General features: G+C 43.1%; 4 protein-coding genes across 7 annotated transcripts in view; 2 read left to right on the top strand and 2 right to left on the bottom strand.

The window, feature by feature from the left end:
• The first annotated feature begins 12,999 nt into the window (after window positions 1-12,999).
• On the top strand, window positions 13,000-20,949 carry LOC115121161 (GDP-L-fucose synthase-like). Its single transcript, XM_029650192.2, has 11 exons — window positions 13,000-13,119; window positions 13,996-14,158; window positions 14,636-14,750; window positions 15,611-15,739; window positions 16,044-16,117; window positions 17,405-17,538; window positions 18,317-18,381; window positions 18,637-18,703; window positions 18,799-18,878; window positions 19,198-19,297; window positions 19,533-20,949. The coding sequence occupies exons 2-11, from the start codon at window positions 14,004-14,006 to the stop codon at window positions 19,586-19,588; spliced, it is 975 nt and encodes a 324-aa protein (XP_029506052.1). The 5' UTR covers window positions 13,000-13,119; window positions 13,996-14,003; the 3' UTR covers window positions 19,589-20,949.
• A 747-nt stretch (window positions 20,950-21,696) lies between these two features.
• On the bottom strand, window positions 21,697-36,948 carry LOC135564687 (general transcription factor IIF subunit 1-like). 4 transcript variants are annotated; one of them, XM_065010345.1, is made up of 14 exons: window positions 36,764-36,948; window positions 36,402-36,480; window positions 35,069-35,115; window positions 34,050-34,122; window positions 32,344-32,537; window positions 31,969-32,139; window positions 31,580-31,788; window positions 28,247-28,400; window positions 25,341-25,399; window positions 25,142-25,267; window positions 23,681-23,754; window positions 23,024-23,162; window positions 22,643-22,796; window positions 21,697-22,450 (listed from the first exon to the last, which is right to left on the bottom strand). In XM_065010345.1, the coding sequence occupies exons 2-14, from the start codon at window positions 36,411-36,413 to the stop codon at window positions 22,246-22,248; spliced, it is 1,617 nt and encodes a 538-aa protein (XP_064866417.1). In that variant the 5' UTR covers window positions 36,414-36,480; window positions 36,764-36,948; the 3' UTR covers window positions 21,697-22,245. The 4 variants fall into 4 exon arrangements, with proteins under 4 accessions (XP_064866417.1, XP_064866418.1, XP_064866419.1 ...); XM_065010346.1 differs by having other exon boundaries at window positions 23,024-23,165; window positions 23,684-23,754; XM_065010347.1 differs by having other exon boundaries at window positions 23,684-23,754.
• A 5,020-nt stretch (window positions 36,949-41,968) lies between these two features.
• Window positions 41,969-43,696, bottom strand: LOC135564942 (uncharacterized). Its single transcript, XM_065011020.1, has 6 exons — window positions 43,314-43,696; window positions 42,947-43,017; window positions 42,683-42,859; window positions 42,531-42,592; window positions 42,362-42,448; window positions 41,969-42,274 (listed from the first exon to the last, which is right to left on the bottom strand). The coding sequence occupies exons 1-6, from the start codon at window positions 43,469-43,471 to the stop codon at window positions 42,182-42,184; spliced, it is 648 nt and encodes a 215-aa protein (XP_064867092.1). The 5' UTR covers window positions 43,472-43,696; the 3' UTR covers window positions 41,969-42,181.
• Window positions 43,697-48,327: 4,631 nt separating this feature from the next.
• The window catches only part of LOC115125020 (adhesion G protein-coupled receptor E3-like), a 14,460-nt gene continuing 11,721 nt past the window's right edge, over window positions 48,328-51,066 (top strand). Inside the window, exons 1-6 of the mRNA XM_065010950.1 lie at window positions 48,328-48,364; window positions 48,715-48,753; window positions 49,072-49,449; window positions 49,766-49,903; window positions 50,346-50,495; window positions 50,769-50,894. Of these exons, the coding sequence (XP_064867022.1) occupies window positions 48,328-48,364; window positions 48,715-48,753; window positions 49,072-49,449; window positions 49,766-49,903; window positions 50,346-50,495; window positions 50,769-50,894 (868 nt within the window). The remainder of the gene's footprint in view (window positions 48,365-48,714; window positions 48,754-49,071; window positions 49,450-49,765; window positions 49,904-50,345; window positions 50,496-50,768; window positions 50,895-51,066) is intronic.

The following is a 51,066-nucleotide window of genomic DNA, read 5'->3' as shown; positions in this document are numbered from 1 at the left end:
GTATTGTGTAATGGGTTGCAGTGTACCACTCATAAAGGTTATCTGAGGTAATGGGTTGCGGTGTACCACTCATAAGGGTTATCTGAGGTAATGGGTTGCGGTGTACCACTCATAAAGGTTATCTGAGGTAATGGGTTGCGGTGTACCACTCATAAGGGTTATCTGAGGTAATGGGTTGTGGTGTACCACTCATAAGGGTTATCTGAGGTAATGGGTTGTGGTGTACCACTCATAAAGGTTTTTGAGGTATTGTGTAATGGGTTGCAGTGTACCACTCATAAAGGTTATCTGAGGTAATGGGTTGCGGTGTACCACTCATAAAGGTTATCTGAGGTAATGGGTTGCGGTGTACCACTCATAAAGGTTATCTGAGGTAATGGGTTGTGGTGTACCACTCATTAAGGTTTTTGAGGTATTGTGTAATGGGTTGCAGTGTACCACTCATAAAGGTTATCTGAGGTAATGGGTTGCGGTGTACCACTCATAAAGGTTATCTGAGGTAATGGGTTGCGGTGTACCACTCATAAAGGTTATCTGAGGTAATTGGTTGCGGTGTACCACTCATTATGGTTTTCTGAAGTAATTGGTTGCAGTGTCCCACTCAAGGGTTATCTGAGGTAATGGGTTGCGGTGTACCACTCATAAAGGTTATCTGAGGTAATGGGTTGCAGTGTCCCACTCATAAGGGTTATCTGAGGTAATGGGTTGCGGTGTACCACTCAAGGGTTATCTGAGGTAATGGGTTGTGGTGTACCACTCATAAAGGTTATCTGAGGTAATGGGTTGCAGTGTCCCACTCATAAGGGTTATCTGAGGTAATGGGTTGCGGTGTACCACTCGTAAGGGTTATCTGAGGTAATGGGTTGCGGTGTACCACTCGTAAGGGTTATCTGAGGTAATGGGTTGTGGTGTACCACTCGTAAGGGTTATCTGAGGTAATGGGTTGCGGTGTACCACTCGTAAGGGTTATCTGAGGTAATGGGTTGTGGTGTACCACTCATTATGCTTTTTTGATGTATTGTGTAATGGGTTGCAGTGTACCACTCATAAGGGTTATCTGAGATATTGTACCAGGCTTTGGACCTACTCATCAAATGAACAAAGTCCCTGTGAATCAGATGGAGTTGTTACACTCGTACTCATATTAAATGAACTATGATCAGATGGGGGTTTCAACTGAGGCTTTTTTTGCCAGTCGGTGCCGTTTAAGATGACGGAGGACGATTCTTTTTTTTTCATGAGCGTGGCCTTATTTCGATTAGAGCATATTGGATGACTGTCATTCATATTCCATTAACCCAGGTCAATGTAACATTGATAGGTTTAGGCTGCTACATGATGCGACTAAATTATTTTCCCTATACCCATCATAAGGTTGGTACAAGCTAGCCTACGAATGAAAGGTTCGTAGGTTGGGGCGGCAGGGTAGTCTAGTGGTTAGAGCGTTGGACTAGTAACCGAAAGGTTGCAAGTTCAAATCCCCGAGCTGACAAGGTACAAATCTGTCGTTCTGCCCCTGAACAGGCAGTTAACCCACTATTCGTAGGCCGTCATTGAAAATAAGAATTTGTTCTTAACTGACTTGCCTAGTTAAATAAAGGTTAAAAAAAAGGTTCACAGGTCAAGAGAAATTTGAATAATCAAGGTGACACATTCAATACTGCCTTGCACACTCTTGCCTGCATCTAGCTGATTTAGGGTGTAACCATTAGTCCAACAGTTGCAAACAAGAGTTACTTTTGAACAAATTCAGTTATGTTTATCCCCATTTCATTCCGTTTGCTTCCGTTTAAGAAAGGTTTTTCAACATAATCTACAGAATGAATACACCCCTGATCACACGCAAACACAGAACTAGCAGCCACATATAAACCACAATACCTTTGCTCATTGTATATACAGTATAATTCCTCTCGCATTTACGCTCTCCTCTCACCTTTTTCCTTTACATGTGGACTTCAGTGCATAATGCAACAGCTGCCTGACCAGGCCAAAAAAAATATTTCCATGCCAAACTTTCAAACCATAACCGCTAACTGCTACACACAGCCTACATCCTTTTCACCATATTATTAAAGTCATAGTCAACATAGCTACTAGAACTAATGCGTCAGTATACCCGCTACAATCATGCAGTACAGTGTACAGCAACCAGCTTAGCAGTTATATCGTTGGGTGGCAATACATTTATAAAACCAAAAACTTACCTTGAATTGGAAGAGTTCCAGTGTTGGATAGCCATAGCCAGCTAGCTAACATAGCATCCCTCTCTGTTTGAACTGGTGTTTGAGTAAGCTGAACTAGCTATCTGCATTCTCTAGCTTAGAAAGTGAAAGTAAAAATAAATAAAAAATATATATGTATGTATGCCATTCCTTCCAGTTCTCTGCTGCCCATGACTGGAACGAATTGCAAAAATCTCTGAAGCTGGATACTCACATCTCCCTCACTAGCTTTAAGCACTAGCTGTCAGAGCAGCTTACAGATCACTGCACCTGTACATAGATGGGCTGTTTACAGATGGGCTATCTACCTACCTCATCCCCATACTGGTATTTATTTATTTATTTTGCTTCTTTGCACCCCAGTATCTCTACCTGCACATTCATCTTCTGCCGATCTACCATTCCAGTGTTTAATTGCTATATTGTAATTTACTACGCCACCATGGCCTATTTATTTCCTTAACTTACCTCATTTACATTCTCTGTATATAGACTTTTTGTTTTCTTTTGTTCTACTGTATTATTGACTGTATGTTTTGTTTATTCCATGTGTAACTCTGTGTTGTTGTATGTGTCGAATTTCTACGCTTTATCTTGGCCAGGTCGCAGTTGCAAATGAGAACTTGTTCTCAACTAGCCTACCTGGTTAAATAAAGGTGAAATAAATCAAAAAGAATAATCCCGCACAAAACAAGTGCGGGTATTGTCGTGGAGAATCGTTACAAAATATAACACTTACAAGAACTTGTGAATTCAATATAGGCTTTTAATACAAACATATCAGAAGCCTAGATGGTCCACGGAACACACACTTTTCCAGAGCACTGGCTCTGATTTATACACATACAACATATGAGTCCATCCCACATGCAAATGAAGTTACTTCCCTCAGTCCATCTGCCACCATTATATCCCAATCTGTGCATCCTGCTTGTTCATGCCCAATAAAGCCCATATCTGCTTTCAGTCAAGTTATAATGGTGACAGGACCTCTTCATGTCCCAAAAATAATACATGCCCATCTTATCCTATGGGCCCCTTATGTTCAGCTTGGTGTAGTCTTTGGTATGTCTGTCCTTATTAGGACTAGTAGACTATGTGTCTCTTCTCTTCATGTCCTAAAAATATATGCCCTATGTCTATAGTCCATCCGTTGGTCATTTGGCTGACCCCCTCCTTTGTATGTTCCTCTGACCTTGGTATGTCCAGCTGTCCTATGCTCTCATGGCCTTACTTTGGTTTCCTGTCCTATACAATAGACAATGCATTTTACCAGAATGCCAAATGCACTCTAAGTGTATCTTTCTCTTGTGGTACAGTATTATGTTTCTCCCTATATGTACATCTCGCTCCCACAGTATACGCCCTTTAAATAAGGAAGCCCATCAAGCACACACAAATAGACACAGGTGCAACTAATAAGGCAAAACAAACAGAAAACGAAAAAGGGATCGGTGGCGGCTAGTAGGCCGGTGACGACGACTTGTCATTGTCGATAGAAATGTTTTCACCTCTTTCACACTCACATTTTGGAATTCAAAATTATAATGCTTGTCTTTAATAATTTGGTCAGTTATACTTGGATGTGTAGTGACTGCATTTGTTGCTGGCATGTCATGCCGAAATTGTTAATCTTGCCAATTTTTTAAAAATCATTAAAGTAGCTGGCAATATCAGTGGGTTTTGTGATGAATGAGCCAACTGATTCAATGAATGATGGAGCTGAGTTTGCCTTTTTTGCCCAAAATGTAATGTAAGGTGCTCCAAAGCTTTTTTCTATCATTCTTTATATCACTTATCTTTGCTTCATAGTATAGATTCTTCTTCTTTTTATTCAGTTTATTCATTTCTCAATTTTTTTGTACGTTTGCCAATCGGTTGTGCAGCCAAACTTACTTGCCATTCCTTTTGCCTCATTCCTCTCAACCATACCATTTTTCAATTCCTCATCAATCCACAGGGATTTAACATGTTTTACAGTCATTGTCTTAGTGGGTGCATGCTTATTAGTAACTGGAATTATCAATTTCATAAATGTGTCAAGTGTCTGGTTGCTCGTCATTACAGACCAGCAAATATTAGTTACATCATCAACATAGGAATCACTACAAAGCGTATTGTATGACCTCTGATACACTATATTAGGCCCAGCCATTGGAACTTTGGTTTTCCAAGACATGGCTACTATATTATGAGCACTACATCTGATGGATCTGGATAGTGCTTTAAAGCAGAGTTCTGCAGCGTTAGTAAACATGTGATCAATACATATCGATTTCATTCCTGTGCTGTTTTTAAATACCCTGGTAGGTTGTCTGATGACCTGAACCAGGTTGCAGGCACTAGTTACAGTTTGAAGCTGTTTCTTGAGTGTGCAGCTTGATGAAAGCCAGTCAATATTAAGGCCACCCAGAAAATATACCTCTTTGTTGATATCACATACATTATCAACCATTTCACACATGTTACCCAGATACTGACTGTTAGCACTTGATGGTCTATAGCAGCTACCCACAAGAATGGGCTTTAGGTGCATTTTAGGTGTTTTCAATTAGGATTTACCCCAGTGTTTTACCCAAAAGAGTCAGAAATCAACAGTATTTAACATAAGCTTTACAGAAATGTGGCTCTAAATATCCTCATCAAAATATAGACAGCAACACCGCCCCCATTGGCATATCTGTCGTCTTTTCTGTAGATGTTATAAACATGTATTGATACCACTGTATCATCAACGGTATTATCTAAGTGAGTTTCAGAGATAGTCAGAAAATGAATGCCACATTTTTTAGGCTACATACAGTGCCTACGGAAAGTATTCAGACCCCCTGACTTTTTCCAAAATGTTGTTATGTTACAGCCTTATTCTAAAATGGATTAAATAGTTTTTCCCCCTTGTCAATCCACACACAATACCCCATAAAGATTAAGCGAAAACAGGATTTTAGAAGTGTTTACTTATTTTTACATTTAAAAAATAAAATATTGCATTTACATAAGTATTCAGACATTTTACTCAGTACTCTGTACAGCCTCGAGTCTTCTTGGGTATGACGCTACAAGCTTGGCACACCTGTATTTGGGGAGTGTCTCCCATTAATCTCTGCAGATCTTCTCAAGCTCTGTCAGGTTGGATGGGGAACTTTGTTGCATAGCTATTTTCAGGTCTCTCCAGAGATGTTCCATCGGGTTAAAGTCCAGGCTCTGGCTGGGTCACTTCTGCGTTGTCTTGGCTGTGTGCTTTGGGTCGTTGTCCTGTTGGCATGTGAACCTTCTCCCCAGTGTGAGGTCCTGAGCGCTCTAGAGCAGGTTTTCATCAAGGATCTCTCTGTACCTTGCTCCGTTCATCTTTGTCTCAATCTTAACTGGTTTCCCAGTCCCTGCCGCTGAAAAACATCCCCACAGCATGATGCTGGCACCACCATGCTTCACCGTAAGGATGTTGTCAGGTTTCCTCCAGACGTGACGATTGGCATTCAGGCCAAAGAGTTCAATCTTGCTTTCATGAGACCAGAGAATCTTGTTTCTCATGGTTTGAGAGTTCTTTAGGTGCCTTTTGGTAAACTCCAAGCGGGCTGCCATGTGCCTTTTACTGTGGAGTGGCTTCTGTCTAGTCACTCTACCATAAAGGTCTGGTTGGTGGAGTGCTGCAGAGATGGTTGTCCTTCTGTAAGGTTCTCCCAACTCCACAGAGGAACTCTGGAGCTCTGTCAGAGTGACAATGGGGTTCTTGGTCACCTCCCTGACCATGGCCCTTCTCCCCTGATTGCTCAGGTTGGCCGGGCGGCCAGCTCAAGGAAGAGTCTTGGTGGTTCCAAGAACGATGGAGGCCACTGTGTTCTTGGTTACTTTCAATGCTGCAGAAATGTTTTTTGTACCCTTCCCAAGATCTCTGCCTCGACACAATCCTGTCTTGGAGCTCTACATACAATTCCTTCGACCTCATGGCTTGGTTTTTGCTCTGACATGCACTGTCAACTGTGGGATGTTATATAGACAGGTGTGTGCCTTTCCAAATAATGTCCAATCAATTGAATTTACCACAGGTGGACTCCAATAAAGTTGTAGAAACATTTCAAGGATGATCAATGTAATCAGGATGTACCTGAGCTCAATTTCGAGTATCATACAAAAGGGTCTGAATACTTACGTAAATATGGTATTTCTGTTTTCTATTTTTAATAAATTCGGTCAAATTACTAAAAACCTGTTTTCCCTTTGTCATTATGGGGTATTGTGTGTAAATTGCTGAGGAATTTCTTTTCTATAATCAATTTTAGCTGTAACGTAACACAATTTGTAAAAATAAATTGCCAAGGAGTCTGAATACTTTCCGAAGGCACTGTATGTTAATGTGTGATATTTCTTGCACTTTTCTGGGATGCTTATCAGAAGGAGATATGTCAATGTTATTTATATTGGAGCTGATAGGGCACGGTGAGCTGCACACACTGGACTTCCTACTAGGGCACGCTGCCTCAGTGCTAACAGTATAACTGGTTCATAGGCGTATGATTACTGTATACACTAGATGTAGGATCAACAGAGGCATTCAGGGGAGTTAGAGGGACATAAATTAGGTTACTTACATTGTGACTGCCAATACTCCTGGGACAATGTAAATGTACTGCAGCATTACCACAACTCAGCAACACGATGGTAGGGATTATCTGGGCTGAGCTTGGGTTGGGTCATTGATGTCATTGTCTCAATGAATGCATTGTTATTAATTCCTTTATATTTTAAAGTACTGTGGTGGCAGCATCAAGGTTGAATTCATTCAGCAAGGTTTGAATTAATTCTGCAAGGTTGGTAGAATCTTATTCCAAATTATTCACAGCTGTAATGGCTGCCAAAGGTGCTTCCACCAAATATTAACTCTGTGTAGTGAAGGCCAACACAATCATTACATCATCATTTTATATTTTTAGTCATTTGGAAAATGTTATTACATGTTTTTTCACTTTGAAAATTTGGAATAGGTTGTATAGATAGATTGGTAGGAAATCCAATTGATTCCCTTTTACGATGTAATTTTAAAACAGCTAAAATGTGAATACTGTGTAAGGGGTGTGTAGACTTTAACTAGCGACTATAAGGTGCCAGATTAAATGTGATTCATGTATTAATTATGATGCCATGTTATGTGCCTGTATTGATGATGTGTGTTATGATCCTACGTACTGTGTTGTAATTTGGATGTAAAGTCTTAGGCATGTTAGGTTGCGTTTACACAGGCACTCCAATTCACTAACTGGTGTTTTGACCAATCAGATCAGCTCTGAAAAATATCTGCTGTGAAAACTGCATAACTCAGCAGTGGGAGGCTACGCAGAAGTGCGCAGAAGTATTAAACCGGTGGTCCGCGAAGGTACTGCAGGGGATCGGTGATAGTATAATAAATATATACACATACACATAGATAGTCTCGGGAAGTCGGGTTGCTGAGGGTGCACCCCCTGAAAAATGTGTTATAAAAAAGTATTAATAAAAAAATAAGTACACTGGGCCTTTACTAGTCGTTACTAGACCATGACTGTCTTGCCTGGTTCACCAACTACTTTGCAGACAGAGTTCAGTGTGTCAATTCGGAGGGCATGTTGTCCGGTCCTCTGGCAGTCTCTATGGGTTCAATTCTCGGGCCGACTCTTTTCTCTGTATATATCAATGATGTCGCTCTTGTTGCGGGTGATTCCCTGATCCACCTCTACGCAGAAGACACTATTCTGTATACATCTGGCCTTTCTTTGGACACTGTGTTAACTAACCTCCAAACGAGCTTCAATGCCATACAACACTCCTTCCGTGGCCTCCAACTGCTCTTAAACGCTAGTAAACCAAATGCATGCTTTTCAACCGTTCGCTGCCTGCACCCGCACGCCCGACTAGCATCACCACCCTGGATGGTTCCGACCTAGAATATGTGGACATCTATAAGTACCTAGGTGTCTGGCTAGACTGTAAACTCTCCTTCCAGACTCTCATCAAACATCTCCAATCTAAAATCAAATCTAGAGTCGGCTTTCTATTCCGCAACAAAGCCTCCTTCACTCACGCCGCCAAACTTACCCTAGTAAAACTGACTATCCTACCGATCCTCGACTTCGGCGATGTCATCTACAAAATATCTTCCAATACTCTACTCAGCAAACTGGATGCAGTTTATCACAGTGCCATCCGTTTTGTTACTAAAGCACCTTATACCACCCACCACTGCGACCTGTATGCTCTAGTCGGCTGGCCCTCGCTACATATTCGTCGCCAGACCCACTGGCTCCAGGTCATCTACAAGTCCATGCTAGGTAAAGCTCCACCTTATCTCAGTTCACTGGTCATGATGGCAACACCCACCCGTAGCACGCGCTCCAGCAGGTGTATCTCACTGATCATCCCTAAAGCCAACACCTAATTTAGCCGCCTTTCCTTCATTTACATTTACATTTAAGTCATTTAGCAGACGCTCTTATCCAGAGCGACTTACAAATTGGTGCATTCACCTTATGACATCCAGTGGAGCAGCCACTTTACAATAGTGCATCTAAATCTTTTAAGGGGGGTGAGAAGGATTACTTTATCCTATCCTAGGTATTCCTTAAAGAGGTGGGGTTTCAGGTGTCTCCGGAAGGTGGTGATTGACTCCGCTGTCCTGGCGTCGTGAGGGAGTTTGTTCCACCATTGGGGGGCCAGAGCAGCGAACAGTTTTGACTGGGCTGAGCGGGAACTGTACTTCCTCAGTGGTAGGGAGGCGAGCAGGCCAGAGGTGGATGAACGCAGTGCCCTTGTTTGGGTGTAGGGCCTGATCAGAGCCTGGAGGTACTGAGGTGCCGTTCCCCTCACAGCTCCGTAGGCAAGCACCATGGTCTTGTAGCGGATGCGAGCTTCAACTGGAAGCCAGTGGAGAGAGCAGAGGAGCGGGGTGACGTGAGAGAACTTGGGAAGGTTGAACACCAGACGGGCTGCGGCGTTCTGGATGAGTTGTAGGGGTTTAATGGCACAGGCAGGGAGCCCAGCCAACAGCGAGTTGCAGTAATCCAGACGGGAGATGACAAGTGCCTGGATTAGGACCTGCGCCGCTTCCTGTGTGAGGCAGGGTCGTACTCTGCGGATGTTGTAGAGCATGAACCTACAGGAAAGGCCACCGCCTTGATGTTAGTTGAGAACGACAGGGTGTTGTCCAGGATCACGCCAAGGTTCTTAGCGCTCTGGGAGGAGGACACAGTGGAGTTGTCAACCGTGATGGCGAGATCATGGAACGGGCAGTCCTTCCCCGGGAGGAAGAGCAGCTCCGTCTTGCCGAGGTTCAGCTTGAGGTGGTGATCCGTCATCCACACTGATATGTCTGCCAGACATGCAGAGATGCGATTCACCACCTGGTCATCAGAAGGGGGAAAGGAGAAGATTAATTGTGTGTCGTCTGCATAGCAATGATAGGAGAGACCATGTGAGGTTATGACAGAGCCAAGTGACTTGGTGTATAGCGAGAATAGGAGAGGGCCTAGAACAGAGCCCTGGGGGACACCAGTGGTGAGAGCACGTGGTGAGGAGACGGATTCTCGCCACGCCACCTGGTAGGAGCGACCTGTCAGGTAGGACGCAATCCAAGCGTGGGCCGCGCCGGGAGATGCCCAACTCGGAGAGGGTGGAGAGGAGGATCTGATGGTTCACAGTATCGAAGGCAGCCGATAGGTCTAGAAGGATGAGAGCAGAGGAGAGAGAGTTAGCTTTAGCAGTGCGGAGCGCCTCCGTGATACAGAGAAGAGCAGTCTCAGTTGAATGACTAGTCTTGAAACCTGACTGATTTGGATCAAGAAGGTCATTCTGAGAGAGATAGCGGGAGAGCTGGCCAAGGACGGCACGTTCAAGGGTTTTGGAGAGAAAAGAAAGAAGGGATACTGGTCTGTAGTTGTTGACATCGGAGGGATCGAGTGTAGTTTTTTTCAGAAGGGGTGCAACTCTCGCTCTCTTGAAGACGGAAGGGACGTAGCCAGCGGTCAGGGATGAGTTGATGAGCGAGGTGAGGTAAGGGAGAAGGTCTCCGGAAATGGTCTGGAGAAGAGAGGAGGGGATAGGGTCAAGCGGGCAGGTTGTTGGGCGGCCGGCCGTCACAAGACGCGAGATTTCATCTGGAGAGAGAGGGGAGAAAGAGGTCAGAGCACAGGGTAGGGCAGTGTGAGCAGAACCAGCGGTGTCGTTTGACTTAGCAAACGAGGATCGGATGTCGTCGACCTTCTTTTCAAAATGGTTGACGAAGTCATCCTTCCAGTTCTCTGCTGCCTGTGACTGGAACGAATTGCAAAAATCGCTGAAGTTGGAGACTTTTATCTCCCTCACCAACTTTAAACATCTGCTATCTGAGCAGCTAACCGATCGCTGCAGCTGTACATAGTCCATCGGTAAATAGCCCACCCAATTGACCTACCTCATCCCCATACTGTTTATATGTATTTACTTCTCTGCTCTTTTGCACACCAGTGTCTCTACCTGTACATGACCATCTGATCATTTATCACTCCAGTGTTAATCTGCTAAATTGTAATTATTCGCCTACCTCCTCATGCCTTTTGCACACAATGTACTGTATATAGACTCTTTTTTTCTACTGTGTTATTGACTTGTTTATTGTTTACTCCATGTGTAACTCTGTGTTGTCTGTTCACACTGCTATGCTTTATCTTGGCCAGGTCGCAGTTGTAAATGAGAACTTGTTCTCAACTAGCCTACCTGGTTAAATAAAGGTGAAATAAAAAAATTAAAATACAAACACTTTTTGTGCAGTATTAATTGACCATCCTGACAAACCACACTGTATTGTGCATAGGCTGGTCATCTATATGTACCTGTAGACTTTCCATCAACATGAAGAAAACAATGCACAATACAGCAATTGAGTACATTGCGGCATTAAGTGGTTTGTAATGATGTGATATGATTATGTGTCTTAGTTGATAGAGCATGGCGTTTGCATCGCTAGTGTTGTGGGTTCGAATCCAACGGGGATCACCATCACTGCCCAACCCTATTTTTTTAAATGGAAAAGCTAAACCTATTTTTTACCCATTTGTTTTTAGGGTTCGATTGTTTAAAAATATATTAGCTTTTTTTAAACAATCTTTTTTTTTAAACAAACAAATATTAGGTGTTATATATTTTATATTTTTCAACAACCTAATATATTTTATTTTTTCTTTTACAACCTAACCCTATGTTTCCATTTAAAAAAATAGTGTTGGGCAGTGATGGTGATTCTAGCAACACAGTATTAAACAGAACCACCAGTCAGGAGGATACAGACAGCTCAAGACATATGCTTAGACATGCAGAAAAAAACGTTGTATAAACGTAATCTGGCACCTTGTGATAATATCATGATATTTGTGTGTTTTTATTACATACCAGTAGTATAAAAGAGGGGGATATATTATCTCTAATGAAGTCATCTTTATTTCTCAATTATTGAGCCAATTACAGTCATTAGAGATAATTACACAAAAGCACTTGTTGCTGCAAGTGCCTCTGGCTGCTGGCAAGCTTTCTTGACTTCAATATTACATTTTTGAAAATGCAATGCTAACCTTTGTTTAACCAGCCAACCGGTTGCTATTATCGAACGTGTTTGGAATAAGGCTGGCACAATTGGCATGTAATAATCGTCTTAACGCATTCATTTTAATGTGCCCCCTCACATTGACTCTGTACCTGTACCCCCTGTATATAGCCCTGCTATTGTTTTTTACTACTGCTCTTTAATTATTTGTTACTTTTTTTTCTTTTCTTTTTGGTATTTTTCTTAACTGCGTTGTTGGTTAAGGGCTTGTAAGTAAGCATTTCACTGTAATGTCTACTACACCTGTTGTATTCGGCGCATGTGACAAATTTGATTTGATTTTGGAAGGGTGGGTTCAACTTTATATTCAAGTAGATATAGTTTATCCAATGGCAGTTTTTGATGTTTCCAGGAAGTGGGAAAAGTTGGTGGTCAGTTCTTGAGCAGAATGGCATGGTTGGGAGGAGAAGCTTAATTTCCAAAAGTTCTAAAGCAGCCAAAAACATTTGACCCCAGGCTAGTAGTGAAGGATTAGGTTTGCGCTTTTTGTTCCATTGAACACTGAAATACGAACTCACTGCTGCATGCTTTTTTTAGAGCAGTTCTATCATTCAGCCATAATGGTATATCCTGTGTGAAAATAGCTCTGTAATCTGCAAATGACAGAGAAGGGGTGGGGGTGGGGGGGGTTAAAGTCACTATACCTGGCTCTTCACAGTGGGGATTTGTTTTTCTCTAATCAATCATACTCGTCATGGTATATTATTAAAAGTTATGCCTGCCTATATAGCCCTATGTTGGATACAATGCCGCAACTGTGAAACAAAAGATAGTCAAATATATATTTTTTAATCTACGTGTGTCAGTATATTTTAATTAAATGTGGTTTTATCAAAAATGTTTTAGGAGTCTATACTGAATTTGATATTTAGTGCGGATCTGGTACAACGCCATAAAACATAGCAATATAGAGTCAACACCATAAATGCGGTAAAATTGCCTATGCAGGTACCAGACAGAAGGTATATTACATTTATGGTGGGGAAAACTTTTTTTGTTCTCCAGCAAACCTATCTTAACAGTCCTGGTATTTTCTTAATGTGATACGTGAGTGATGGTGCGAGAAACTGGGATAGTCACCTGTAAGGCTACTACTCTCAGTAGAACCCTTTTTCTCTAAGAGTGTAGCTCAGAGGTAGCCTATTAGAGCGACTCCGCCTTGCGCCTGCGGCTTTCCGATTGACAGGTTAGTGTGCAAGACAAGAGAGAGAGCCTAAAGCTCATTTATGTACTTGAGCGTCTAATACCGACATTATTCGAGGAGGAAAATTCTAACAAAACATTTTACAGGTTTGAATTCATACATTTACTTTGTGTTTTGATAAGATTCATACTAAATAACACGAGGGTCTTGCCGAATGAATAATGTGACTGATTATAATTCAATTAGCTCACAGAAACTATAAGGATTAATATTATAAATGTTTTGCCTTTATACATGTTTGTCCTGTAAGTCCTATTTATAGGCCTTTTGGTTGAATGAATGGGTGCTTTTGACTTCAACAATGTCGCCTAGGCTACATTTTATTTAAAATAGTAGGCCCAGACATTTTCTTTCGACATTTTGCTACTTTTAGCCTACTCTTGTTTGTGTTGGTAAAATAATGTCAGTGGTGTGTAGACTGACAACTGATGTTGTAATATACTGTTTGTAATATAGGCCTAATGAGACCAACCGATATTTCGAATTAACACATATTGTTAATTTTAAAATGAAATACTGTATCTGTCGGTATTGGCATAAGCTATTTGTCCTTTTGCTAAAATGAACATGATCACAATGCAATTCACTCTTGAGCTTAATTTTGAATATGGCAAATGTATCTTATTTCAAAAGAAAAAATACATAAATATAGATAGGACATAAATACAAGAAAGTAGCCTCCATGATTAACAAAATAGGCTACAAAGAAATTGTAAATGAAACGAAAAGTGTGTTAATACAGTTAAACTTGCGTTTGATGTATAGCCTGTTATTTATTCCTTATTAGCCTTAAATGTATAACTATTCTTATTTTTGTATTATCATTATTACGTTCTAAAGTAGACTATAAATAGGGCCATGATCACACTTTCATTCATATCAGCCTACTTTGTTTAGGGCTTCAGCGTAATAACAGTATGTGAATATCACAACTGAAAAAATAGTTCGCATTCTTTGATCAGAGTGAGAGATGGATTCGCAGACGAAGGCTGAGCCGATGCGCGTGCTCGTCACGGGCGGATCCGGATTGGTCGGGAAGGCCATCGAGCACGTGGTGAAACAAGAAGGCGGCTGTTTCGAGGGCGAGCAGTGGACCTTCCTCTGCTCCAAAGAGGCCAACCTCGTGTAAGTTATGTCACATGAACCTCATATTCTCAGCAGAGCTGGTCTGAGGCTTTGGTCGTTGCAGATAAAAATGACTTGCCTATATAGCGATGCCATGTTCCCATATTCTACATGCCCGAGAAACACCAGCATGTCTGTTCTACATAACATATTTCTATAGGTAATGTATGTCATGTTGCACTGTGAGAAATCATGTTATGACCCTTTTACATCTGTGGCTGGTTTTGTGGTTCCAACAGGAACTAAATAAGTTCACTCGTGGAAAAAATATTATATTCTCTGCTATTCTATTATTTTCTAATCTATTCTATAGATATGTAGATTGATGCATAGAAACAGTATATATTCAGAGTTTCTATATAGTTCCTGTTGGAACCACATTAAATGTTTAACTAATTACATTCGTGCATGCATACTTTTATGAGATTGATGTGTTTCCATTAAATGGGATGGTGATGATGATAATTGTTCTGCCAGAGATCTACAACAGACAAGAGCAGTGTTTGAGAAGTATCGGCCCACCCATGTCATCCACCTGGCTGCCAAGGTGGGAGGACTCTATCTTCACATGAAGGAGAACCTACACTTTCTGGTGAGCTTACCTAATTACCCAGTTTGTTTTAATACCTAGGCTATACATTTCTGTCCCAAACTACATTTGTTAAATCAGGGATGGGTCCAGAAAATCGGAACGGGCATTTCTAACTCACTGGCCCATTTCTTTGCCTGGCGCCCCAATTGTTAACCAAATAATCATATTTGTGTACAAAACCCCTAGTTTAGACAAGCCGATGGGCTGAAGATGGAACCAGCCCATCTGATATTTTGCCTGAACTGCCTAAAGGCCAGTCCGTGAAATGGTTTGTCTTATCTAGCTACTGGTTGAATGCACCGACTGGAAGCAGCTCTGGAAAAGATCTTCTGCTGAATGACCTGAATATAAATGTCCATGTTCGCCTGGCCGGGCAACTACTTAGGCTGAAATTCAATTGAACTTGTCAAAGCGAAGTTTACACAGTGACTTTGTTGGCAAATGTATTCATCTTAATTCCAAAAGGGTATTAATCCATCCATGTTTATTATTTTATTTATTTTATTGAACCTTTATTTAACTAGGCAAGTCAGTTAAGAACAAATATGTATTTACAATGATGGGCTACAGCGTAATAACAGTATGTGAATATCACAACTGAAAAAATAGAAGTGAGCATTCTTTGAGAGTGAGTGAGAGTGAGAGATGGTTTCGCAGACGAAGGCTGAGCGGATACGCGTGCTCGTCACGGACGGGGTGTTAGTGAGGAGTGTTTACAGGAGAGCTTCTTATCACTGTCTCCAAATGCATTATTTTAATTAATTTGTGGTAAAACAAGTTATTGTGTAAAAACAAGTTATTGTGTAAGACTCGTAATACAGGTTTTATTGAATTGAGACCACAGTGTTTTGCCTTCACAGAGGGACAACCTTCGCATCAATGACAACGTGCTGCAGACGTCTCACGAAATGGGCGTCACCAAGGTGGTGTCTTGTCTGTCCAGCTGCATCTTTCCTGACAAGACCACATACCCTATTGATGAGAGCATGGTGAGTTGAACAACCAGTAAGGCCAAATCAATGAGATTATGTTGTGTTTAACCTTAATACTAAAATACTATGGTGGCTTCAAATGGCACCCAATTCCCTATATAGTACATTATTTTTAACCAGAGACCTAATGGCCCTGGTCAAAGGTAGGGAGGGGTTCAACAGTTTAGGGTGCCATTTGGGACCGAGTATGTGCCCAGTGACAGTAGAACTACTCTATGTTTGGGAACCTCTGGCCCTCCAAACTGGGATTTTTAATAAAAGATGGTGTAGGATCACTCATACTTTCTTCCCCTTCCCACAGATCCACAATGGGCCTCCACATGACTCAAACTTTGGCTACTCACATGCCAAAAGAATGATTGATATTCAGAACAGGTGAGCTGGTGACTAATCTGTTACCTGTGCAGGTACATTAGCACACATTTGAAAGACCCACTCCAGCCTCCCTTGCACCTCATTTATCACCTGATGAACTTAACAAAAGATGCATTTCAGTAGCTGGTGCAGGTCCCTCATTACATGGCACAGCCCAGCTAGCACATCATTTTCTGAGAACCATATGTTTCTTATTTGGGAATTTTAGTACTTTAGCATAACATTTCCTACAGGTTTCCTCGTAGTTCTATTTAAAGTTATGCTCTCAGAAAGTTAAGAAACAACGTTCTTCTGTGGGAATTTCAGTACTTCAGCGTAACGTTTCCTACAGGTTTCCTCGTGGTTCTATTTAGTAATATTCTCAGAACATTAAGAAAACTTTCCATTAAAACCACAAGAGGGTTCTAAAAATGTTATTTATTAATATATACATTCCGTTCTCAGCGTCAACAAAACTCTCTCTATCCTCTATCTTGTTAAGTGAGTTCATGAAGTGGCCGCACCCGCTAATTGGCCACACCTGATCTTTATGAGCACTTGTTTCCTTTGAAATGGGGTCTGTTTGAATAGACTAAAATACACAGCTTTGTATAAGTTACAAAACATGGCATGCTAGCGCCAACCTGGTGGCGCAGTGGACTGAGTCCATGGATAGGAAACATAAGATCATAGGTTTAAATCTTATAGGCTCCCTGTGACAATAAAAAAGAGATGTGTTTGCCATGATTAATGCCTAAGCAATTTCATTTCCATGTGTCCCATCTGTGCTTGGTGTTCAAAACAGTTAAACTAGGCTAGCAGTGTTATTAAAAGTCTTATTGAACATTAATAAAACCTCCCAGGAAAACTTTCAGGGAATCATTGTAAAACGTTCTCAGAACTTCCCTGCAACCAAAAAATGAATGTTCTCAGAATGTAAAAAAAAAAGGTCAGTTTCACCGGTCAGGAAACTTAGGCTTTTGTTCCCAGAACCAATGGGAAACCAAAAACATATGTTCCCACAACTTCCAAGGAACCTCTATTGCTCTGCTATTGTTCTGGGAAGCAAGAGGGAAGGCCGATGACATCGGTATGCATCCATCAGACTAACCCCTTGAATTGCCAACTCCTTGAATTTCGCCATTTGTGTCAACAAAAAAAATTCTACCCTTAAGGGTTTGTACCTTGTATTGTATGTGTACTTAGAATATTGTTTAAAAAAATAGCTGGAGTGGGTCATTAATGTTCTAACCACAACATGATTGTGTGTGTGTGTGTGTGTGTGTTTTGTGACTTGATTGACAACAGGGGATACTTTGCGCAGCATGGGCGTCGCTACACCGCCGTAATCCCGACTAACGTGTATGGTCCCTATGACAACTTCAACTTTGAAAATGGTCACGTGCTCTCAGCGCTCATGCATAAGACATATGCTGCTAAAAGTAAGTAACACACACACACACGCGCACGCACACACACACACACGCACGCACACACACACACACAACACACACAGAGGACACCTACAGCAGCGGATGTCACAGGAAGACCAAAAAGATCATCAAGGACACCCGAGCCACTGCCTGTTCACCCCGCTATCATCCAGAAGGCGAGGTCAGTACAGGTGCATCAAAGCTGGGACTCAGAGACTGAAAAACAGCTTCTATCTCAAGGCCATTAAACTGTTAAACAGCCATCACTAACATAGAGAGGCTGTTGCCTACATACAGACTCAAATCACTGGCCACTTTAATAAATGGATTTGATAAAGGTATCACTAGTCACTTTAAATAACACCACTTTAATAATGTTTACATATCCTACATTACGCATCTCATATGTATATACTGTACTATACCATCTACTGCATCTTGCCTATGCCGCACCGCCATCGCTCATCCATATATTTACATGTACATATTCTTATTCATCCCTTTACATTTGTGTATATAAGGAAGTTGTTGTGAATTTGTTTGCTTTATCTTGGCTATGTCGCAGATGCAAATGAGAACTTGTTCTCAACTAGCCTTAAATAAAGGTGAAAGAAAAAAGAAAAAAACATACTGCACTGTCAGAACTAGAAGCACAAGCATTTCGCTACACTCGCATTAACATCTGCTTACATTGTGTATGTGACCAATACAATTTGATTTGACGTACACACACACAGACAGACAGACAGATACAAACACATACTCCTTTCTACTCTCCTTCTAACAGAGGAGGGAACCCCACTACAGGTGTGGGGCTCCGGAACACCCAGGAGACAATTCATCTACTCTCTGGTATGTTTACATTTACATTTAAGTCATTTAGCAGACGCTCTTATCCAGAGCGACTTACAACGGTTTAGTGAATTACTCTGTGTGTGTGTGTGTGTGTGTGTGTGTGTGTGTGTGTGTGTGTGTGTGTGTGTGTGTGTGTGTGTGTGTGTGTGTGTGTGTGTGTGTGTGTGTGTGTGTGTGTGTGTGTGTGTGTGTGTGTGTGTGTGTGTCAGATATGTGCGTGTGTACATTAAATCTGTGCGCGTGTTTCCTCAGGATGTTGCACGTCTGTTCCTCTGGGTGCTGCGGGAGTATGATGAGATTGACCCCATCATTCTCTCTGGTGAGTCCAACACGGTGTGTGATCAGTCAATGTGTGTGTGTGTGTGTGTACCATATGTAACTGGACCAAGCTCCTTTGTCACTTGTTTCTCACAGTGGGGGAGGAGGAGGAGCTCCCCATCAAGGACGCCGTAGAGATGATTGCAGATGCCCTGGACTTCAAAGGTCAAATAGTTGTATCCTTCCACAGGCTGTGTACGCCTGATAGGAGTTGCTCCTCGGCACAGATCTAGGATCAGCGTATCTTCCCCAATTCCTTACCTTAACCATTATTCAAATTTGACCTTAGATCAGTGTCTAGAACCAATCTAGTAGAATCCTTAGTACAACACCAGCAACCATATCTAAAGGTTCATTACACCTGTTGGACTGAAAGACGTACAGATGTAGTACATGAAATGCCCACTCGGACTAGCTATCCCCCATATCCGTTGCACTGTAACTATGTCATCTCCCTGTGCTTTGCCTTCTGTGGCCCTTGACCTATGACATCAGTTCGACACCAGCAAGTCAGACGGTCAGATGAAGAAGACGGCCAGCAACGCCAAGCTGCGACGCTACCTCCCTGACTTCACCTTCACGCCGCTCTCTGAAGGTCAGAGATCCAAATATTGAGGGTTGTAATTTCCTGTCCAGAAAACAACTCAATATTGTAGTTGGAATTAGTTGCCTTGTAAATAACACAGACGCATTACAGCATGATATTTGATGCCTATCTGGTTATTGGTCGTTTTATGATTATGATGAAAGTAACGTTCACAGTGATTAAACCACTCTTCCAAAATGCACAGTATCCATAGATGACTGACTGTGTCTCTCCTCCCCTACAGGTATCAAGAAGACCTGTGATTGGTTCGTGAACAATTACGACATAGCCCGAACATGAAGACCAATGAAGGTCGAGACATGAATATTGTTTAATGAAAAAGATCAGGGCTACATCCCAATACTACTACTGTGCCTTCCAAGTCTTGTGGCCTTGTCTTCATGCCAACTGATTAGTGAAAGTTCTGGATAGGTTTCACCATTTGGCCGGTTAAGTTCTGTCAGATCAGTGGACATGAAGTAAAGGCACACAGGACTCTTCTGCAGTCACAATACCCCACCTTGTTGTTCTCCCCAGAACTGTCTGGCAACCATTTTGGATCCTTTCTCCTCTATTTGCACCGTTGATGTCAGGGATTGACATTAAGGTTTTAAAAGCTCTTGCCCACTGGACAGCAGTTTTTTTTCGTTGGTTGCCTGGTGATTACAGTCACTTGACAGAACATTTTAAAGTAATTGTTTACAAGCAAAATGGTCACAGGTATACTTTGAGATTTTGGCAATGAGGCCCATTATCTACTTCCCCAGAGGCTGTTGAACTCCTGGATTCCATTTTTATGTCTCTTTGTCCAGTATGAAGGAACTTAGAGGTCATTTTGTGAGCCAATGCTAACTAGTGTTACCCATAGACTTCCAGTCATTGTGCTATCTGCTAGCATGCTATGAAGTAGAAAAATCAGTTTGAATGCGTAACTTTTGCAGCGCATGAGACCCTTCTACAACCTGGTTGTAAGCATACCGGCTCTGGGAGACTAAGATTTAGACACACAGCTCACAATCCACAGCAATAGGATATAGTATTGTCTGGCGCTCTGCTCACCCTGACCAATAGTTATACTTCCTGTGTAGCAGGACCAAAAAAATGTAAGTGTAGCCCCTATGTTAGGCTACTGAAATTCAGTTTTGAAAAATCCCCTGCCTAATGGGGCAACCACTGAGCAGGTTCAACTTGTCTGGATGCCATAAATTGTCAGTCTTTCACTTAAACAATGGGGAGGAACCAGAAAAATCCCCTGGGGAAACCTCAGAGCAGGTTCAACTTGCCTGACTGCTCAGTTCATTTGCTCCAAGCAATAGGGCAACCCTTAAGGTCAATCCCTGATGATGTCCTTTTTTACATGTCCTTCCCTGATGGTGTCTGAACTGGTCCAGCCACCTGATCCCCTACAGTATGACTACCAGTTACTATAAGCAATACTGCAGTCATGTGTTTACACTCAAATACATCACATTATTTTCATTTTAATATCTAACATATATAGTTGAAGTGTATGATCTATTTGTGATTGAATATTGACACAAATATGGATTTTTTCTTGATGTAAGAATGAGGTGTCAGTCGTTGAGAGTGATGCTGTGTGACATGTTTTCTCACTACAAAACAACAAGTATAAGCCTACAGTAAAGTAGCCTGGATCTAAACATTGGAGCCAACTGTTTCTCATCATTCACTGGCCTCGGTCCACACTGCAGATCATAATACTGGTTTGTGTTAAAAGATTGTGATTTATCTGGGATGAACATATCAGAAACTAATATAAAGTCAACTTCCTGAAGAATCTTGAGAATATGGACATCACTGTCGCTCCACCTCACTGTAAAAAAATTAAATCAATACATTGTAGAAACAGGACAGGAAGAAGCAGGTTTTTAGGGGTCAAATGATAGTTTCAAATGTCAACAAAGTTTGACGATAACACTGAGGAAGCCAAGATCATTTGGGATCTGCCAGTAATCGCTTCATTAATAAACGGTCAGATGTGCCATCAGTATATTTGATTCTACTTGGCACATCAAGTCATTTTCCTCAGGAGAGGAAGGTGTAACATGAATATGCCTACAACTGTCATGTCATGCTGAATAAGAATGAATGACTTCTGCTTGACATGGTTTCTCTACTACACAACCACTTCTCCATGGCATGAAGTAGTACAGGCCAACAGTACTGTCATTGAAGTGCACACTACTCTTATCCAAGTAAGTACATACACAACAGTTGCTGCAAAGTAGATTTCCAATGAATCCACTGGATAGCACAGTAGACCTCTGGCAGAACCTCAAAGAATATTAGTGTGTCTTCATTGAAGAGCCTTAAGATGTATGACATCATTGTCCAGTGCTCTGCTTCTAATTATGCAAACCAACCAGAAACATGACAAGGAGACCAGCCATGGCAACAGCAGGGTTTTTATTACAAATTAAAATAAACAAAAAATACTTCTAAAATGAGAAAGAGGCCCGGGGAGATACGGCAAATCGTACAAAATAACCCACACTTGTCTTGTTGAATCCAGTGGGTTGTGGTGGGAGATGAGTCAGCAGGCAAGATCTACACGGAATGTTTTCGTTGATACCTTCACATCTACGTAATTCATTGATAAACCTACATCTTGTATGAGTAAGTTGTTTAACCTGAAAGGACTGCCACAGGTACAGTTGACTTCAAACCCTTTCTAGAGACAGACAATGAGGCTAGTTTACACACCGCATCTCAAATCAGTTGCGTAACACTTTTCTTTCTACCTTATTCCACTCTCTTCCAAGGACCCTGTTCTATCCTTCTCCTTCCGAAGATCAATCAATGAGGACTTTGCGCTCATGCTCTTCCTCTCCTCCTCCCTCCCTAGGTCGTGTTCATTAGGCACCAAAGGGACTGAAAGAGGAACTTGGACTCAGTCTCCATTTTAAAACGCATGCCCTAATGAACACGAGCCCGGTTTACTCTGTGAGGTAGAAGTGCATCTTGTCGTTGACGTTCTTCCTCTCGGGGTTGAGGCGTTTGAGGATCTGGGCCAGGACGTTGACCGTCTGCTCGCTGCTCAGGCCAGTCCTCTTGGTCTGGAACTTCTTCAACAGGTCCTTGGTGGTCATGGGCTTCCGGATCAGGTAGCGACGCACCGCCTCCTCCGTCAGCTGAACGTCACTGTGGAGAGTGGGACAAAAAACCAGGGGGAGGGTGTGTGGTGGAAGGGGGGAGAGAATAAGAAGAAAGGCCGTGCGTGTGGGAGAGGACAGAGAAAAGAGGGAGAGAGACAGAACGAGAGTGTGTGTGAGCTAGAGAGGGTAAGGGTGAGAAAAGTGAACAAACAGGAGAGATTGAAGAGAAGGAATATACCTGGAACTGGGGGTTGATTTGCCTGAGGGGGGCTGTGGCGTGCTCTTCCCTGAGGGGGCAGGACTCTGGGTGGTGACAGCCGTACTGCTGGACTCCATCTTCAGCCTCTTGGCAGCTGGAGACTCAGAGCTACCACCCACCACCTGTCTCTTACCTGTGAGGGGAGGGAGCAGGGTGACGGACGCAGTTTTAACAACCCTTTATTGTTCAATCAAGAAGAGTTAGCATGCAGTGCTGAGGTCACACATAGCCTTAAGGTGCCACAAACAAAATAAGACTTTCAGATCCTGTGAATATGTAAATATAAATGAAAACATTACAAATATAAAAATCTATTTCCCATCTGTGAATATGTGTGTGAGTGCATGCGTGTGTGTGTACCTTGCTCCAGTTTGCTAGCGGCGGCTCGGAGTGTGTTGGAAGTGGAGGCGGAGTCTATGGACGGTGTTCCAGGCCGACTGCCAGTCCTGGAGCTGCCTCCAGAGCCACGCCCACCACCGCGCTTAGTAGGAGTACGCTTCTTCTGGGGAGGGGCGGGGGTAGTGAGGAAATGGGGAACGTTAAGAGTGGTAGTCAAGAGCTAAGTCCACGAGAGCCACTCTCAACCTCTCAGGACCCAGACCAAGAAAGACCCAGTGTTTGCAGACCATTATCACACCAACACCAGTTGAAATGTGGAAAACCAAGATAGAGAGTCAGACCAACACCAACCACATCAAAGGGTTAAAAAGGCCTGTTTTTGTGCCCACACTGCTGCCACACTAGGGAAGCAAGATACCCTGGAAATTGTGTGTTGTGTCACCCCTTCTGTGCCACATAGAAACTACAAAATATGGTATCAGGTTCATCAACTACCAGACTCTTGTTCAAGACTTTTAGAAAAGCCCCAGATCTTGGGCACCGTAACCCAGATCAAGAACACGATATCAAGACTCCATCTCTGCGAGAAAGACAGGGAAATGGGGTTGACATTGAACAGTGGCACTACAAAAGGGACCACACACAAACTAACACTCTCACACACACACACACACACACCACCATGAAGAGAGCGGAGGCTGCCTCTCCATCGATGTCGCTGTCCTCCGAAGTGTCCGACTCACCACTGCTGTCTGAAACACACACACATTATCACATCATAGCCCCCTTCAACAAAAACACACATTATCACATCATAGCCCCCTTCAACAAAAACACAACATTATCACATCATAGCCCCCTTCAACAAAAACACACAACATTATCACATCATAGCCCCCTTCAACAAAAACACACAACATTATCACATCATAGCCCCCTTCAACAAAAACACATAACATTATCACATCATAGCCCCTTCAACAAAAACACACAACATTATCACATCATAGCCCCCTTCAACAAAAACACACATTATCACATCATAGCCCCTTCAACAAAAACACAACATTATCACATCATAGCCCCCTTCAACAAAAACACATAACATTATCACATCATAGCCCCCTTCAACAAAAACACAACATTATCACATCATAGCCCCCTTCAACAAAAACACACAACATTATCACATCATAGACCCCTTCAACAAAAACACACATTATCACATCATAGCCCCCTTCAACAAAAACACAACATTATCACATCATAGCCCCCTTCAACAAAAACACATAACATTATCACATCATAGCCCCTTCAACAAAAACACATAACATTATCACATCATAGCCCCCTTCAACAAAAACACACATTATCACATCATAGCCCCCTTCAACAAAAACACAACATTATCACATCATAGCCCCCTTCAACAAAAACACACAACATTATCACATCATAGCCCCCTTCAACAAAAACACATAACATTATCACATCATAGCCCCCTTCAACAAAAACACACAACATTATCACATCATAGCCCCCTTCAACAAAAACACACAACATTATCACATCATAGCCCCCTTCAACAAAAACACACAACATTATCACATCATAGCCCCCTTCAACAAAAACACAACATTATCACATCATAGCCCCCTTCAACAAAAACACACAACATTATCACATCATAGCCCCCTTCAACAAAAACACACAACATTATCACATCATAGACCCCTTCAACAAAAACACACATTATCACATCATAGCCCCCTTCAACAAAAACACACAACATTATCACATCATAGACCCCTTCAACAAAAACACACAACATTATCACATCATAGCCCCCTTCAACAAAAACACACAACATTATCACATCATAGCCCCCTTCAACAAAAACACACAACATTATCACATCATAGCCCCCTTCAACAAAAACACACAACATTATCACATCATAGCCCCCTTCAACAAAAACACACAACATTTTCACATCATAGACCCCTTCAACAAAAACACACATTATCACATCATAGCCCCCTTCAACAAAAACAAAGTATATTTCCGTGGGTTCAAGTCTTGCCACTTCCCTGTGATAGCTGATCAGTAAAGATTCTAAAGAAGAAGAAAAACTGCTACCTCTCTTCTTCTTCGTCTGGACTGGAGTCTTCTTCCCTTCCTCTTCCTCCTCCTCCTCTTTCCCCTCTTCCTCGTTCGGTTTCTCCTCCTCGCTCTCTTCCTCACTCTCCGATGCCTCGTCGATTCCTGTGAACAGAGTTAAAGTTCTTAGAATTCACACACATGAACACGTATGGTTTCCATGGGGGTGCCCTCTGACCTTTGGGAACAGCCTCTTTATTGGACTTGGCCTTCTCTTCGCCGACCTCTTCCTCTGAACTGCAGGAACAAGGGAGTAAGGAGCGAGGAAGGGATGAAAGAGAAACAGATGTGAGAAAATAAATGAGGTTGCAGGAAATGTGTGTATGGCTCTACAAGTGTCTCTGGTGTGTGACCATACAGCTGTCAATAGAAGTACACTGCATTCTGAAAGTATTCAGACCCTTTACTCAGTCCTTTGTTGAAGCACCTTTGGCAGCGATTACAGCCTCAAGTCTTCTTGGGTATGATGCTACAACACTTGTATTTGAGGAGTTTCCCATTCTTCTCTGCAGATCCTCTCAAGCTCTGTCAGGTTAGATGCGGAGAGTCGCTTCACAGCTATTTGCAGGTCTCTCTAGAGATGTTCGATCAGGTTCAAGTCCAGGCTCTGGCTGGGCCACTCAAGGACATTCAGAGACTTGTCCTGAAGCCACTCCTGCGTTGTCTTGGCTGTGTGCTTAGGGTCGTTGTCCGGTTGGAAGTTGAACCAGTCTGAGGTCCTGAAGCCACTCCTGCGTTGTCTTGGCTGTGTGCTTAGGGTCGTTGTCCAGTCTGCACCAGTCTGAGGTCCTGAAGCCACTCCTGCGTTGTCTTGGCTGTGTGCTTAGGGTCGTTGTCCTGTTTGAAGTTGAACCGTCGCACCAGTCTGAGGTCCTGAAGCCACTCCTGCGTGGTCTTGGCTGTGTGCTTAGGGTCGTTGTCCTGTTGGAAGTTGAACCGACACACCAGTCTGAGGTCCTGAGTGCTCTGGAGCAGGTTTTCATCAAGGATCTCTCTGTGCTCAGGTCCTCTTTCCCTCGATACAGACTAGTCTCACAGTCTCTGCCGCTGAAAAACATCCCCACATGATGCTGCCACCACCATGCTTCACCGTAGGGATGATGCCAGGTTTCCTCCAGATGTGACGCTTGGCATTTAAAGAGTTCAATCTTGGTTTCACCAGACCAGAGAATATTGTTTCTCATGGTCTGGGATTCCTTTAGGTGCCTTTTAGCAAACTCCACAGAGGAACTCAAAAGCTCTTTCAGAGTGACCATCGAGTTCGTAGTCAACTCCCTGACCTAGGTCCGCTCAGTTTGGCAGGGCGTCCAGCTCTAGGAAGAGTCTTGGTGGTTCCAAACTTCTTCCATTTAAGAATGATGGAGGTCACGGTGTTCTTGGGAACATTCAATGCTGCATAAATGTTCTTGGAAACATTTTTGGTACCCTTCCCCAGATCTGTGCCTCCACACAATCCTGTCTCAAAGCTCTACGGACAATTCCTTCAACCTCATGGCTTAGTTTTTGCTCTGACATGCACTATCAACTGTGCGACATTATATAGACAGGTGTGTGCCTTTCCAAATCATGTCCAATCAATTGAATTTACCACAGGTGGACTCCAATCAAGTTGTAGAAACATCTCAAGGATGAACATCTCTGGAGACCTGAAAACGGCTGTGAAGCGACGCTCCCCATCCAACCTGACAGAGCTTGAGAGGCCCCTGAGTGGCACACCGGTCTAAGGCACTGCATCTGTGTGCTAGATACATTATTACAGACCCTGGTTCGATTCCAGGCTGTATCACAACCGGCCGTGATTGGGAGTCCCATAGGGCGGCGCACAATAGGCCCAGCGTCGTCCGGGTTTGGCCGGAGTAGGCCGTCATTGTAAATAAGAATTTTTTCTTAACTGACTGGCCTGGTTTTAAATAAAAGGTTAAAAGAATGATAAATGGAAACAGGATGCACCTGAACTCAATTTTGAATTTCATAGCAAAGGGTCTGAATACTAAGTATTTCAGTTTTCATATTTAATATTTTTGCAAACATTTATTTAAAAAACTTTATAGGGTTATAGGGTATTGTCTGTAGACTGTTGAGGATTTTAAAAATGTATTTAATCAATTTTAGAATAAGGCTGTAACATAACAAAATGTGGGAAAAGTAAAAGGGTCGGAATACTTTCCGAATGTGTGTGTGTGTGTGTATATCTGTGAGTCTGTATGTGTGTGTGTATCTGTGAATCTGTATGTGTGTGTATCTGTATGTTTATCTGTGAGTCTGTATGTGTGTATGTTTATCTGTGAGTCTGTGAGTCTGTGTGTGTATCTGTGAGTGTATCTGTGAGTCTGTGAGTGTATCTGTGAGTCTGTGTGTGTATCTGTGAGTCTGTGTGTGTATCTGTGAGTCTGTGTGTGTATCTGTGAGTCTGTGTGTGTATCTGTGAGTCTGTGTGTGTATCTGTGAGTCTGTGTGTGTATCTGTGAGTCTGTGTGTGTGTGTGTATCTGTATGTTTACAGTGAGTCTGTGTGTGTGTGTGTGTGTCTGTGAGTCTCTGTGTGTGTGTGTGTGTGTGTGTGTATCTGTGAGTCTGTGTGTGTGTGTGAGTCTGTATGTGTGTGTGTGTATCTGTGAGTCTGTGTGTGTATCTGTGAGTCTGTATGTGTGTGTGTATCTGTGAGTCTGTATGTGTGTGTATCTGTGAGTCTGTATGTGTGTGTGTGTGTATCTGTGAGTCTGTATGTGTGTGTGTGTATCTGTGAGTCTGTGTGTGTATCTGTGAGTCTGTATGTGTGTGTGTGTATCTGTATGTTTATCTGTGAGTCTGTGTGTGTGTGTATCTGTGAGTCTGTGTGTGTGTGTGTGTGTGTATCTGCGAGTCTGTGTGTGTGTGTGTGTGTATCTGCGAGTCTGTGTGTGTGTGTGTGTGTGTGTGTGTGTATCTGCGAGTCTGTGTGTGTGTGTGTATCTGTATGTTTATCTGTGAGTCTGTATCTTTGAGTCTGTGTGTGTGTGTGTGTATCTTTGAGTCTGTGTGTCTGTGTGTGTGTGTGTATCTGTATGTTTATCTTTGAGTCTGTGTGTGTGTGTGTGTGTGTCACCTGCTCTCATCTGACATGTAGTCGACTTCCAGGCCCTCAAAGTCTCCATCGTCACTGTCCTCATTAGCCTCGCTGTCACTGCCCCTCTTCTTCTTCTTCTTCTTCCCCTTCCCCTTCACATCCCCCTCTTTCTTCTTGGGCTTGCTGTCTCCATCTGACAGGAAGAGGGGGAGAAGAAAAGAGAGGGAATGTAAAGAGAGATGCACCTTCTAACAATTCAACAGTTGAACATGTAAAATGTACTTATTTGTTGGACATTGAGATGCGTCTTCAGCTAACAGACACGTGGTTCATACACACTGTATACTAGTGATGAGCACCGACATGGATAATCCACGTTGATATGGGTTGCATTTTTTCCTGTTAAATATCGATATCATATCGCAATATATCAGAAACACTTTGCTGTAGCCTACATGTTGTTTACCCAAATTATAATGTCAAATATTTGTAAAAAAAAAAAATACATTGCATCTGTGTTCATTTCTTGTGTGTGTGTATCTCTGTGAAGTCCAGACAACTAAGGGGTCTGTGGTGATTTTCACCATTTGTTTGGATTCCTCACGTCTTAATCATTGTTAAGAAGAGGTTTGGTCCATATCGGATGTTGGGAACTATATTTATTGAATATTATATAAATCCTACCAATTTAAATGGCCAATTTGGGTGCAATCAACAAGCTTTCAATTTGAGTTCTAATTGTCTTTCAGAAAAATAACGTTCAAGAAATGCTAATCTGATCTGTTTCTAACTGCAGATACCATTTCAGATCAATCTGATTGGTGGGTATCCAAAACCTTTCTTCTGCTTTTTGAGGTTGAATGACTCCCATGCCCCTTTCTACTCTGCTTTCATTCTCATCATCACTGGGCTCTCCCTCCCTCCATCCCTCTCACCTCCCTTTCATCCTTCTCTCCTCCCTCCCTCCTTCCTTCTCACCTCCCTCTCTCCATCCTTCTCTCCTCCCTCCCTCATTCTTCTCTCCCCCCTCCTTCCATCCATCCTCCCTCCCTCCCTCCATCCATTCATCCTCCCTCCCATCCTCTCATCCTCCCTCCCATCCTCTCTTCTCTCCAAAGAAGCTGCTGTCACTTTCCTCTACTCCATCTCAGTTGACCTTTCTGCGACTCCTCACATCCCATCTCCTCGCCTCGTTCTCAACTGTATTGGAGAAGGTCAAGACGAGAGGATGCAACGAATCGAGGAAAGATGAATCGGAAAAAAGCCCAAACCTTCTCGCACGCCACTTCTTAGCTCTCCTCTCTCCTTACCTTCGTCCATCTCTCCTCACCTTTACCGCTGCTGTCTCTCTCATCACTGCTCAGCTCTCTTCTCTCCTCCACTGCTGTCTCTCTCATCACTGCTCAGCTCTCTTCTCTCCTCCACTGCTGTCTCTCTCATCACTGCTCAGCTCTCTTCTCTCCTCACCTTTACCGCTGCTGTCGCTCTCATCACTGCTCAGCTCTCATCTCTCACCTTCTCCTCCACTGCAGTCGCTCTCATCACTGCTCAGCTCTCTTCTCTCCTCCACTGCTGTCGCTCTCATCACTGCTCAGCTCTCTTCTCTCCTCACCTTCTCCTACACTGCTGTCTCTCTCATCACTGCTCAGCTCTCTTCTCTCCTCACCTTCTCCTCCACTGCTGTCGCTCTCATCACTGCTCAGCTCTCCTCTCCTCACCTTCTCCTCCACTGCTGTCGCTCTCATCACTGCTCAGCTCTCTTCTCTCCTCACCTTCTCCTACACTGCTGTCGCTCTCATCACTGCTCAGCTCTCTTCTCTCCTCTCCTTCTCCTCCACTGCTGTCGCTCTCACTGCTCAGCTCTCTTCTCTCCTCACCTTCTCCTACACTGCTGTCGCTCTCATCACTGCTCAGCTCTCTTCTCTCCTCACCTTCTCCTCCACTGCTGTCTCTCTCATCACTGCTCAGCTCTCTTCTCTCCTCACCTTCTCCTCCACTGCAGTCTCTCTCATCACTGCTCAGCTCTCTTCTCTCCTCACCTTCTCCTCCACTGCTGTCTCTCTCATCACTGCTCAGCTCTCTTCTCTCCTCACCTTCTCCTCCACTGCTGTCACTCTCATCACTGCTCAGCTCTCTTCTCTCCTCACCTTCTCCTCCACTGCTGTCTCTCTCATCACTGCTCAGCTCTCTTCTCTCCTCACCTTCTCCTCCACTGCAGTCTCTCTCATCACTGCTCAGCTCTCTTCTCTCCTCACCTTCTCCTCCACTGCTGTCTCTCTCATCACTGCTCAGCTCTCTTCTCTCCTCACCTTCTCCTCCACTGCTGTCGCTCTCATCACTGCTCAGCTCTCTTCTCTCCTCACCTTCTCCTCCACTGCAGTCTCTCTCATCACTGCTCAGCTCTCTTCTCTCCTCACCATCTCCTCCACTGCAGTCTCTCTCATCACTGCTCAGCTCTCTTCTCTCCTCACCTTCTCCTCCACTGCAGTCTCTCTCATCACTGCTCAGCTCTCTTCTCTCCTCACCTTCTCCTCCACTGCAGTCTCTCTCATCACTGCTCAGCTCTCTTCTCTCCTCACCTTCTCCTCCGCTGCTGTCGCTCTCATCACTGCTCAGCTCTCTTCTCTCCTCACCTTCTCCTACACTGCTGTCGCTCTCATCACTGCTCAGCTCTCTTCTCTCCTCACCTTCTCCTCCACTGCTGTCGCTCTCATCACTGCTCAGCTCTCCTCTCTCCTCACCTTCTCCTCCACTGCTGTCGCTCTCATCACTGCTCAGCTCTCCTCTCCTTCAATGCTGTCGCTCTCATCACTGCTCAGCTCTTCTCTCCTCACCTTCTCCTACACTGCTGTCTCTCTCATCACTGCTCAGCTCTCTTCTCTCCTCACCTTCTCCTCCACTGCTGTCGCTCTCATCACTGCTCAGCTCTCTTCTCTCCTCACCTTCTCCTCCACTGCTGTCTCTCTCATCACTGCTCAGCTCTCCTCTCCTCACCTTCTCCTCCACTGCTGTCTCTCTCATCACTGCTCAGCTCTCTTCTCTCCTCACCTTCTCCTCCACTGCAGTCTCTCTCATCACTGCTCAGCTCTCTTCTCACCTTCTCCTCCACTGCTGTCGCTCTCATCACTGCTCAGCTCTCTTCTCTCCTCACCTTCTCCTCCACTGCAGTCTCTCTCATCACTGCTCAGCTCTCTTCTCTCCTCACCTTCTCCTCCACTGCAGTCTCTCTCATCACTGCTCAGCTCTCTTCTCTCCTCACCTTCTCCTCCACTGCTGTCTCTCTCATCACTGCTCAGCTCTCTTCTCTCCTCACCTTCTCCTCCACTGCTGTCTCTCTCATCACTGCTCAGCTCTCTTCTCTTCTCTCCTCACCTTCTCCTCCACTGCTGTCGCTCTCATCACTGCTCAGCTCCAGGTCATCCTCCAGGTCATGGATGCGCAGGTCCCCTCCTCTTCCTCCCTTCTTCTTTTTCTTCTTCCCCCCCTTCTCGCCCTCCTCGTCGTCATCGTCCGGCCCTCTCTCCTGCTCCCGCAGGCGCCTCTGGAGCATGATGCTGAAGTGGTTCACCACCTTGTTCCTCCTGAGAGGGGGGGGGAAGTATGTGTGTACCCCACTACATTCCCCCACATCTACTCCCTAGTGTTTTTACCTGAGGGGTGAATTTGCACCACCCCCTATCTTTATTCTTCCCCTCAGTATTTCCCCTTCTCCTGTCCCTCTCCCCCACACCTGTCTCCCCTCCACTTCACCCTCTCCTCACCTGCCCCACTCCTCCTCTGCCTCCTCGGCGGTCAGCGTGCGGTGTTTCGCCTGGGGCACGAAGTTGTACCAACCGTTGACGGGGAAGGCCTCAAAGGCCCCGTCGGGACACTGGGTAAAGATGTAGTAGGACGCATTCTCCGTTATGCCCCCTTTCTTCGTACCCTTGAACCTGAAACAGAGAGAAACATGTTGATATGAAAGGATAGTTCAGACTATATGGGAGTTCCTCCTTGCCCTCGGATCGACAGAAAGACAAAGGATGGCTTGGTAAGTATTTGTGAGAGAACCAGAGCTAAGTAAAGGTAAGCTCAAGGCCTGTGTGTAGCCTACCTCCTCCCTGCCTTGCCATTGTGTGTGTGTTTGTCTGCCTCACCTCTTCCCTGCCTTGCCGTTGACCTTGAGGATCCAGGGTTGGTCCTCCACCTTGAACTCCCTGGTGACGATTCCAAACTTCTTCCTGCGTGCCTCCTCCCTCTGCTTCTTCCCAAACTCACTGCCTGCCGCCCCCTCCTCAGTCTCCTCCACACCATACATCCTCCTGTTACTCATGTCCCGCTCCATACGAGCCTGGGGGAGGGGTAAAGGAGGGAGGAGAGAAGACAGAGCGTGAGACGGATGGGACAACGGGAGCAGAGTAGGGAGATGAAGTGTAGAAGGTAATATAAATAATAGAAGGGGAGGAGAGGAAGGTAGAGAGAGAGACGGGGGGAGGCAGAGAGAGAGAGAGAGACGGGGAGGGAGAGAGAGAGAGAGAGACGGGGAGGGGAGAGAGAGAGACGGGGAGGAGAGAGAGAGAGAGAGACGGGGGGAGGGAGAGAGAGAGAGACGGGGAGGGAGAGAGAGAGAGACGGGGAGGGAGAGAGAGAGAGACGGGGAGGGAGAGAGAGAGAGAGACGGGGAGGGAGAGAGAGAGAGAGACGGGGGGGAGAGAGAGAGAGAGACGGGGAGGGAGAGAGAGAGACGGGGAGGAGAGAGAGAGACGGGGAGGGAGAGAGAGAGAGACGGGGAGGGGGAGAGGGAGAGAGAGAGACGGGGAGGGGGAGAGAGAGAGAGACGGGGAGGGAGGGAGAGAGAGACGGGGAGGGAGGGAGAGAGAGAGAGACTGTTCACAAACACAAACACACCCTACAGAGCCCCAGGACAACAGCACAATTAGACCCAACCAAATCATGAGAAAACAAAAAGATAATTACTTAACACATTGGAAAGAATTAACAAAAAAACAGAGCAAACTAGAATGCTATTTGGCCCTAAACAGAGAGTACACAGCGGCAGAATACCTGACCACTGTGACTGACCCCAAATTAAGGAAAGCTTTGACTATGTACAGACTCAGTGAGCATAGCCTTGCTATTGAGAAAGGCCGCCGTAGGCAGACATGGCTCTCAAGAGAAGACAAGCTATGTGCTCACTGCCCACAAAATGAGGTGGAAACTGAGCTGCACTTCCTAACCTCCTGCCCAATGTATGACCATATTAGAGATACATATTTCCCCCAGATCCACAAAGAATTCGAAAACAAATCCAATTTTGAAAAACTCCCATATCTACTGGGTGAAATTCCACAGTGTGCCATCACAGCAGCAAGATTTGTGACCTGTTGCCACGAGAAAAGGGCAACCAGTGAAGAACAAACACCATTGTAAATACAACCCATATTTATGCTTATTTATTTTATCTTATAACTATTTGTACATTGTATATATATATATATATATATATATAATATGACATTTGTAACGTCTTTACTGTTTTGAAACTTCTGTATGTGTAATGTTTACTGTTCATTTTTGTTGTTTTTCACCTTATATATTCACTTTGTATGTTGTCTACCTCACTTGCTTTGGCAATGTTAACACATGTTTCCCATGCCAATAAAGCCCTTGAATTGAATTGAATTGAGAGACGGGGAGGGAGGGAGAGAGAGAGAGACGGGGAGGGAGAGAGAGAGAGAGAGAGACGGGGAGGGAGAGAGAACGAAGGAGAGACATACAGGGAGAGAGAATCATTGAGTGTTCTAGTAGCCTATTGAGGAAAGTTGTAATGAGAGGGAGTTTCCCAGAGAGTTGGCCTGCATACCTGGGTCCAGGAGGAGCAGTTTACTTTGTCCCCAGAGTTAAAGGCCATGATGCTGTACTTCTTACTGGTGTTCCTACACACACACACACACACACACACACACACACACACACACACACACACACACACACACACACACACACAGGTTAGTGGTGTAAGCTATGTCATGATTCATGTAGATACCACATCATGTACAGTGCATTCGAAAGTATTCAGACCTCTTGACTTTTTCCACAGACCTTATATAGACAGGTGTGTGCCTTTCCAAATCATGTCAAATCAATTGAATTTACCACAGGTGGACTTCAATCAAGTTGTAAAAACATCTCAAGGATGATCAATGGAAACAGGATGCAACGGAGCTCATTTTTAGGGTCTCATAGCAAAGGCTCCGAATACTTATGTAAATAAGGGATCTATTTATATTTATTAATAAAATGTGCAAAAATGTCTAAAGACCTGATTTCGCTTTGTCATTATAAACCATTGTATGTAGATTGAGGAGGGAATTATTTAAAAAAAAATCTATTTTAGATTAATACTGTAATGTAAAGATCTGAGTGGCTGGTAGATTTTTTAAAATCTACCTGACACAGTGGCTGGTGAACCGAAAATTAAATTGTATGTCCTGCTTGGAACACTACAGATACAGAAGATACACTTAGGGAAAGTTAGCTGTTCTATCACCTGAGGTTTTTGTTTGAGATGTTTTTTTGTGTGTTCACTCCCGCGTTTCCATTAGCTCAGGAAGTGTCGTAATTCAGATAGTTCAGGTAAATGTGCAACGCAAAAAAAGAACTCTGTGGGAATCCGTGTTAAAATGATGCACGTTAAGTGTCTTTTGTACTTGGAAAATTATTTTGGGGTGATTTGAAAGTAGAGTGAGGTTTCCAAAACCGTATTGCAAGCAATGATTATTAACGGTTAGACAGAGAGTCGGGAATGTTGTACACATTGGCCCTGCTGTGGTCAAATGTTAAATGAGAACCCAATGGCTGTAGGCCTTGGATAGTACTTACTTGGGGACCCGGACTATGTACTCTGTAGAAGAGGAACTGCTGCCACCCTGTAAAAAAAACACAGTTTGCTACACTACATATACAAACGTAAGTGGACACCCCTTCAAATGAGTGGATTCGGCTATTTCAGCCACACTCGTTGCTGGCAGGTGTATAAAAATTGAGCACACAGACATGCAATCTCAATAGACAAACATTGGCAGTAGAATGCCCTTAGTGAAGAGCTCAGTGATTTTCAAATCCTTCAAAGGATGCCACCTTTCCAACTAGTCAGTTCGTAAAATTTATGCCGTTAGAGCTGCCCCGGTCAACTCTAACTGCTGTTATTGTGAAGTGGAAACATTTAGGAGCAACAACGGATCAGCCGCACAGTGGTAGGCCACACAAGCTCACAGAACGGGACCGCCGAGTGCTGAAGCCCGTATAAATCGTCTGTCCTCAGTTGCAACACTCACTACCAAGTTACAAACTGCCTCTGGAAGCAACGTAGTACAAGAACTGTTTGTCAGGAGCTTCATGTAATGGGTTTCCATGGCCGAGCAGCCGTACAAAAAATCACAATGCCAAGCGTCGGCTAAAGTGATGTGAAGCTTGCCTCCATTGGACTCTGGAGCAGTGGAAATGCGTTCTCTGGAGTGATGAATCACATTTCACCATTTGGCAGTCTAAAGGACGAATCTGAGTTTGGCGGATGCCAGGAGAACACTACCTGCCCCAATGCAGTGCAGACTGTAAAGTTTGATGGAGGAGGAATAATGGTCTGGGGCTGTTTTTCATGTTCAGGCTCCTTAGTTTCGGTAAAGGTAATCTTTCTACATTCTAGACGATTCTGTGCTTCAAACTTTGTGGCAACAGTTTGGGGAAGGCCCTTTCCTGTTTCAGCATGACAATGCCCCCTTGTACAAAGCAAGGTCCATACAGAAATAGTTTGTCGAGATCGGTGGAAGAACTTGACTGGCCTGCACAGAGCCCTGACCTCAACCTCAAGGAACACCTTTTGGATGAATTGGAATGACAACTGAGAGCCAGGCCTAAATGCCCGACCTCACTAATGTTTTAGTGGCTGAATTCAGAATGGAAGCAAATCCCTGCAGCAATGTTCCAACATCTAGTGGAAAGCTTTCCCAGAACAGTGGAGGCTGCTATAGCAGTAAAGGGGGGACCATCTCCATATTAATGCCCAGCAAGCCTGACAATGAGATAAGCAAGCAACAGATGAAGCAAATGTGTTGAGCAATAGACTGATACCGTCATCGCTCTGGATAAGAGCGTCTGCTAAATGACTTAAATGTAAATGTTGACCCTACAAGTAAACCATACACCCAATACTTACCAATGACGCCATGGTCGACTGTATACAGAGGCAGTATGCCCCTATTCTTAGTCAAGCAGTGTCACCTGTAAATGATCACCTGTTGAAGTATAACGACATTTTTTTCAGTTCATAGCAAGATAGAACACTATAGGACATGCTTAACTGACTTCGGTCTCAGCATATGCAGAAATTACTCATCATAAGGCAGTTGTTTGTGGTCATTTATGTACTAACGTTAGCTATAGAACCATAGATTTAGGATATTAAAGGCTTCGCCTCTTTCTCTGATAGAGCTAAGTTACTACTTACTGTACGTTAGTCTGTAGCTAGTTACCAGTAGGCTAAGACACTCAGGAAATATATTGACCCAGTCAACCTACCTCTTCAAAATGTGCGAAACAAAAAGATGTTGCTTTATAGGTAATCAAACGTAAGTCATGGATAACATTTCATATTAGAATGTATCTAGCACTTAATATCTGGTAGCTAACGTTACTCATGCAGTCGTTAGTTAAATATTTGTCTTGGGTTAGTACTATCTGGTATCCTTTGGACGTCCCTACCCAACCTAACCATAAACCTCTTCCTTTATTTCGGTAGGGACGTACTAAGGATCTAAAATAACACTAACACATGACAAGTCCTGCTGCTTTCCGCCAACCGTTCCGTCAAGAATAATGGTCGGCCGGAAAACAAATTCAAACAGCACTTAGTTCTTAGTAGTAATAGAATATCCTATTATTAAAACAACTGTCCATTGTTTCCAGTTATCTACGAAATATGACCTATAATTCATTACAATTCCTTCTAAAAAGTATAATTATTGCAGTTAGATGACATCATCCTCTGTGAGGAAATAGCAAGCATATTGTAAACATTGTTTGAGATAAAAGTTTGAGGTGTGATTTCTTAAGTGTTTTTTTTTCTCCAATTAATGCGTTGGCCACAAGTACGAGTATAACGGGTCAACATTATTTGCGTACAAGTGAACAGAAATTGACTTTTAAAAGCGAGATTTTCACTGTACAATTACTTTAAATCCTTGGTGACGATTAATGATTGAAAACATCTGGTTGACAACTGTTGAGAGACCATCTGCTGTGGTTCTACCTTGCTGCAAATTTGTCAAGACTCAGTTATTTACCAACAAATAGCCATGCTATATTTGTGCACTTGTGAAGGAGTGTTACACCCCTGCCTGGAAAACGCACTCCATTCACCTTTTATGGTACAAAAACACCCTCATTGGCTGTATGATTTGAAGATGTTGAAGATGCTATAAAAGTTTCTAAAAGATAATGCACTGGCAAATTAGATGACATTTATCTAAAGTAGTTGGTGTAATGTTTTTATCTTTTTCAGTGACCTTTTCTAACAAAAAATGCATGCCGCTTACAGCAAGTGCCAAACACTGGCAGCACATTTTGCAAGTTTGATTGTCTATTTGAACAATGCTACAGCAAACTACTACGGAAAATACGAATTGTTGTACAATATTTCAACCTGGGGCCTGTTGCACAAAAGTAGAATTAAGACATCCGGGATAAATGACTCAGCTGAGCTCAATGAAGCCAAAACATGTGCGTCCAGGCTTAATTGGTTGCACAAAGACCAAGCCAGGATGAGCAGACACGGATTCATTAAGCCAGGTGAAACCAATCCTGGATAGGTGCGCGCTCACGGCTCACTCAAATAGACCCCGCCACAGATCACAGATTAACTGATTTACCATGGCAACTAGAGCCGCGTACTTTTCCCCGTCGGAAGCACAAATCCTCATGGAGGCATACGAGGAGGTAAAAGATATAATTAAGAAGAAAGGCAACACCGCCACAGTGATAAAGCAAAGAGAAAAAGCGTGGCAAAGTATTGCAGACCGCCTGAATGCGTAAGTAGTGCACAATTACACACTCACCGCTCCGCTGAAACATCACAATTACAATTCAAATATTTAATTCACATCTCCAAAAATGCAGTTGTACTGTAATTATGAAACGGTTAAATTTTTAATTGAAATGCACTGCAGATATGAGTGAAATTGTGTAAAGTAACTCCATCACACTGTATAAAGCTAATGATACATTTTTTGATATTTTTACTGAAAACAAGACAAAAATACCAAGTAATTTTTTGCAGTGTGACTCCATTAAATGTGTGTGTGTGTGTAGATTAAACATGAACGGGCCAAAACGGACATGGCAGCAGGTCAAAATCAAATACAAGAACATTCTGCAGAATGGTATGGTCCCTGACTAATATTTAACAAAGCACAAGCATATATTGTACCCAGAAGGTGCCTGTTCACACATTGTCTGTACTGTTTTAGCAGTGAAAAAGAATACCCACAGACAAGGCACGGGTGGTGGGTCACCAAAGGCTGACCTTACCCCAGCAGAGGACATGGCCTTGGAGCTAAATAAAGGCAGGCCCGTCTTAGAGGGGATCCCTGGGGGGGAAAGAGACGAGCATAGGTTCCTCCCAAGATGCCACCCGCTTCATTCAAGGTATGTCCTTCCATCTCTACATGGGATACAACCACATTCATATTGAATCAATTTGGACTGTCTGACTTTGGTTCACCTATTGCCTTGCAGTGCCTGGCAGCACTGTGTTCCTGTTAGAGCCACCAGCACAAGCACCAGACGATGCTGATCCAGTGAGTACTCCATCAAAGGCATACTGTAGGCCTGGCATGTCTTGTCTACTAGCTTCAATATGAATCCGATTAAATGTGATAGGGTGAAGGCCCCAGTGCAGCAGCAACAGCACATGATGGAGACGATGATGAGGAGGAGACCATCTCTCTGGATTCCAGAAGGCATGAGGTATCATGTTAAGACTGTGAAAGTACTATTTACTCTACAATGGTGAGGAGTCCTCATCAAAATCAAAAAATCTAATTTCTTTTACAGGACCCAGATGCTATACAGTGGGAAAACCAGCCTGGCAACAGTGCGTATTAATAAAAGGACACCACATCCTGCCAAAATCCAGCTGCGCTAATTGTATTGTGTTCACAGAGCTCACAAGCTATCAGAAAGTTGTATGGCAACCACCTCCGGCGCCAAATAGAACTGGCAGACATAGACATTCAGTACAAGAAGAAAAAGATGGAAAATCTTGCACTGGAGTCCGAAATAAAAAGAGGACAATTAGGAAACTGGACCTTGAAATAAAAAAAACTTGAGAGGGAGGTGAGATATGCCTTCAATGTACACTGTATGCTAACTGTAACACAAATGTATTAATCATTATTTTCTTTCCTCCCCCAGCTCCAAGAAGATGACACAGCTCAAAATAAAAATTAGGTATATTCTCGTAAAGTCAAGTGAGCCATGACATATGAGCTCTTATTGTGAGCACACAGGACGGTGGCATCTTTCTAAGGTTTTTTTATTTTCCCAGCAATCAGTACAACCAAGTCATCGTTATAAGGCATCGCCCTCTTTTGCCCACCCCCCCAGCACCAGGTGTGGCCACTAGCCTATATGAAGGCCCAAAATTGTGTGTTCCTTTCTGCTCTGACAATGGCATGCCCATTCGTGCGAGATGTGGTGGATGAAGAAGCACTTGTGCTGAGGAGAGCCTTCAGGCGAGAAAGGGTCTTCAGGGACCGGTTGGACCCACTGGCCTTCCCTGATGACCATCTATATGAAAGATACAGGTTTTCTGCAGATGGCATCAGGTATCTATGCAGACTACTGGGTCCCAGGATTAAGCACCGCACTGCACGGAGCCATGCACTGAGTGTGGAGCAAATGGTTTGTGTGGCCTTGCGCTTTTTTGCTAGTGGAGCCTTCCTGTACTCAGTGGGGGATGCAGAACAGCTGAACAAGGCCACAATTTGCCGCACAATAAGGAGTGTGTGTCTGGCTATCAAAGCATTAGCAGATGTCTTCATCTCCTTCCCTGGCCACAGAAGACTCTGTGACATCAAAGAGGAGTTCTATAGGATTGCAGGTAAGAGGATCTACAAATTACAGGACAACTGTTAACACATAGTAGGATACTCATTACTTTGTGTGACAGGTTTCCCCAATGTCATTGGTGCAGTGGACTGCACACACATAAGGATAAAAGCCCCCTCAGGTGCCCATGAGGCCGATTTTGTGAATAGGAAATCCTTTCACAGCATTAATGTTCAGGTGAACATAACTTTTTGATATTGTCCATTGACGAACACTCTGCATTGCCAGTGATGTGCATTGATTGGTGTAATATTCCTCATCTTATGATTTCAGATGGTCTGCAATGCTGACTGTGTGATCAGCAATGTTGTGGCAAAATGGCCTGGCTCAGTCCATGACTCCAGAATCTTTCGGGCCTCTGAAATCTATCAGTGCCTGATACCAGAGAATTCACCTGTCAACACAAAATCTCATCATTACTACCTCATAAACACAGTGATATTCTTGACACAGCCATGATGGTTATAAATAGGGGTTGTGTGGCTTACCTTGTGATAGGCACTGATAGATTTCAGAGGCCCGAAAGATTCTGGAGTCATGGACTGAGCCAGGCCATTTTGCCACAACATTGCTGATCACACAGTCAGCATTGCAGACCATCTGAAATCATAAGATGAGGAATATTACACCAATCAATGCACATCACTGGCAATGCAGAGTGTTCGTCAATGGACAATATCAAAAAGTTATGTTCACCTGAACATTAATGCTGTGAAAGGATTTCCTATTCACAAAATCGGCCTCATGGGCACCTGAGGGGCTTTTATCCTTATGTGTGTGCAGTCCACTGCACCAATGACATTGGGGAAACCTGTCACACAAAGTAATGAGTATCCTACTATGTGTTAACAGTTGTCCTGTAATTTGTAGATCCTCTTACCTGCAATCCTATAGAACTCCTCTTTGATGTCACAGAGTCTTCTGTGGCCAGGGAAGGAGATGAAGACATCTGCTAATGCTTTGATAGCCAGACACACACTCCTTATTGTGCGGCAAATTGTGGCCTTGTTCAGCTGTTCTGCATCCCCCACTGAGTACAGGAAGGCTCCACTAGCAAAAAAGCGCAAGGCCACACAAACCATTTGCTCCACACTCAGTGCATGGCTCCGTGCAGTGCGGTGCTTAATCCTGGGACCCAGTAGTCTGCATAGATACCTGATGCCATCTGCAGAAAACCTGTATCTTTCATATAGATGGTCATCAGGGAAGGCCAGTGGGTCCAACCGGTCCCTGAAGACCCCTCGCCTGAAGGCTCTCCTCAGCACAAGTGCTTCTTCATCCACCACATCTCGCACGAATGGGCATGCCATTGTCAGAGCAGAAAGGAACACACAATTTTGGGCCTTCATATAGGCTAGTGGCCACACCTGGTGCTGGGGGTGGGCAAAAGAGGGCGATGCCTTATAACGATGACTTGGTTGTACTGATTGCTGGGAAAATAAAAACCTTAGAAAGATGCCACCGTCCTGTGTGCTCACAATAAGAGCTCATATGTCATGGCTCACTTGACTTTACGAGAATATACCTAATTTTTATTTTGAGCTGTGTCATCTTCTTGGAGCTGGGGAGGAAAGAAAAATAATGATTAATACATTTGTGTTACAGTTAGCATACAGTGTACATTGAAGGCATATCTCACCTCCTCTCAAGTTTTTTTATTTCAAGGTCCAGTTTCCTAATTGTCCTCTTTTTTTTATTTCGACTCCAGTGCAAGATTTTCCATCTTTTTCTTCTTGTACTGAATGTCTATGTCTGCCAGTTCTATTTGGCGCCGGAGGTGGTTGCCATACAACTTTCTGATAGCTTGTGAGCTCTGTGAACACAATACAATTAGCGCAGCTGGATTTTGGCAGGATGTGGTGTCCTTTTATTAATACGCACTATGTTGCCAGGCTGGTTTTCCCACTGTATAGCATCTGGGTCCTGTAAAAGAAATTAGATTTTTTGATTTTGATGAGGACTCCTCACCATTGTAGAGTAAATAGTACTTTCACAGTCTTAACATGATACCTCATGCCTTCTGGAATCCAGAGAGATGGTCTCCTCCTCATCATCGTCTCCATCATGTGCTGTTGCTGCTGCACTGGGGCCTTCACCCTATCACATTTAATCGGATTCATATTGAAGCTAGTAGACAAGACATGCCAGGCCTACAGTATGCCTTTGATGGAGTACTCACTGGATCAGCATCGTCTGGTGCTTGTGCTGGTGGCTCTAACAGGAACACAGTGCTGCCAGGCACTGCAAGGCAATAGGTGAACCAAAGTCAGACAGTCCAAATTGATTCAATATGAATGTGGTTGTATCCCATGTAGAGATGGAAGGACATACCTTGAATGAAGCGGGTGGCATCTTGGGAGGAACCTATGCTCGTCTCTTTCCCCCCAGGGATCCCCTCTAAGACGGGCCTGCCTTTATTTAGCTCCAAGGCCATGTCCTCTGCTGGGGTAAGGTCAGCCTTTGGTGACCCACCACCCGTGCCTTGTCTGTGGGTATTCTTTTTCACTGCTAAAACAGTACAGACAATGTGTGAACAGGCACCTTCTGGGTACAATATATGCTTGTGCTTTGTTAAATATTAGTCAGGGACCATACCATTCTGCAGAATGTTCTTGTATTTGATTTTGACCTGCTGCCATGTCCGTTTTGGCCCGTTCATGTTTAATCTACACACACACACACACACACACACACACACACATTTAATGGAGTCACACTGCAAAAATTACTTGGTATTTTTGTCTTGTTTTCAGTAAAAATATCAAAAAATTTATCATAGCTTTATACAGTGTGATGGAGTTACTTTACACAATTTCACTCATATCTGCAGTGCATTTCAATTAAAAATTTAACCGTTTCATAATTACAGTACAACTGCATTTTTGGAGATGTGAATTAAATATTTGAATTGTAATTGTGATGTTTCAGCGGAGCGGTGAGTGTGTAATTGTGCACTACTTACGTATTCAGGCGGTCTGCAATACTTTGCCACGCTTTTTCTCTTTGCTTTATCACTGTGGCGGTGTTGCCTTTCTTCTTAATTATATCTTTTACCTCCTCGTATGCCTCCATGAGGATTTGTGCTTCCGACGGGGAAAAGTACGCGGCTCTAGTTGCCATGGTAAATCAGTTCATCTGTGATCTGTGGCGGGGTCTATTTGAGTGAGCCGTGAGCGCGCACCTATCCAGGATTGGTTTCACCTGGCTTAATGAATCCGTGTCTGCTCATCCTGGCTTGGTCTTTGTGCAACCAATTAAGCCTGGACGCACATGTTTTGGCTTCATTGAGCTCAGCTGAGTCATTTATCCCGGATGTCTTAATTCTACTTTTGTGCAACAGGCCCCCGGTCTCATAGACTAGACATAACATAGTAAAAAATCTGGGATACTCAATGAATATAATATGTTACGTTTGGTGTGGTTACATAAGACAGAAGGTTACTTAAGGCAAAACTAAAGGGAGGTGGTTGGTTGGGGTGGATGGATGGATGGATGGGTGTATAACGCGATTGTCTAGCAACACAAAGGTTGCGTGTTTGAATTAACGTGATTGTCTAGCAACACAAAGGTTGCGTGTTTGAATTAACGTGATTGTCTAGCAACCCAAAGGTTGCGTGTTTGAATTAACGTGTTTGTCTAACAACACAAAGGTTGCGTGTTTGAATTAACATGATTGTCTAACAACACAAAGGTTGCGTGTTTGAATCTCATCACAAACACCATTTGGCATTTTAGTTCATTAGCAACTTTGCAACTGCATACTACTTTTTTAGCAACTTTGCAACTACTTTGCATGTTAGCTAACCCTTCCCCTAACCTTAACCCTTTAACCTAACCCTTAACCTTAACCCTAACCTTAACACTAACCTAAACCCCTAACCCATAGCCTAGCTAAAGTTAACCATCTAGCTAATATTAGCATTAGCCACCTAGCCATCTAGCTATCATTAGCCACAACAAATTGTAGTTCGTAACATATCATACGAATTGTAATGAGTAAAATATGATGGACATCCACAAATTAATACATACCATGCCAAACGTAACATATCATACTAATTTGAGCAGCCCGGATTATTTTGTTAATCAATAGATTATTGTGTTTCTATCTCCTCCCTTGGTATTGGCTCCACATTTAAATAGGCTATGATGTTGTGCTCCAATTGCATTGCAATTGGCCTACTGTAGCCTAAGCTGTCAAATATTTTAAATAGGCTACCTGTCTAGCTATTTATTTTCAAGGAAGTTTGGCTATTAAATGAGTGATGGATAAATAGTAGGCTAATATTTGTTGTGTCGTGGGAATAAGTCAGTCATGTCAGTAAAGGAGAGACGTCCTGCAATATGATTATGATTTAGGACTATATAATACAAGTAAAATAAGCACATAAGCCACATGCTGCCTTGCGATCTCCTTACCAACAGCAAATGCATCTGTTTTATCACTAGGCCTACACTATAATGTTTAGATTAAACTACCATTATTATAATTCATCTGAATCATTTTTTTTTACATTTCCCTCAAAATAACAATTTTTGCTTGCAATACACTAGAAGTTGTGCATACGCATGATCTGAGAGTATGTGGACTGTGGAATTAATTATACTTTCCTGTCAAATTCATAATTGATAAATACCAACTTTTGCAGGAACACCGGCGTACACAAGGGCTGCGTTCAGTAAGTCTTTACATTCTGGAATGTTTAATTGAACAGAAACGGTGCTGTACTAAACGACCAGTTGAAAAACTGTGTGGAGTTGGGTTGTGGATTGGGGAACGCAGTCAGCATGCCCAATACCCTTTAAATAGATCACTCATTGTTTCAAGCCACACCTCGCCACACCCACCAAATGGGAGCAAAAGTACCTCAAAGTCTGTTCAATAACATACAAGAAACAACGTTTTGGGTAAATGTGTCGTTCAGTACAAACCGTTCCGCAACTTAGCAAAGTTCAAGTGAACTGAATGCACCTTAGGTTTAGAGTCTTTTTGTGTGCATGCACCTGTGATAAATGAGGCCCCTGGACTGGGAAATTCTCATCTAACTACATTTTTCTTTTGCAATTATTGGAAATTCAGAATAAGGAAAGGAATACTATACTATTACAGAAATATCAAGAAGCAAATAAACAAAAACATTATAGACTAGTATACAAATGAAGACTCAGAGAATTGACATAAGTGGGCTTTACATAGAATCTTTGCTTTGGCCTCCCTCATCACTCAAATGAACCGCCCTGAACCCCTGAAAGCATGTTGAAAGAGGACTGCAGATAATGGTGGAAAATACATTTACAAATAGAACCAGGTTTGCACAAAGACAGCTGCGATTTACCTTCTCAAATCTTATTCACATGAACACAGTGTCAGGATTTGGCCAGGGTTGTTCCGGTTTTTGGTCACTAGATGCCCCCATTGTGCCTTTTGACCTTTTTGTTTTCCCTTGATCCCCATTATTATTTGCACCTGTGCCTCGTTTCCCCTGATTGTATTTAAACCCTTTGTTTTCCTCAGTCCTTTGCTCTGTGTTTGTATGTTAGCACCCAGCCCTAGTATTCTGTTAACTCTTGTTGATCCCGGTGGACGCTCTTGTGGAATTCTGTTTTTTGTTCTTGTTTATTTATTTTTGAGTATCTTTTGAGGCTTTTTGTGCTATACCTACCACCTTGTGGATTCACCTTTTTTGTCTTGGAGGATTACCTTTGTTCTTGTGGTATTCCTTTTGAGGTTGTGGAGTTACATGTGTTCCTGAAGGACTTCACTTTTTACTACATTAAATACACCGTCTCAAGTACTGCTGTGTCTGCCTCATCTTCTGGGTTCTGCCGACTATTCGTGGCTCAGTTGGTTAAGTGACTGTTTCTCACTCCGGAGACCCGGGTTCGTAACCGGGTCATGACACACAGGGAGTTGAAAAACGTGTTTTTGTTCTTGGTTTCTTTATTTTCCATTTGTCTTGTCAGTGTGCTGTATTTACATAGAGATCATCAGATGCAACAGAGCATGCCCAGCTTTACAAGACAAATTGACAGCACAGGCAAAACAGTGAGCAATGACGCACTATTTGACTTATTTCTAGGTTCTACTTCTTCTTTCTGTCTTTGTTCTGTCTAGTCCATCCACAGTATCGCTCCATCAGCACGGTTTTACCCCTGTTTTGTATGACCAACTTTTTAATACGATGATCCTTTTTTCAGAAGGGAGTTATAGGTACTGGTATAACATTGAAATCATATTCATTCAGTTGTAGTATTTGCATTTCACATTGAATAATTTCCTGTACCTGTGAGAAACCACTCAGAAAAAGAAAAACAATCAGAGAAATGCATACTTAGACAGAGAACAGCATTAACAGTTTTACAATATTCTGTATGTAAGGGAAATAAACAAAAAAGGCTTCCCCAACCCAGAGATAGAAGAGATAGAAGTCAAGGCTTATCCCTGTCTGTCTTCAAGCTCAGCAGCAATGTTAACAGACATTCTTTGTTTAATAAACACTGCCCTGATGTGCACACACTTGTCATTCTGAAACCTGCAAGGAGAGTCTAAGTGACAAGGGTTTTTCACAGTATCCAAAACTTTGAGAATCTGTGATTTTATTTGACAAATTGTAAATTGTGTAAACTCCTCACCTGAATTAAAACATAACGTAAGGACCTGTGATAGGCACTAATCTTTTATGAGCACCTCTTTTATCTTGCCGCAAATTTGAATTAAGCTTCAAGTATTCTGTAGAAAGACCTTAGCAGTCATACGGACAGAGACTCAACAAGAGGCAAGGCAGGTTGAAGTGCTCAGATATTTATTAGATTATAGCTACAGGTTGTAGATGACAGCACGTCACACAGTGCTACCAAAACAAAGATCTACACACATGCAATAGGCATTTCTCACTTAATACAATACATGGATTAATATATTTCTGAATATTCTCTAACCTTTGGAGAACCACCTGCAACTGGACACAAACATTTATAATATAGACTTTTAACCGAATCAGAACAAAGAAAGTATCGACAAGAACAGGTTAGTTGAAAAATTCCTTGCTTTCAATTAGCCAGGCTGTAATGGGTATGGAGCACCATGTATCTATTTAACAAGGCAGAGGGCACATGATTCCATGCAATGACGTATATAAACCTTAGATTGCTGATGCTATGTATTGGCCAATGATAGGCTATGAAGCTACTCCTCAGAAAGAGGTGTCCTCCATAGGAATGAATGGAATTCTACAGTAATTAAATGTATTTCGTTGTTGTAGTGGAGACAGTAACATTAGTGCTCTCAAAATGTTTTACTTCAAGGAAAAAATATATATTTTATATATATATTTTTTATATATATACAGTATGTTCTGTTCACATAATGTAATTTAAAATATGCATTAGGGTGTCTGTAATAGAATATACTTGCCAAAAACAAATGTATACATTAATAAATGCATTTCTACAGTATATCTTCCAAAAACCTTTTTACAACGGTGGAGGAGCACAAACATGGCTGCATAGTGGCTTCAAACCAGCCCCTGGGATTAATCTAAGGTTTATACTCATCGTTGCCTCCATCCCATCTGTAATAACCCTTGTGTGAATGAGAGCATATTGATGGTGTGAGGAGCCTGTAGCACTCACTTCACCATATAGGCCTGTTCGTTGATTGTCCAACATTCATATGTAGTTATATTTTGCCATGTAGGCTATAAGGGCCAAGTGGGCTACTGGGATAGGTCATCATTTTTTAAGATTCATTTCAATTACAGTAGGCTAACAACGACCAGATCTGATCTGTGGTCAAGCCACACCACAAGCATAACATCTCTAGGCTATAGGCCTAGTCTTGATGGTTGGATATTTCCAGAGATTACAAGAAAATCCTTATTAGGCTTCTGAATTGCAAAGCCAATTTGAGTTGCCTATTGTAATTGTCTGAGGCTGTGTTATGCTACTTAAGCATTTACCACAGAGCAGGCCTCAAAATGGATGACATCCACCTCTTCCCCCTCCCTGCCATCGGTGAAAGAATAGCTTCTGACCTCAGCCATCGTCTCCCTCACTTTGTTTTGTTAAGATGGAGGTTTGTATCCAAACTTAAAAAAGATACTTTGCATAAGTCTCAAACCTTCTGATAACAGAGTTTTGGATGGTGTGCAAATTGAGATGTTTCTCTTGGGATGCACGTATGGGTTAGACTGGGTGAAGGTATTCAATGTATTCAGCCCTGGAAGAGGGATCTGTCAGGATGAGCTACTGTTCTCTGTCTCTACTCCTGGGTGAGTGAACTGATATTTCAGTATTTTATCCCAAATGATCACCATCTAGTATTACTGTCTGCCCTTGACTTTGTGTCTTCTCCTTCCTTTCAGGTTCTCTGTTCATCATTGGGACTTCCTCTTATCCTAATGGTAAGTACCCACTGGGCACAGACTGGTTGAATCAACATTGTTCCCACGTCATTTCAATGAAATTACATTTAACCAATGTGGAATAGACGTTGAATTGATGTCTATGCTCTGTGGGAAGTTCTTTAAATAACCCCTGCATGTCCTGATTTGTATTCTATGTGATCAGTTTGATTATGAGTTCTGATATGTGGTAGGAGGTTTAACAGTACAGAAGTAACTCGTCGTAGGGCAATGTGTCCAGTTTCTCCTGATGATGGAACAGTGGGCCCATAGCTAAACCCTGGCATTGGGGCTCTATTGTCTTCTTCTTCCACCCAGGTTCCTGTGATGGCTACACGGCTCTGGATGAGCCTCGGCGTAACTATGTCTTCAGCTCTTCCTCTGTCCCCGGCTACCCCATCAATACCGACATACAGCGAACAAACATATGGGTGCGCTACGTCGGGATCGGAGGGGACACCGTCATTCCACAATGTGCTCCACTCTATTACAGCGGGGTATATTATCCCATCCATCTGACCTTTACACATCCTCAGTCTGAGTCTGAGACTCCAACTACGGGCAACGCGTGTGGAAACACAGGTTCCTGTTGTAATTACAATGTAGCTATTCAAGTGATCTACTGCTCTTCTGGAGGGTTCTATGTGTACAGGCAGATGAACAACCACCCAGTCAACTACATGGGTTATGTGACATGTGAGTAGCGAGTTGAGAAATCCCCTGCTTTTTATTTGACTTGTACAGTACTCCTCCCAAACACATTTTATTGTCTATTTAGCTCTTAAGTATATTGAGCTGCTAAAATGTACTTTATCTGAAGTTTAATTGATGGATTGGTGTATAGTAAAAAAGTAGTAAATCAGAAAGCAAGCTACTTGTTTTTGAAGCAGTCAATCTGTTAAGGTCACAGAGACATTATATCTGACTTGAAGTGAACCTGCTCGTGTCCCATTGTTCCAAGCTAAAATAGTAGACTGTTAAAGTAGACTGTGTGTCTGTTCTCTCTGTTCAGACCATAGGAACTGTGTGGCAGACTCCTGCGGTCCACTTGCAGAGTGTAGTACAACCAAAAATGGAGGCTGTCAATGTGTCTCTGGATACAAGATACCTCCAAAACATCTACCCACAAACGAATCCTACGGTTGCCAAGGTAGAAGTGCCGTAGTAGCTATGTAATGGGCTGTCTGGTTTTATCAGTTAAGACAGTCCTACGTGTTTGATCAGTCTGTCTGTCTGTCTGTCTGTCTGTCTGTCTGTGTGTCTGTGTGTCTGTGTGTCTGTGTGTCTGTGTGTCTGTCTGCCTGTCTGTCTGTCTGTCTGTCTGTCTGTCTGTCTGTCTGTCTGTCTGTCTGTCTGTCTGTCTGTCTGTCTGTCTGTCTGTCGAACAGGACTAGGGGTAGGCACACTTTTTGGCTCAAGAGCCACATCAGGATTCAGAAATGGCAGATGTGTTATTCAAAATTTATTTAAAGGACAGAACAAGTATTTCTTAGAAAACAATCCACTGCGGGCTGCATTGAATTGACTAGCAGTATTTTTCCACCCTTGATGTAGAAGATAGCCTCTAACTCTGTCCTAACCCTCCCCAACAGATATCAATGAGTGTGAAGAGACCGCTAATCTCTGCGGTCCACATTCCAACTGTACTAATTCACCAGGAGTCTACAACTGTAGCTGTCTAGAGGGGTTTGTACCCTCAGACCCAGCCTTGGCACTCAACCCAACCCGCAACCCCTGCACAGGTATGTTTACCATTCATACACCTACTGCACCAATCATATCTATAACATGAGATCAGAGTTTGAATTTCAGGGCTGCTATGAACGACATACTTGCATTTTTTGCTGTTTTTAACTTTGTGAATATATATGTGTGAATTTGTCTGCTGTCTGCTGTGTAAGCAAGATGTTTTTTAAACATACAGAAAAAAAAAATGCTGAACGCTTGTCTAGTTTTGTGTGCTTTGATTTGTGGAACTTTGTAAATATTGGCATATTAAATCTATGTCCCCCCAGATGTGAATGAGTGTGTGGAGAGTGAGAAGGTTTGTGGTGGTTTTGGTAAATGTACAAACACACCAGGAAATTACACCTGCACCTGTTACAATGGATACAAGCCTGACGGACCCTTCGACTGCCAAGGTCTCTGAACAGCACTAACACTCGCTTTCTGTGATAAATCTGACTAAACCTTTTAAATATTTCAATATAAACCATTTATCTAGATAGGGACCGGTAAAACATGAACATATTGAATGGATAACAACAGTCATGTGTATTGCATCATTACATCTAACTTACGCTGATTTACAGT

This window comes from Oncorhynchus nerka, linkage group LG26, assembly GCF_034236695.1.
Source record: "Oncorhynchus nerka isolate Pitt River linkage group LG26, Oner_Uvic_2.0, whole genome shotgun sequence".
Classification (NCBI taxonomy): Eukaryota; Metazoa; Chordata; class Actinopteri; order Salmoniformes; family Salmonidae; genus Oncorhynchus; species Oncorhynchus nerka.
The sequence above is the reverse complement of the archived record's forward strand: the minus strand, read 5'-3'. Positions and strand labels throughout refer to the sequence as shown.

What these genes read in the sequence shown, in the direction of transcription:
- LOC115121161 (XM_029650192.2), top strand. Translation starts at nt 14,004, where the DNA reads ATGGATTCGCAGACGAAGGCTGAGCCGATGCGCGTGCTCGTCACGGGC. An exon ending in AGGAGAACCTACACTTTCTG is followed by an intron (nt 14,751 to 15,610) that starts GTGAGCTTACCT and finishes TTGCCTTCACAG; the next exon opens with AGGGACAACCTTCGCATCAA. An exon ending in ACTTCAAAGGTCAAATAGTT is followed by an intron (nt 18,879 to 19,197) that starts GTATCCTTCCAC and finishes CTATGACATCAG; the next exon opens with TTCGACACCAGCAAGTCAGA.
- LOC135564942 (XM_065011020.1), bottom strand. Translation starts at nt 43,471, where the DNA reads ATGGCAACTAGAGCCGCGTACTTTTCCCCGTCGGAAGCACAAATCCTC. An exon ending in ATTGCAGACCGCCTGAATAC is followed by an intron (nt 43,018 to 43,313) that starts GTAAGTAGTGCA and finishes GTGTGTGTGTAG; the next exon opens with ATTAAACATGAACGGGCCAA. An exon ending in TGCCACCCGCTTCATTCAAG is followed by an intron (nt 42,593 to 42,682) that starts GTATGTCCTTCC and finishes ATTGCCTTGCAG; the next exon opens with TGCCTGGCAGCACTGTGTTC.
- LOC135564687 (XM_065010344.1), bottom strand. An exon ending in TACATGTCAGATGAGAGCAG is followed by an intron (nt 25,400 to 28,246) that starts GTGACACACACA and finishes TTGTTCCTGCAG; the next exon opens with TTCAGAGGAAGAGGTCGGCG. An exon ending in TAAAGAGGCTGTTCCCAAAG is followed by an intron (nt 25,268 to 25,340) that starts GTCAGAGGGCAC and finishes CTCTGTTCACAG; the next exon opens with GAATCGACGAGGCATCGGAG.